Source organism: Macaca mulatta, chromosome 11, assembly GCF_049350105.2.
Source record: "Macaca mulatta isolate MMU2019108-1 chromosome 11, T2T-MMU8v2.0, whole genome shotgun sequence".
In the NCBI taxonomy this organism is placed as follows: domain Eukaryota; kingdom Metazoa; phylum Chordata; class Mammalia; order Primates; family Cercopithecidae; genus Macaca; species Macaca mulatta.
Genome location: NC_133416.1, coordinates 59,730,917 through 59,800,480, shown reverse-complemented (window position 1 = coordinate 59,800,480; position 69,564 = coordinate 59,730,917). Strand labels below are relative to the sequence as shown.

At 46.6% G+C, this 69,564-nt stretch overlaps 3 protein-coding genes and 1 long non-coding RNA gene across 6 annotated transcripts; 3 read left to right on the top strand and 1 right to left on the bottom strand.

Annotated features, from left to right (window-relative positions):
* Positions 1-2,866: 2,866 nt before the first annotated feature.
* KRT2 (keratin 2) lies at positions 2,867-10,562 on the top strand. Its single transcript, XM_001098486.4, has 9 exons — positions 2,867-3,541; positions 4,543-4,757; positions 5,122-5,182; positions 5,985-6,080; positions 6,756-6,920; positions 7,238-7,363; positions 8,191-8,411; positions 9,566-9,600; positions 9,701-10,562. The coding sequence occupies exons 1-9, from the start codon at positions 2,936-2,938 to the stop codon at positions 10,099-10,101; spliced, it is 1,926 nt and encodes a 641-aa protein (XP_001098486.3). The 5' UTR covers positions 2,867-2,935; the 3' UTR covers positions 10,102-10,562.
* Positions 10,563-29,928: 19,366 nt separating this feature from the next.
* Positions 29,929-40,217, top strand: KRT73 (keratin 73). Its single transcript, XM_001098388.5, has 9 exons — positions 29,929-30,375; positions 32,075-32,289; positions 33,118-33,178; positions 33,785-33,880; positions 34,611-34,775; positions 37,135-37,260; positions 37,629-37,849; positions 39,133-39,167; positions 39,961-40,217. Exons 1-9 carry the CDS (start codon positions 29,929-29,931, stop codon positions 40,215-40,217), a joined length of 1,623 nt encoding a protein of 540 aa, XP_001098388.2.
* Positions 33,152-38,566, bottom strand: LOC107000867 (uncharacterized). The gene is made up of 3 exons (XR_001448021.3): positions 37,037-38,566; positions 35,630-36,124; positions 33,152-34,899 (listed from the first exon to the last, which is right to left on the bottom strand). It is a non-coding gene; the product is annotated as an uncharacterized LOC107000867 (long non-coding RNA).
* Positions 40,218-47,232: 7,015 nt separating the features above from the next.
* On the top strand, positions 47,233-63,077 carry KRT72 (keratin 72). Of its 3 annotated transcripts, XM_015151783.2 has the most exons (10): positions 47,233-47,668; positions 49,569-49,783; positions 55,770-55,830; positions 56,221-56,316; positions 57,082-57,246; positions 57,750-57,875; positions 60,840-61,060; positions 61,705-61,739; positions 62,494-62,703; positions 62,831-63,077. In XM_015151783.2, exons 1-9 carry the CDS (start codon positions 47,243-47,245, stop codon positions 62,682-62,684), a joined length of 1,536 nt encoding a protein of 511 aa, XP_015007269.1. In that variant the 5' UTR covers positions 47,233-47,242; the 3' UTR covers positions 62,685-62,703; positions 62,831-63,077. The 3 variants fall into 3 exon arrangements, with proteins under 3 accessions (XP_015007269.1, XP_015007268.1, XP_077809320.1); XM_015151782.2 differs by having other exon boundaries at positions 62,494-63,077; XM_077953194.1 differs by lacking the exon at positions 57,750-57,875 and having other exon boundaries at positions 62,494-63,077.
* The last annotated feature ends 6,487 nt before the right edge of the window (positions 63,078-69,564 follow it).

Sequence of the window (69,564 nt, the reverse complement as noted above, 5' to 3'; positions counted from 1 at the left end):
GGCCCTTTGGGCAACAGGTCCATGAAAGGCTGCGAAGACTTCGAGCATTGCCAGCATTACATGCACACATCTGGAAAAACCTGCAATTCCAAACCAAAAACCATAGAAATGATTTTTTTGGAATATAGGCTTATTCCTCAAGTGATTCTCTGTGCTGAGGGGATGAAGGTTTGGGGTAAAGATAAATATGACCTTGTCTCTGCCCTACAGAAGTCCTGGGACATGGTTCATTGTCACACAAGGAAGACTGTGATGATGAGGCTGTAAGGGAGGTAGACACGCTGCCTCTAAAGGAGAACAGAAGAGAGGGAAATGAATTCCTACCTGGAGACTCTAGTGTTAGCATCCACACCTGGTTGAGAGTTTATTTCCTGTTGGCTAGACAGTTAACCCCTTCTCTGCTTAATACTGGGGGCTCATTTTTTCTGCCCCACTGGCTAATAGATGAGCTTTTGAAAACCTATGAGGAGAAGCATTTAGGATCTTGGGCTTGCTGGCAGCTTGTTGAAAGAAAAAGTGGGGAACAGGAAGAAGGATTTTGTTCTACAGTATTCCTGTTCTGTTCTCAGAGATAGTAAAGCCTAACAGTCTCTGCAGCAATAGGTCAATGTCCTTGTGGGACAGTGGGGATTCAGGATGAATGTTCCTACTTTATAGATGAAGAAGTTGAGGATGCTGGTTTAGGTAGAGGCAAAATCACAACCAGACCAAGATTCTTAACTTCCATTTCACTTTTTTAAAGAATGCAAAGCATATTATCTAGAAAAGCACATTGAGATTATGTAAAAGTTGAAAATTTAAAAATATAGAAATAAAATGTTACATAATATTCAAGTTGCATTAATTCTACTCTCCACATTTCAAGACAGTAGGAGGACTCTCTTTCAACTTGACTTTCAAAAATTGGTGAATGGGTCTAGAAGGAGAAGATGTTCAGTGGAGAGAGTGGGGAGGGAGACCAGGGTGTGAGGGCAGAATTAAAATGTAGTAAAACATACAGTTTCAGTGCCTAGCACAAATCTGGCTCAATTTCCTTCATAGAGGCATTAAGACACCCCCGAAGCTGCCACAGTGTGAGCACAGTCTTGCTGGAGTAAGGGACAACTAGGGCATTGCTCAGATATCTATAGATAATGACACATTTTGCTTTGGATTGAGACTCTCTCCAAAGCTGTTAGCTTCATGATTTGTTTGCATGATTATAATTATACAAACCAGATTGGAAAAAAAAATTGAGGAGACGTGTAGATTTGTTTCCTTCAGCATTCTTTTACTGCAAATCAAATACCTTGAACAGTAGTTAAGACATAGGATTGGAAACCTGGTGGGGAAGATGCAGGAGGGTAAATAGCATTTATTGAGTTTCTGCTATGAACTAGGAACTGTGTTTAGCACATGTGTGTATTGTTCTGTTTTCACAATAGCCATATTCTTATTGTTCTTGTTCACTTTTTATAGATAAGGAAACTGAGGCTCGAAGAAGATTATGGATTATCTGAGGTCATTTAACTAAGATACAAGAAATTGGGATTTGACCTCAAAGCTTATGTTTTTTACATTATTTTGTGATAACTTGGTACTAGGATCTGAACCACCCGGTTCTGTAATTTATGGTGCCTGTGGAGAGTGCATGTTCATAATAGCCAGAAGACAGTAACATGGCAAGGGGGAAAGGAAAAGGAATTATCTTTGTCCCACCCCCCCAAACAATAATGATACTGACATTTTATTGTCCACCATGGTTTTCAAAACACTTCATACGAATTTCCATTTTATAGCTAGGACCGCAGAGCCTCAGGGTTTCATTCAAGGCCTCACAGCCAATAAATGGCAAAACTGGGACTCAAACCCAGAACTTCTGACTAAATTCAGTTTTATTACTCCAAAGTACCTCTCCCACATAGGTGGCCACATGGACAGAGGAAGTGGTTGAGTTTAAGTGTGAGTGCTCTGTGCAGGTTGGATGGTCTTCTTATACTCATGCATTTGTGGATGTCACTGAAGAGCCTGACTTCTTAATCACTTCCCAGGATCACCAGGCAATACGTGATTAGTGACTGACTGAATCAATAAACACTTGGATCTTGGCTTGCAAACTTTCACTGGGTGTCCCACATTACACAGGTCCAGAAACAGCGAAACTTTTCTTATACCCTCATCCTCTGGGTGTTCATGTAGACGAGGGACAGTTGATGGTTATAAAAACCATCATGGTTATACAAAATCTCTATTCAGTGCCTAGTTATTGTGTATTTTTGGTGTCACAGGAAGAAAAGAGCCAAGATATTTTGAAAATCGACAACTCTTTTGCAGTATCCCAGGTCAATTTCTTTCTGTAAGAGGAGGTCGATTTCCAATGAGCATTGAAGGTCATTTAAGACCGTCGCAGTCTCTCCTGCCCTGGTTGGAACTCTTTCTGGGAAAGAGGGAAAAACAAGGAGAATGACAAGGCTGGCACTGAGGGGCTCTTGCAGTCTCTAAACCCGTCATCCCTTTCATTGTTGAACTGGGGTGGTGAGCCTGCACAAGCATGGGTGACAGCCAACCTCCCTTGGGCAGGTCCAGAACAGGGAGCAGCATTCTGCATGAGGTCCTTTTCCAGATTGAGAAACCCAAATCCTGATCTCCTCTTTTGATGATTTTACAAAAATCAAATTGCATGACAGATGCCCAGATAAACAGAAGTTTGCAATCAAAGCAAGTTCTGGGATGGAGCTGATTAGTAGATTTTTAATGGCTATTAGCTTGATAATCACGCGCCAGGAATAGCTCCCAGGCAGACCAAACCCATGTATAAGTGGGTCCACACCCATGTACACAACACCTACTTGGCAGGTATATAAGAGGACCCTGAAAGCCTCCCAGCAGCAGAGTTGAGTCTCCAGCCTTGACTCTTCTCAAGAGCCTGCGACTTTCCTCCCTGGACAAAGGCATCATGAGTTGTCAGATCTCTTGCAAATCTCGAGGAAGAGGAGGAGGTGGAGGAGGATTCCGGGGCTTCAGCAGCGGCTCAGCTGTGGTGTCTGGTGGAAGCCGGAGATCAACTTCCAGCTTCTCCTGCTTGAGCCGCCATGGTGGTGGTGGCCGGGGCTTCGGTGGAGGCGGCTTTGGCAGTCGGAGTCTTGTTGGCCTTGGAGGGACCAAGAGCATCTCCATTAGTGTGGCTGGAGGAGGCGGTGGCTTTGGCGCCGGTGGTGGATTTGGTGGCAGAGGAGGTGGTTTTGGAGGCGGCAGCGGCTTTGGAGGCGGCAGCGGCTTTGGAGGCGGCAGTGGCTTCGGAGGTGGTGGTTTTGGTGGAGGCGGCTTTGGTGGAGGCCGCTTTGGAGGTTTTGGGGGCCCTGGTGGTGTTGGAGGTTTTGGGGGTCCTGGTGGCTTCGGGCCTGGAGGATACCCTGGTGGTGGCATCCACGAAGTCTCTATCAACCAGAGCCTCCTGCAGCCTCTCAACGTGAAAGTTGACCCAGAGATCCAGAATGTGAAGGCCCAGGAGAGGGAGCAGATCAAAACTCTCAACAACAAATTTGCCTCCTTCATTGACAAGGTGAGTCCGGAGAAGACGGCTCCCACTGATGCTCAGGCCACCTCACTTTCAGCGCCAACTGAAAAGAAAACGGCACAGATTTGTGTTTCTTAGGAGCCAGTGGTATACCGCAGTAGCCTGGGTCATTTGCAGTTTCCAGATGGGAAAGACGCCAGCTTTGTGGGTTACATTTCCCATAACAGCCTGCCCTTAGGAAGCATTTGTCCCTTTGGCCTTATTGTTACAGTCCATATAAATAATATTTATGGAAAATTCTGAAAACCATAAAAAATGGATATAGGTAAGTATTGAACTGATCCTTGGGACAGGCCATTGAGCAGCAGGTTTTGGAAGCCATCGTCTTCTGAGGTGGTGTTTCCTTCCTTAGCAGTGATTATTAAATTCTGGAAAGCTGAACCTGAGATATCTGCTTGGGAATGCAGGAAATTCCTGCCTTCAAGAGAAGCGTTCTCAGTTTTGTGATCCATAAAGTCTTTATTGACGTCACTTTGGAGTGTTACTGGGTTTTCTGCTATTTCGAGGCAGATGAACCTGTCTTGGTTTATCTGCATTGAAATAGGCAGGGATTTACAAGGCTCTTAAAAATCAGGCTAAGGAGCCCTGCCCTCCAGGACTGTCATACTCAGCACCCTTGGGAGCAGTGCCAGCAGATGCCTGCTTTTGGTTTTTCCTAGAATTTATGGGATCTTGGCTGGAAATTCAACCAGGATGGGGGAGGGAAATGGCCTAGAGTCTTGGGAGCAGCTGCAAACAAACCAGTGAGCAGTGAAGCAGCAAAGAGACTCCTCTGCGTAGAGAGAGCCGGATGTAGCATTAGGAGTCTGTGGGACTTTCCAGGGGTGAGAGCTGGGAGCTCAGAAGCTCTGCCAGTCATGACTCGGCATCTAGCCTCAGACACTTCTGGAGGTCCTGAAGCAGCACCTGAGCTGCCCCTGGCCAGCATGGCTTGCTGGTGTGAAGGATGATCCAGAGCTCATGTGCTCTCCTTCTGGTCATGGCAGGTGCGGTTCTTGGAGCAGCAGAACCAGGTGTTACAGACCAAATGGGAGCTTCTACAACAAATGAATGTTGGCACCCGCACCATCAACCTGGAGCCCATCTTCCAGGGGTATATCGACAACCTCAAGAGATATCTGGATGGGCTCACTGCAGAAAGAACATCACAGAATTCAGAGCTGAACAACATGCAGGATCTTGTGGAGGATTATAAGAAGAAGTAAGTGGCAGAGTAAAACGCTGAGTGGAGATAAACATTGCACTGAGCCATTTGATCATTCCCTGGACAGTCACTCATCTCCCAGTTTCATTTGTGGTGGTAATGGGGAGAGGCATATGTATCTTTGCTGATTATTTGTGAAGAAGACAGTGAGGCTTTAGAGATCATTTTTGTTTTTTATATGTTTGAGAGTTAGTTTATAAAAATATATCTTTGGTTTGGAAATCTTAGTTTTAATTTAGACCTTTAAAAAGTGTGTAATACTCGCAGAGAATGCGGCATTATGGGTGAATCCAGAATAAAAAGGAAAAGAAAAAATTAAAGGGGAGCTAATCTAACTGCTGTATCATCTGGGTCCCAATAGGTATGAGGATGAAATCAATAAGCGCACAGCTGCTGAGAATGATTTTGTGACACTTAAGAAGGTGAGCAAGAGAATGTCTTGGCTGGGGTTGGGGATAGGAGTGTTTCACAGCCCCATTGTGTCTTAGCAGACAGTTTGGAAATCAACTGTGAGTGCAAAAGCAGCAGCCAGAGAAAGGAGTGAGACCTATGGCCCATTCTCTTGCAAACAAAAGTGTCTCTGTAGGTGAAGCTTCTGAATACAGTTTTCAAAGCTGTTCTGCATTTTTGGTAGAACGCTTCCCAGTAGTAACCCACTTAAAGCCTCTATTGAATCATGATAAATGCAAACACCAATTCTCTTTATATTCTCCTTCTAAAGAGCTGAGGAGGGAATGGGACTTCCCTTAGAATGCTTGCTTAAAGTTGCTGTTGGTTGTGTTGACAAAGGTTTGAGGTTGTAGGCCAAAAGCGTGGGTTCTCCTCCTGGGTCCTGCAGGGGCTTTGGTGTATATCCTGGGGGAAATTCTGGAGAGGTGAGATGGACAGACAGGATGAGAGAGCTGAGGACTATGGAAGCCCACAAATAACATTGTATCCCATTGTAGAAACACACTGTGTCTCAAGCAGGAGGGAAGGGCTGGTTGGCAAAGCTTGGTCACCTCGAAGCTCTGATGGTCCTGAGGGGTGTGAGCCGTGAACGTGGGCACGAAGTCCCTGGCAGAGGTGTATGGTGAACTGTACGACAAAAGAAGTCCCATGGAGACAGGGCTCAGGCTGGGATGTTAGAGGGGAGCCAGCAGGGACTGAGTAGAGGGGAGTGGCAGACAGAAGAAGAGGCCTGTACAGGGAACCGTACACCAGAGGCCCCAACCTTTCTTGCAGGACGTGGACAATGCCTACATGATAAAGGTGGAGCTGCAGTCCAAGGTGGACCTGCTGAACCAGGATCTTGAGTTCCTGAAAGTTCTCTATGATGCGGTAAGGAGGCTGCTCCAGGACAGACCCTTACTTCCCACTCTTCTCACCAAAGGAAAGTCCTTTCCGCTTGGTGAAAAAGTGGCAGAAGTGGGGTTTATGGACCAGCTGACTTCAACCTGCCCTCATTCCAGGCCACTGGGGGGGCTTTCATAGCATAGGTCTTGTGGGTGAGGAATTTTCTCCTCCAACGTTATAGGAAGTAAGGTTCAGGAAACACCAGGACAGCTTCCCCTCCCTCCATTCCCCAAAAGTCCAGTTCCTCTGGGGAAGAGACAAGCCCTGTGCCCATTCCTGTGCCTACTGTACTTCAGAGATCAAAATGCATTCGTCTCCTATCCCCCTCCCCAACTCAAGGGCGCTCAGATGATTTCTGAAACAGGAAGTACCATTTAAGGTATTTGCCATGGGCCAGCTTCTGTCTGGGGGCACTTATCATAACTGGCCTACGTGGTGAAGGTTGTTAACTAGGAGGCTCAGAAACACAGGCGCCTCTCCCTACAATTCTGAGGACAACCTTGGGAGAGGCCCAGGAGTAGATGGTTACATGATTTTCATCCCACCTAGTGTATGCTTAGTCTGAGGGTCTGCATTTCCCTTATGCTGGGAGACAGAGGCCTCCTGTCTGAGTGTGACTGTGGCAGGATGTCATAACCAGACCTTCCTTGTGTGTTGTAGGAGATATCCCAGATGCATCAGAGTGTCACTGACACCAACGTCATCCTCTCCATGGACAACAGCCGCCACCTGGACCTGGATAGCATCATTGCTGAGGTCAAGGCCCAGTATGAGGAGATCGCCCAGAGGAGCAAGGATGAAGCAGAGGCCCTGTACCACAGCAAGGCAAGTACAGGGAATGTAGGAAGAGCCACAGCTCCCTGCCACGAGCTGGGTTGCACCCCCAGCCGGAAAGTGTACAGTAAGATTATTAGTTTTTTGTCTAATGGAAGTTGGGCACCATTCCCAAGAAAGGATGTTGAGAATGGCACCAAGTCCTTTTGGGCATGTGAGACAGTCCCTACCTCTCATGAATGCAGCCATGACATTTAGCTGGGTTGACCCTCCCTGGACCAGTAATGAGCTCTCCTTCACTCCAGTCACTCTGGAATGTGAGCCATGCTGGAACTTCCTTGCAAACTGTCTTCCTCTCCCCATATCAGTATGAGGAGCTCCAGGTGACTGCCGGGAGACATGGAGACAGCCTGAAAGAGATCAAGATAGAGATCAGCGAGCTGAACCGCGTGATCCAGAGGCTGCAGGGGGAGATTGCACATGTGAAGAAGCAGGTGAGGCTCAGTCCTGTCCAGGGAGGGGCGGGAGGTTGTCTCTGGGTGTGCGTGAGAGTGTGGTTTTGTGTGAGTGTGCATGTGAGAGATGAGAGACACTGATATATTGCACTCTAGTGTGTATCGATCTCAAATTCCCCAGTTTAACATAATTTAAGGCTTATTATAACAATTTTTAGAGTGCTCTAAGAGACATTCCAAAGTAAGGATTAGCGAAGGGGAAGAATTGTGCTCACTTGTTTATGTGAGGAAAAGGGATTCATAACAAATAGAGCAAACGTTAGTTTGATTGATTTGCCGCGCATTGCAGATGGAGCTTCCCGTTTGTGCTCAGCACAGGCCCTAAGCGTCAGCCGACTGGCTTCATAGAGAGGCAGTGAGTGCTGGGGGCAGCTGGCCTGGGGTTGAATGTTAGCTTTGGAATAGAAAAGATAGAGGCAGAGAGTGGATTCCATCAGCAGCAGAAGCTTTGCCAAGCAGACCATTTCAGATGTTTTCATTTCCATCTGTAAAATGAGATCATGATTCTGGCCCTGTGGTGTGAGGATCAAAGGGTGTTATGGGGAAAGCCAAAGGGTGTCATCAAAGGTGACAGGGCAAGAAGATGTGCCAGAGACAGCAGTAAGTCTTAGCACAGTTGCTTGCGACTTGCATAAACTCCAGAGGGGACCTAACACTCCCGGGGGCCAGTGGTTCTGGCTTCCTGCACTTCAAACACCTCTGCTCTCTGTCCCCCTCCGTCAGGCAGGATCCACTCTCTGTCCATCTCTTATAGTGTAAGAATGTGCAAGATGCCATCGCAGATGCCACTCTCTGTCCTCTCATAGTGTAAGAATGTGCAAGATGCCATCGCAGATGCCGAGCAGCGTGGTGAGCATGCCCTCAAGGATGCCAGGAACAAGCTGAATGACCTGGAGGAGGCCCTGCAGCAGGCCAAGGAGGACCTGGCACGGCTGCTGCGTGACTACCAGGAGCTGATGAATGTGAAGCTGGCCCTGGATGTGGAGATTGCCACCTACCGCAAGCTGCTAGAGGGCGAGGAGTGCAGGTGAGGGCACTGGGAAGGGAGAAGGGGACCCTGGCCGGTCCTCTCCTTTCTCCCAGAGCCAGGGCTGGAGGCAAAGACAGGGAGAGCAGAGGATGGGGCAGGGCCTCCTGACGACTGAGAGCTGACATTCCCTGTGCTCCCCAAGCAGAAACTCAGGACACAAAGCACGATGGGAGAGTTGTACATTTATTGATATGAAATGATGCATAAGGCACGTTAAATTAAACTAAGCAGTAAGTTAAACATCCTGGTCTTTTCTGAAAGTGAAAACAAAATTGTGGGAAAACAGGTTAGTCCTAGACAGTCTGAAACATTGGTCTCTAGGTCCATAGGGTGAGTGGCCTCTGTACCCTCCACCATGTGACCCAGAACGAGGGAGATGATGTCTTGGAATGTGCTGACTGCTGGGGACGTGCTGACCGGAGCAGGTGCCAGCCCCAGTTCTTTGTAGGTTTCTGGAGTGACAAACGGAACCATTTGCTAACTTTCAAAGAGGCATCATTTGCTTCTTTGTCCGTATTATCAGCATCTTGGGTGACTTAATCTGGCTGCAGCAATTGGAAGGGGAAAAGCTACCCCAGACCATCAGCAAGCCAGCATGACAAAGAGGGAGTGGCTTTCTTCAGGAGGTTGCTCTGTCCCTGTCTAGAGGTGATGCCTCCTATGCCCAGCTTGTAAGAGGAAGTGGGAAAGTTTTCAGTTGAAGCTGAAGAGGGTGGGAAGAAGAGAGGAATGGGGAGGCTCTACAGAGTCACAGTTCTTTCTGAACTGAACGTTCACAGGCAGCCTCATTGTAAAATTTCTGGTGTGGCATGGATTCTGAATAACAGATTCTCCAAGATGGATTTAAATACAAAAATGGGTTGCAAAGTTGGAAGTGAATTTGCTTTTCAGTTACCTTGGATCCGTTACACAACTGTTCATTTTTTTATCAGAGCAAAAATCGAGATGGATTGAGATGCAAGGTTGTGCATAAATGGAAGGGGGTCTGTCATCATTGTGTGACCTGGCAGCATAGAAGAAAGTGGGGTGTGTAAGCCCTGGTGGTGGCTTAGAGAGGCTGAACTGCACATTTGTGGGTGGAAGTTGTAAAATAACATGCATACACGACCTAAGTGTTCCACCACAACTTGTTTTTTCTCTCTCCCTGACAGGATGTCTGGAGACCTCAGCAGCAATGTGACTGTGTGTAAGTAGTGGGGTGCGGTCCTATTCCATGGGGTGTTGTGTTGGGTGGAGACAGGGAGAGGCGGTCATAATCTCTGTGGTAACACCACCTCTCTCTGCAGCTGTGACAAGCAGCACCATTTCATCAAATGTGGCATCCAAGGCTGGCTTTGGAGGTTCTGGAGGTAGAGGGTCCAGTTCCGGAGGAGGATATAGCTCTGGAAGTGGCAGTTATGGCTCTGGAGGCCGAGGGTCTGGCTCCAGAAGCGGTGGAGGAGGAGGCTCTGTCTCTGGAGGAGGATACGGCTCTGGCGGTGGTTCTGGAGGAAGATACGGATCTGGAGGCGGCTCTGGCTCTGGAGGAGGATATGGCTCTGGAGGTGGAAAACACAGCTCTGGAGGTGGCTCTAGAGGAGGCTCCAGCTCTGGAGGAGGATATAGCTCTGGAGGGGGAGGTTCCAGTTCTGTAAAGAGTAGCTCAGGTGAAGCTTTTGGTTCCAGCGTGACCTTCTCTTTTAGATAAAGATGAGCCCCCACCACCACCGACTCTCCCACCCCAGACTCTCCCACTCCAGAATGTAGAAGCCTGTCTCTGTACCTCTAACTGGCAGCAGATTAAATTTTGTCATTTATCTCTGATGGCATTTTGAGGAAAAAGAATGTCCACATACAGTTTTTGCAAGATCTTTTCTCCAAACCAGTTAGTTAGAGCCAGTGACGCCTCTGTGTTCTGGGGTGGAATCTGTGCTGTCTAGGTTTGCGCTTCTAGCCATGCCCCGTTCCCGCCCCCACCATGCCTCTTTGCATTGCCCATTTTCCAGATGGGTATTCTATTGAGGACCCAGGCCCACCCAGGGATTTCATCTCTAAGCCTGGCAGTGCCGGGGGGAAATGTGTTTCTGTGTATATAGCTCCTCTTGTCCACCCTGCTTTCGGAAGTGCTGTGGTCTGGGGGTCTTCGTAATAAACTTCATTTGCAATTCATATCGTGTGCTGTCTGCGTGATGTCAAATGTTGGTGGAAGTGGGCAGCCACAGACAAGGGAGGTTTGGGCATGAAGGAGGGGCTCCTGGGTGAGGAGTGTGCCTCCCTGAGGGAAGCCCAGACGCCGGCCTCTGGACGGATGGGGGAGGGGTTACCCCAGAGCCCGGGGATGGATGTGCTGTTCTCAGAAAGTATTTAGCAGACTTGGGGGGTGGTGGCATTGTCGGGAGGTGGACGGGGGATTTATGGAAGAGTCTCTTTACTAGAAAAACCCATTCTTCCTGAGTATTTCCCACAGATTGCCCTTCCCCCTTTCCACAAGGGCTTTGGTCCGGGATCATTTCTCCTCGGGGTGAACCAGCCAAGCCCCTGGCACCATCGCCGTGAGCTTCCAAGGCAGACCTTCCTCAGCCTGACTTGGTCCTGGCCTCTGTCTCTGCGAGGGCTCTGAGCAAGCCTGGAGGAGGATACCTGGGAAGCGTCTGGAGGACTCTAAAGTGGCCTCCAGAACAACCACTTCTATTTTCATGGAACACCCCCTCCTGTCAGAGGAGTCCCATCACACTCAGCAAACAAGCCCTCCTCTCCTCCCTCACCGCAGCCCCCAGGGCCTGTCGCATGGATGTCGCCATCAGGGTGGCCTTCTCCTGTGGGTGTGAAGATACCTTCAGCCCCTTCGTCAGGAAGCCGTGTCACCTGACCGGGGCTTCCAGGGAGTTCAGGAGGTTGGGCAGCTGGGATTGGGCATGCTTGGGGTTGGTATTAGACAGGCCAGAGTTGCTCAAATGGGAGTTAGTGGTTTAGGCTGGGTCAGCTTAGCTTTCTGTATGTGGCGTTTGGTTATAGCAGTTGTAGTCTAAAGCCACTCAGAACCACTTCTGGAGGGTCCTTTTTTCTCCCACTCCACCCCAGCTTTAAAACCTTGGAGAGTCCTTAGTTGAGTCTGTGACCATCTTCATGTTCCCAGAGGTTGCAGGGATGGCTCTAATAGAGAACATATGCATTCACCTACCTCCAGACCAGCCAGGACCCAGGTATGAGGGCGCTGCAGGAACAGCTCTGAAGGCTGCAGGTGGCAAGGTGGCAAGACTCCAGGCTGAGCATTCTAGAGTGATCCGCTGATCAGAGAAGATACCTGAGAACCACCCAGACCTTGGTCGTGGGGAGAGGTCTGTGGGGAGAGGGTGCAGGCTGGGAAGAAGTGGTGTGGGGAGCTGGCTGTACATCGGGTATGTACATCGTGTAGACACGAACACAACCTTCAACAGGGACTTGTGTCCCAGACATTTGAGGATTTGAGGCTGGACAGGAGCTTTGGCAATCAGTGTATTTGAACTTTTCACTTAGGTGAGGAAAAAGGTAAGGCCCAGGGTGGACACAGAAACCAGGTCTCCTCCTCCCAATTCATTAATTTTTTAAAAGGCAGGTAAGGTGGCAGCTTTTATTCCTAGGGGGCCTTAATTCTTTTTTTTCAGATGGAGTCTCTCTCTGTTGCCCAGGCTGGAGTGCAGCGGCGCAATCTCAGCTCACTGCAACCTCCGCCTCCTGGCTCAAGCGATTCTCATGCCTCAGCCTCCTGAGTAGCTGGAATTACAGACATGCACCACCATGCCTATCTAATTTTTGTATTTTTGGTAGAGACGGGGTTTTACCATGTTGCCCAGGCTGGTCTCGAACTCCTGACCTCAAGTGATCTGCCTGCCTCAGCCTCCCAAAGTGCTGGGATCACAGGCGTGAGCCACCGCACCCGGCCTTAATTCTTGAGACTGTCAGTGGTCTGAGCCTCTGGCTCCTTCTATCATTTCCAGTTCCTCATCCCTTTCCCATCTCAGACACAGCCCTTCTGGTTTCCAGATCAAATATATGCTATTTTCTTGCTGGACTCCAACAGTAAAATTAGCCTTGTACATTAACTCAGAGGGATCCATGCTTGAGGCATGGCAGAAATCAGGCTCTAAGCAGGTATTGGAGAGAGGGGCTAGCTCTGGAAAGGGACCCTCCTGTCCCTTTGAAGTGTGGTAGAGTAGCCCAGAATCTAGGCCACACCCTTCCACCACGGCCCTCTGCTGCCTCTCCACCAAATTTGGTAATTGACTTGTCAGGTCCTGGGTTTCAAAAAGGAGACAGGTACAGGCAGAAGGGTTTTACGAGCTCAATTTCCATAGGGAACTGGGCTAAATATTTCAGTTCTGATGATGTTGCAGAATATTTGGGACATCCTCCTTCTTGTGGTTCCCTCCCTTTCCCTGCCTGTGAGTTTTAGTATGAATTCAAATAAACCCTTTTTCTCTTCCTCACCAAACTCTTTCCTGTCAATCTAAAGAAAATTCCTGGGACAGCTCACCTCCTCCAGGAAGCCCACCTAAATGGAACACTCCTGCCTCCTTTTCTTGCTGTGAAGTGGGGAGGGAGTGCCCTGGGAGTGAGGAGACTTCAATGCTGATCCTCATCTTTGTGGGAACTGTTGCGTGACACTGGGCAAGTCCTTTCTCCTCTCTCAGCTCACTTTAATGACTTTCAGTGGCCAAGATTCTTTCTACAGATCCTTCCAGCTCTGATAAAAAGAACCCTGTCTGTGCTACTGGGTCAGCCAGTGCTTACTCCTAAAGCCTTTCAGCCTAACAGGGGATTTGGGACACTGTCAGGATATCCAAAGAGACCCTTTGTGAATAGGTGTGAGCATGTGAAGCTCAAAGTGGTTTTCATTCTAGTTCAGTAAATGCCCGTTGGACAATGACTGTGGGCAAGGTTGTGCATGTGGCCACGTGGGCGTATCAAGACAGTGCGTCCTGTCAGGGATTTATGGTCTAGCAGGGGATGAATGAGAGATTTGCAAACAGCTACTGAGACAAGGCAGAATGTAGTAGTGTGATTAAATTCATTAAGGGGTCCTTACTAAAAATTCGTATTCTTTGTTCCAGCATCCCCTCCCCGTCGTTGAGTTTCCACTACATAGGAGTCTAGAAATCTGCATTTTTAACAACCTCCTAGGTGATTCTGATGCTGTGGACGCAATGGCCATGCTCTGGAAAGCACTGATGGACATGCTAAGGGAGCGGGCTCTGGGGTGGGCTCAGTTGCTGGCACCTTGGAATTTAGTAGGCACTAAATGAAAAGTTGATGATCAGATAAAAGAATGTGTGACCCTGGCCAAGTTATCTAACAACACTGAGCCTTTCTTTACCCATTTGTAAAGAGGTGGCAACAACAACTTCCTCATAGAGTTGCTGGGAGGGTTACACACTAAAATCAACAATAAACATTTATTCTGTAGGACCTGTGCCGTCATAAGCATGCAGTACTGTAGGTTACATTATTACTATTATTGTAAGTTACAGACAGTATTTTGGGACCAGGAAAGACCTCATGGATGAGATAACTTTATATCTAGGCACTGGCAGATAGGTGGGATTAATTAAGGAGTAATAATAACCATTCTGCAAGAACTCTTTCAGAAGATAGAAGAAGAAACACTTTCCATCGTGTTTTATAAGGCCAGCATTACACGGATACTGACAAAGATAGTTTAAAGGAAGAAACTAAAGACCAAAATCCCTCATGGATATATATATTCAAAAATTATCAGCAAGATATGAGCAAATTCAATCTAGAAAGATACAAAAAGGATAATACATCATGACCATGTGTTTAAAAATATTGTTTAAAAATATTGAGGCATATGCTTAAAATGTATCCCAGAAATAAAAACTTGCTCAACATTCAAAGAATTAATGTATTCACCATATTGACATAGAAGAAAAAAAGAAACATTTGACTGTATCAATAGATACAAAACATTTGACAAAACACATTTCATGGTAAAAACAAACAAGCAAACAACAACAACAACAAAGACAGATTCTTAACAAACTAGGAGTAGAAGGGAACTTCATTAGCCCGAGAAGTGGCACCTATAAAAACCCATGGCTAACGTACTTAATGACGAAAGTCAATACTTTTCCCATAAGCATTGCCTGGGGACAAGCAAGGGTATTTGCTGTCACTGCTCCTATTCAGCATCATACTGGGATTCCTAAATAGTGCAGTGATGGAAGAAAAATAAATAAAATCATACAGATAGGAAGAAAGAAATAAAACTGATTTATTAATATATGATGTGATTGCATATGTAGAAAATCCAAAGGTATCTTATTAGTCAATGTATTTCTCTATTGAGAAAATCTTGATTTATACAGATAGATGGGTGTAAATGGTAACAATATTTATAACTAATTTGACTTGAAATTTCTGATTACTTTCCATTGAAAGAGAGATGGCAGGGGAAGTTGTAGTTCAAAATGCAGAATGCTGAGTTAAGTAGTGCATTGTTGAACTCCATTAATTAAAATTTACTACAGATCAGATTTGAATGTGCATGCTATTTATTTTAAAGTCAACTTTAACGAGGATTCACTTATGAATAATAAAATCCATTGTATTACATTTAAAATGTAAATGTATTTAAAATGTAAAATGTAAATGTAAATGTATAAAATCCAATGTATTACATTTAATATACTTCAATATTTTTAAACAAATGTATACATCCTTATAACCACTACCACACTACTCTAATGAGTTACCTTATGCCCCCAGGCAACTTTTGATCTCCTTGTTGATACCACTGACTGGTTTTGCCTGTTCTAGGATTTCTTAGGGTTGCTGTACCTCCTCTCCAACACTGGGCATTGCCAGTCTTTTTCATTCTACAGGGCGTGCATGTTGTCTCATTGTAGTTTTAAAGCATTTTCCTGATGACTTGCGATGCGCAGCGTCTTTTTTTGGTTCTTATTGGGTGTTTGTACATGTTTTAGGAAAGGTCTGTTCAAATCTTGTGTAAGTTTCTATTGGGCAGTTTGACATACATAGTTGCAGGAATTCTTTATATGCTCTGGATAACAGTCATTTGTCAGGTGTATGTATTGTGAATATTTTCACTCAGTGTGTGGATTTTCTTGTCATTTTCTTAATGGTATCTTACAAGCAATAGAATTTTCTAATATTGATTAATTCTAATTTATCAAATTTTCTTTATAGTTTGGACTTTTGGTGTCCTAAGACATCTTTGCTTACCTAATGGTCACAAACATTTTCTTCTACAACACAAACTTTTATTCTAGAAGTTTTGTAATTCTAGTGTTTACATTGTCTATACCCCATTTTAAGTGGCCATTTGGGTATGGTATAAGATAAGGGTCCAAATTCATTTTATTCCCCCAAGTAAATATCCAGTTGTTTGGGCACCAATTGTTCAAAAGACTGTTGTTTACTTGTTGAACTACCTTGGCAACTTTGTCAAATACCAAATAGAGATATATGTGTGGGTCTGTTTTTGGATTCTTTATTCTGTTGATTGATTAATGTATCTGTGAAACACTTCAAACATATAGTATTGATATGGTGGCTTGAATCAGTCTTGGAATAAGCTAGTGTAATACCTCTGATTTTCTTCTTTTTTTAAAAAATTATTTGGGATTGAATTTTTGAATTTTTGAGCTTTAGTATCAGCTTGTAAGTTTCTATCAGGAAACACTGCTGGGTTTTGATTGAAATCATGTTGAATCGATAGGTCAGTTTGGGGAGAACTGACATTTTAAGTATCTTGAGTCTTTCAATCTATGAACATAGTACCTCTCTCCATTGCTTTAGGTCTTTAATTTTTCTCATCAGTGTGTTACAGTTTTTAGTGTACAGGTCTTATATATATTTTGTTAAATTTATCTCTAAGTATTTTATGTTTTCATGCTATTATAAGTGGTATTTAAAAATTTAATTTGTTATTGTTTATCACTCATATATAGAAGCACAATTTTAAAAACTGGCCTTGTTTCTTGTGAGCATGCTAAATTCATTTGTCACTTCTACTAGTTATTTCATAGATTCCCTAGGATTCTATATGTACACAATTATGTTGTCTATGAATAAAGATGATTTTGACTTCTCCTTTCCAAACTGTTTGCTGTTGTTTATCTCCCCTCATTGGTCTGGCTAGGATCTTCAGAGCAATGTTGAATGGGAGCAGCAAGAGTTGCCATCCTTCCCTTTTCCCTAATCTTGGAGGGAAGCATTTTTTTTTTCCACCATTGTCTATAATATTAAATATAAGCATTTTAAAAATTTGTTTGTTTTGTTAGATGGGCAAGTTCAGGAAGTTTCCTTATACTCTTAGTATACTGCATGTTTTTATCTTGAGTGAAGGTTGATTTTTTTCAAATACTTTTCAACATTCAGATGATCATATAACTTTTCTCCTTCACTCTGTTAATATAGTGAATTTCACTGATTAATTTTCTAATGTTAAATTAATCTTGTATTCCTGGAATAAACTCCATTTGGTCATGCTATATTATTCTTTTTTTTTTTTTTTTTTTTTTGAGATGAAGTCTCGCTGTGTCATCAGGTTGGAGTACAGTGGCACAATCTCGGCTCACTGCAACCTCTGCCTCCCGAGTTCAAGCGATTCTCTTGCCTCAGTTTCTTAAGTAGCTGGGACTACAGGCATGTGCCACCAGGCCCAGCTAATTTTTGTATTTTTAGTAGAGACGAGGTTTCACCATATTGGCCAGGATGGTCTCGATCTCTTGACCTCGCGATCTGTCCACCTCAGCCTCCCAAATATTAACCTTTTTATGCGTTGCTGGATTCAACTTGCCATTTCATTGAAGATTTTTGTGTCTGTCTGGAGGAATGAATGTCTTTGTCTAATATTCACGAATGTACTCTATAGGCTTGCAGTAGCCCTGAGACAAGAGAGAGTGAAAAGGTGTGAAGAGAATTAACTTTTACACTGTGCTTTTATACCGTATTCTATTGTTTGAGTTTTTGCGCAAAGCACGTATTTCTTTTATAATAACTAAAAAGACTTATTTTTTTCAAGTAGCCATAGTGGCAGAGCATTAGAAACTACCGCAGGTTTCTGTTCAGGGTCTTAAGGAAAATGAAGCCAGCAGCCTGCTGAAACAGCTGGGGCAGGAGCGTGCACAGGAGAGTGTTCCAGGACGCACAGGGAGGCTGGAAGCAGAGAGACGGCTTAGAGACTCCTTATAGCAGGCTCTAGCTTTGCCTATTTAGACTGGAAATTTCCTAAGAGATAGAAGAACACTTTCTCAAGTTCATGACCTTGACAGAAGTTTATCTGGCGTCAAATATGCAAAGGGTACTCAAGAAAAATTATCAGAAATGTTTAAGAAGGTGATGACTTTCACTGGAATCCCATACTTGCCCGAAAAGGAGGAGGAAAAAAAATAGTGGAGATTGTCCAATTATATTCGGTCTTGGCCTGGGCACCTGTCCTCCTCCTGTCACTTTTGTCATAGCTAATCTCTTTGGCTTTGGCCTGTCCTCTCGCCCTGGTCTTACTCTCCCCTTTCTGGTTTTCTGTGACCCCTGCTAAGACCTCTTTCTCAGCTCCCGTTAGTGGGGCTAGTGAGGCTCTCACCTCATCTCTGTTAAGACTGCACTCTCCCTGCTTCCTCTCCTCCCCTGAAACCTGCTCACAGTGCACTACCTCCAAGTGGGGGCCCAAATTCATGTCTCCTCAGCATTTATGGACCCAACTCAATATTTCTGTATTGAGCTCTTGAATCAGTTGGCCTTGGTTCAAATCCTATTTCTACTCCTTAACTAGTTGCATCATTTGGGCAAAGCTCTTAATCTTTTAAACCTTAGTTTTCACTTCTAGAAAAATGCAGACAATACCAGTGGCTGCCTCATAGTGCTGTTGTGGGGATTAAAGGAGATTATCTTTGTAAAGCACTTGCCACAGTTATTTACCTGTGACAAACAGATTGAGAAGGGCTGCTCTTGTTACTCTATGCAGGAGTTGATGTGATTCCCAGCGTGAGATTGAATTATGAATTATGAAGCAGATTTGAGGTATCCTTTCCTCTGACGTTGTTCTCCTCTGAGCCCCATGAGAGGATCTACTGATTATTCTGTTTTCATGTTAGCAGGCAATCTAGAGAAGTCACCAACAACATGAGCTGCTCTATGTAGATGGCGGTGGATTTGCGGGGTGGTCAGGATCCACTCTTCCCTTTTCCTGAGAGTAAAAGGAAGGAGCCTTTGGCCAGGTAGCTGGGGCCCTGGGGCCCTGAGCTTGCTCTGTAGGCACTGGCTATGTGGCCTTGAGCAAGTCACTGTTTGTCTGTGGCCCTGTGAAGGTTCCTCCTCCACAGTAGAGGAGCTGCAGGGTTCCTCTTGCATGTAGAAGCTCACGCTGCCTCCAGGTGGAGAAGGGGAGACCCTACCTTCAGGGCTCTTTGCCTGTGGTGGACGCATGGCCCAGACACTGGGTGGTGTGGGAGCCCTGGCCACTGTTCCTTCATGGGACACTTCAAGAAGGCGCCCCTCAATGCTGTGTGAGATGGATATTAAGGGATGTAGAAAGGGTGTTGGGGTGCACGGAGCTGTCTCCCCTCAGCTGTGGTGTCAAGCACTGTCTCAGCTCTCGGGCCACTGTGTCTGGCTTCTGCTCAGGGAACAGAGCCTTCCTGAGAGGGGGCACCATCTCCTGAGGGTCTGGTGCAGCATCCGGGTTCATGTCTAGGGCTGCCAGGTCCTCAGGGGACAGCTGGAGCTTCTGAGGGTCCAGACCTCAAGCTAGGAATCTTGGACACGCTCCTTACTTGGGAGATGAAGAGTCCAGTTTAATGAGAGTCCAGGTCTCCAGCTCAGGGCACAGAAACCTGTGGGTCTCCCTCCCAGAGGCAAAGGCCAATCTTCTGGCCCTGCTCTGTCTTGGTATTTGTCTGCCTGAGAGTGCATACCTGCTCTGGCTCCACCTTCTGTGGCAATTTGGAGATGGGCTTTTGGGTCAAAACAAATGCTTTTTCTCTTCTCCCTCATGCATCCAAACACCAGGCCCCACAGGAAAGCCCCTCTCAGTGGGTCTTTGGGTGTCAGTCACCTTCTCCCTTGCCTCTCCCTGCAGCCTCATAGTGGTCTTAGCCTGCACTGTCTTGTTCTGTGATGCAGAAGCAAGAGCTCTTCTCCTGTCTCTGGTCCTGAAGTAAGGGCATGCATAAACACCTTTTGAAACATGATACTCTCAATTCTCAGTTATCCACCTTAGTGGATGTCAGCCATGGTACTGATAATCTGCAACCATGTTTAGCAAGAAGTTGTTTTTATTTCATTTTACAAGGCCTCCTATGACTCATTCTGAGACAGAGGGACTCTCTGCCTTCCATGGATTCATAGACCCTGAGTGGCCACCAAAGGGAGGAGGAGAGCGGAAGATCTATGGGGACTGGGAGGGTGAAAGTGTGTTAGCCTGACCCCGCCCCATTCCCTGAGAAAGTCAGGTGGTATCCACCTAGAGAGCAGCCTGAGAGTGGGCTGGGTTCAGGTGTCTCCCCTCTGCCAGAATGAGGATGAAAACATAGCAGAAGCAAATCCTTCACAAGGGCCATGCTTCAGGCACAGTCTAGTTTGAAATAATGTCCAGTGTGACCTGTTGGGCTGTAAGGGGTGTGACTAGAGCCCTGGAACCCTGCAGTTTATGAAGGAGATCTTGCATCCTGTGTTTTGTTGTAAAGGGTTGCCCACTGCCACCTTACCCTCTCTCCCACAGCTTTCCATTAAATTTCATGGGGCATAGATTCTGTTTGGAAACTTTAAAAATATTCACTAATAAGATTGTCACTGAGTATTGTTCACTACCCCCAGATTGCCATCCTGCAAGGCCCACATGTGCATGTGTACACACACACACACACACACACACACATATGTTCACTCTGTTCTGTCCTTGCTTGGCTGTCTGTGCTGACAGGAGGGAACACTGGAAGGGGTGCTGTTCCTGTTCAGCTTTGGAAGGTGGGCACAAAGGACCCTTGTTTCCTCTCTCTATTAGGAAAACTCAGCTTCCATTTTTTACAGCAATAACTTTAGGCCTTGAGCCTTGTTTGGCAGCCAAGCTGGTGTTATTATTGGCTAATTGTGGGGTAATAGTGTTGCTATCATTATTGTTAGGAGGATTATTATCAGGCAACTAAATGGCCAGAAGGTGTGGAGTGGGAAAAGCAGCCTGGGGGCTTGGGTCACAAGGGCAGCTTTCCTGTTTTGTCTCCTGCTTTGCTCAGAAGGCAGTTTCCAGTCCAGCACTGCACTCGGAGTCCAGAGGTGTTGTATTGGAAGGCAGGTCTTATCAAAAATTCCCTGCTGTGAGCTCTGTTTTCAGCAGCAAGGGGAGGAAGATAGCCAGGGATAATGGGGCACAGGTCCTGCCTTTGAGCCACTCCTACACTTCTGAAGAGGCAGCATGCATTCATTCAACAACCATTTATGTGCCAGATTCTGTTCTCAACACTAACACAAAAGGGTGACCAAGACCTCTGGCTATTGGGAAGCAGGTAAGTGGAGGTGCAGAGTATAGTGAGACAGATGCTATCTTGGGAAGAGTATCTCAGGAACAAGGGACTCAGATTAGGAGGATAAGGGAGACTTCCTTAATGAAGATCCCTCAAAGCTGAAACCTGAAACCTGAAAGATGAAGAGTTAGCCAAGGGGAAGGGAGTGTTTAAGTAGAGGTGCTATATCTACTGTGACCAGAGCAGTGCTGGGCACATAAGTAGGTGCACCATAAATGGTTGAATTGGTCAAATGAAAGAAAAGGAGGTTGACAAGAGCATGAGAAAGTGCAGTCTGGTGGAGCTTGGAGAGAGATGTGGCAGGACAGGTGGGCGGGGCAAGATCAGGACGAGAGAGCACTTCTGCTTAGAGGTGGCCAAGGTAGAGTGGCCACCTTGTTCCTGTTTGCCTGGAACTTTCCTGGTTTTGAAACTGAAAGTCCCGCATCCTGAGAACCCAATAAGCCCAGGCAAATGGAAAAGGTTAGTCATCCTATGGCTGCGTTGCCTTCCCAGATTTGGACTCCATGCTGCAGCTTTGAGCAGTGGACTGTTAGACACAATGGCAAGAATGCTTGCTCACCTAGCAGGCAGGGCATAGCTGAGCCTGCTGGGTGGCCCCCGTATCCTTTCTCCTTTTCTTTCACAGAATTAGAAATTTAGATGAGCACATGGCCAGCCACCCAAAGATGACATTTCCCAGCCTCCCTTGAAAATAACTGTGGCCATGAAACTAAACTCTGGTCAGAGGGATACGAGTTGGGGTATCTTGCTCCTGATTGTGCTGTTAAAAGGCAGAACTCCTGAGAGTGGGTTCAGGCTCTGATGAAAACAATATGAGGAAGTTTAAAAAACTCTCCAAACTCAAGACCTGACCCAGACCTTTTAAATAAGAATCTCAGCGTCAGGGAAAGGGCTGATTTTTTTTTAGAAAGATTTCAGGCAGTAGTGGTTAAAAGGATGGACTCTGCAGTGGGCTGCCTGGCTTCCAGTCCTGGTTCTAGCTATGTGACCTTGTGCAAGTAACTTAACCTTCTGTGCTTCAGTTTTCTTATCTATAAAATGTATGTTAATTGAACCTTCTTGATGGAGTTATTTTGAAGATTAGTGTGCTCAGAACAGTACCTGTCATATACATGCTTAATTCACTAATGTGCTCAGTAAATGTTACAAGATGGTAACATATATCTATATCTATAATTAAGATATAGAGCACCTCTACTTAAACACTCCCTTCCCCTTGGCTAACTCTTCATCTTTCAGTTTCAGGTTTCAGCTTTGAGGGATCTTCATTAAGGAAGTCTCCCTTATCCTCCTAATCTGAGTCCCTTGTTCCTGAGATACTCTTCCCAAGATAGCATCTGTCCCACTATACTCTGCACCTTCACTTACCTGCTTCCCAATAGCCAGAGGTCTTGGTCACCCTTTTGTATTAGTGTTGAGAACGTAATAATTCTATATCTATAATTAAGATATAGAACATTTCCATCATCACAAATTTCCCTCATGTTGTCCTCATTTGGACACATCCACTTCTCTCCTGTAACACTCTGTTCAACCCCCAAGCAATTACTAATCTGTTCCCCATTTCTGTATTTCAGGAATGTTATGTAAATGGAATCTTTTCAAGAGTATTACATAAATGGAATCATACAATATACGAATCATACAGTCCTTGAGGATTTTTTTTTTTTAACTCAGTATAATTCGCTAGAGATTCACATGGGTCATTGCATGTACTGATAGTTAATTCCTTTTCATTGTTGAGTAGTACTCCATGACATGAATGTATCACGGTTTGCCACCCATTGAAGGGCACCTAGATCATTTGCATTTTTTGGCTATTACAAATAAAGCTGCTATAAATGTTTGCATACAGGTTTTTGTGTGAACATGAGATTTCATTTCTCATGGGATAAATGATCAGGTTTGTAATTGCTGGGATGTATGGGAGTTGCTTGTTTGGTTCTTTAAAAACTGTCAAACTGTTTTCCAGAGTGGCTGTGCCATTTTACATTCCCATTAGCAATATATGAATGCTCTAGTTTCTGTGGGTCCTTCCCAGCATTTAGTGTTGCCACTAAGTTTTCTTGAAGCCATTCTGATTGGTGTTGAGTAATATCTCCTTGTGGCTTACATTTGTATTTCCCTAATGTTGAATATCATTTTGTGTGCTTATTTGCCATCGGTATGTCCTATTCAGTGAAAGTCTTGTCATGTTTTTGCCCATTTTCTAATGCAATTGTTGTTCTTTTGTTGTTGAGTTCTGAGAGTCCATTATGTATTCTAGATCCTAGTCCTATGCTGAATATGTGGTCTGCAAATAATTTTTCCCAGTCTGTTGCTTGTCTTCTCATCCTCCTTAACAAGGTCTTTTGCAGTACAAAGTTTTTAATTTTGATGAAGTCCAGTAGATTTCTCCTTATATGGATTATGCTTTTGATGCCAAATCTAAGACCTCTTTACCTACCCTTTATCTTGACGATTTCTCCCGTTGTTTTCCTGAAAGTTTTATAGTTTTACATTTTATAGTCAGTTAAGTCTGTGATCTATTTTGAGTTAATTTTTGTGCAAAATATGAGACTTAGATCAAGATTTTTTTTTTGTATGTACAATCACTTCAGCACCATTTGTTGAAAAGGCTAACTTTCTTCCACTGAATTATTTTTGACTCTGTGTCAGAAACTAGTTGAGGTCCAATTTATCTTTTTTTTTGTTTTGTTTTGTTGTTGCTTGTGCTTTTTGTTTCTGTTATGGATTGAATTGCATTCTCCAAAAAAAGATATATTAAAGTCCTAACTCCCAGTACCTCCAAATGTGAGTGTATTTGCAAATAATGTGCTTTAAAAATTTTCTTTTGAGACTTCCTCTTCAACCCATGAATTATTTAGATGTATATTGTTTAGTTAATAAGTGTTTGGATAGATCCTGTTATCTTTCCTTTGTTTATGTTCAGTTTATTTATTTTAGTTAGAGAACATATTCTGCATGGTTTAAGTTATTTACAACTTGTTGAGGTTTATTTTATATTCCAGAATATGACCCAATTTGGTATATGTCCTGTGGGCACTTGAACAGAATATTTATTCTGCTTTTGTTAGGCAGAATGTCTTACAAATATCAATTAGATCCTGTTGGTTGATGGTACTGTTGAGTTCTTTCATATCCTTGATAATATTCTTGCTAATTGTTCTATTGACTGTGAGAAAGGAATATTGGAGTCCCTAACTATAATTGTGGATTTGTCTGTCTAATATTTTAGTTCCATCAGTCTTTCATTCACATATTTTGCAATTCTTTTGTTTGGTGCATAAACATTAGGAATGTCTTCTTACTAAAGCACTGTTTCTTCTTGGTGAATTGGTCTTTTTAAATTATACAATGTCTCTCTCTGTCTCATATTTTTTTTTGCTTTGAAGTACTTTATCTGGTGTTAATCTAGCCACTTATATTTGAGATGAGTTTTTGTAGATAGCATATAGTTGGTTCATGTTTCAAAATATACTCTGTCAGTCTCTGCCTTTTAATTGGTATATTTAGACCATTTATATTTAACATAATGATTGATATATTAGGGCTTAAGCTGCCATTAAAATTTTTGTTTTCTAATTGTTCTCTTTTTTCCATTTATGTTTTTCTCTTACTGTCCTGTTGGTTACTTGAACATTGTTAAGAATCCATTTTGATTTGTGTATTGTGTCTTTTAGTAAATGTTCTTGTATAGCATTTTTAGTGCTGTTGAGTATTTTATTATATATACATAACTTATCACAGTCTATTGCTATCATTATTTTATCAGTTGAAGAATCCTTACCTCTTTATATTCCTTTACTCTCTCTCATTTATAATATAATTTCTTAAATATTTCATCTAAATACATTTAGAATCATATCAGACAGTGTTAGAATTTTTGCCACAACCATTGAACATAATTTATAGGAAATTCAAGAGAAGGAAAGTCTATTGTATTAACTCATTTAAAAAAAATTATCATTTTTTTTCCTCCTTCCTAATGTTTCAAGTTGTCTTCTTTTATCAGTTTCTTTCTGTTTAGAGAACTTACTTTAGCCATTCTTTTAGGGTAGGCCTGCTGGAAACACATTCTTAGTTTTTCTTCATCTGAGAATGTTTTCATTTTCTCTTCATTACTGAAGGATATTTTTACTGGGCATTGAATTCTGCATCAACAGTTCTTTGCTTTCAGCACTTGAAAACTATGCCACTCCCTGCTAGCCTCCATAGTTTCTGATGAGAAATCTTCTGTCCTTCAAATTGTTTTTTCCCTAAAGCTAAAGCATTGCTTCTCTTTACCTGCTTTCAGGTTTTTCTTTGTAGTTTTCAGAATTCTGACTCTAATATGTCTGGGCATAAATTTATTTGGGTTTATTCTATTTAGGGTTTGCTCAGCTTCCTGAATCTGTGAGTTTATGTCTTTTGCCAAATTTGGGGAATTTTTATTCCTTATTTCTGTGAGTTCTTTTTCAGCAATCCTTATTTTCCTTTCCTTCTGAACCCCAGTGACTTGACTGTTAGATCTTTTGTTAGAGTCTCCCTGATCCTGAGACTTGGTTCATTTTATTCTTTTTCAGTCTATTGTTCAGTTTCCTTTATTATTCAGATTGGGTAATTTTTATTGTCTTCTCTTTCAGTTCACTGATTTTTTCCTCTGGCCTTTTATTCTGCTGTTAAGTGTATCCATTGAGTTTTTTTATTTTGGTTATTCTATTTCTTAGTTCTAAAACTTCCATTTAAAGATCCAGAAGCTGATGGATGTGGGTCTGATCGCAATTCAGTGATGACTTCTTTATCCCCCACTTCCCTTCACCCTCATGTGGAAAGAGGAGCTGGGACTGTGACAGGCAGCACGGAGCAGAAGGGAGACAAGTGAGATAGAAGGCCTCATCTCTACATATTATACATACATAACCCCAGGGAAGACACAGAGACTTGTACTTGCACTGTTCGTGTTGCTGCTCCCTCTGGGCCCTCCCAGCACATGCATGGTCTCTTCACCACTGCCCTTGAGTTCCGTGTCTCCTTCCCCTGCCCCCAGTTGTTGTCTTGGCTGCTCTCCCATAGTTGGCTATTTTTAATTTGGAGCAGTGGGCATGTATGGGGAGGGGACGGGGTTCTTCCCAGACTCAGGTCCCAGCTGTTTATTCCATATCCTCTTCTCCAATAAAACAAGCAAGTTGGGCTTGGTTATTAAATAAATAAATAAATAAATAAATAAATAAATAAATAAATAAAACTTCCATTTAGTTCTTCTGGTTTTTAAATTTCTTTGTTGAAACTGTCTAATTTTTCATCTATTTAGCATGTTCTTAGTTGTTCATTTAAGCATGTTTATTGCGGCTGCTTTGAAATCTTTGTCAGATAATTTTAACAACTTTGTCATCTAGGTATTGGTATCTATCAATTGTCTTTTTTTTCATTCACTTTGAGAACTTCCTTGTTCTTGGCACAATGAGTGATTTTTAAAATAAAAATTTGGACGTTTTGGTATTACTATGAGATTCTGGATATTGTTGAAATCTTCTGCTTTGGCTGCCTTCTTCTGACATTGCCCTTGCAGGGGAAAGGGTGTGGATGCTACCTTGTTGTTGCCAGGTAAGGGTGGAAGTCTGGGCTCCCCACATGGTCTCCACTGGCACCAAGTGGGTCAGGCACTTGTTATCTCCTGGTGGGGATGAAATCCCAGCTTCTTTCTTGGACTTCCCTGATTCCACCTAACTGCTGGGGGAGGGGGCAGTTAGGGCACCTCATTATAGCCTGGTGAGTGTGAAGGTCTAGGCCTCCCACTCAGCTTTTGCTGATGTGGGTGTGGGTGAAACCATAGTTTTTTCTGTGTGTTGGGATGAAATACAGTGATTATTCTCTGTAAGTTTTCTGTCTTGCTAGGCTGCCACTTTCCCGATGATGTGGCTACAGAGATGAGGCTTTTGTTCAGTCTTTAAAAATCTGAGCCTTTCCAGATTCCTGCCTTTTTCTGCCCCAAGTCTGGAATATAGGAGACAAATAGAAACCCTAGAGAAATCTCCATCATGTCTTTCACTGGGTCCTGAGGTCCCTGTTGGTGTGCCTTCTTCTCTACCCTTCAGAGTCTTCTTATGTTTGTGAAGAAGGGAAAAGTGTATCTACTTCATCTTTCCAGATGTGGAATATCTACATGTGGAATACTGATTTCACAATATTTATTTGATTGCCCCTGGGGGTGACAGGAAGTTGATTTCCTCCCTCTCTCTCTGTCTTTATCTCTCTTTTCTGAAACCATCAGAAACTCTTGCCCTAGAGTCTGGGCAGAGGCTAGTGGCAGGACAGCTCCACTGTGGGAAGTGGGGCTGACTTGGTAAGTGGGTTCATCTGGCATTGAGTTTCCCCTGGTGAGGGCAATAGCACAATGTGAAATATAAGGAGCTCACTATGTGAAAACCAATTTAGAGGAGTTTTAATGACAAGTGCTAGGGACACTGTTCTTAGGGAGAATGATTTCAAAGGGCACCTAAGAGTTTTTAGCCTAGTCCATGACTGCCTGAGAGTCCTTCACCACTGGAGTTCTGGGAAGTGAGTAGAGAGGACCAAAGGGAGGATAGGACCTGGATCTTGTCCTCAGGAAAATTTCTGGCCATCAGGAAAGATTGACATACCTCCTGGACACAGGTAGAGACATCAAATTAGAAGAGACAATTGACATAATAGATGCTGTTGTTTGGACAACAAATGATACATGGGAGGCTGGGAAGAGAGGTGTGATTGGATTAGGAAAGTCATCAGAGAAGTTTTCTGGGGGTGCCTCTGTGGCAGGTTCACAAGACGAGAAGGCCAGGGAGGGGAGGGGAAGTGAAAACCATAAGGAGAGGGGCTGTTTGCTCGTAAGCACACCCACGCCACACTGCAGAGTTGGCATTCACAGCATAAATGCCACTGGGGTGATATCAAGGCCTGTGACATGCAGCAGTTTGTAGTTTTGCTGAGATGTGGGTCTGAATCACCTCCACCCCAGTGCTGGTGTGCTGAAATGAGCCAATTAGGGAGTGATTCTGGCTGGAATACTCAGCATTCTCATCACAATGCAGTTTTTTTGGTCTTCTTTGTGCCTTACAAAGAAACTTACAAAGGAAGAGAAAAAAAAAAAAAGAATAGAAACTTTGTGTAGCTAAAAAAGATTAAAGGATTGCCAAGTGGCATTGCCTTTAGTGAAATTGAAGACATCTAAGAAAATGATTATTCTTTTTTTTTTTTTTGAGATGGAGTCTTGCTCAGTCACCCAGGCTGGAGTGCAGTGGCCAGATCTCAGCTCACTGCAAGCTCCGCCTCCCAGGTTTACGCCATTCTCCTGCCTCAGCCTCCCAAGTAGCTGGGACTACAGGCTCCCGCCACCTCGCCCAGCTAGTTTTTTGTATTTTTTAGTAGAGACAGGGTTTCATTGTGTTAGCCAGGATGGTCTCGATCTCCCGACCTCGTGATCCGCCTTCCTTGGCCTCCCAAAGTGCTGGGATTACAGGCTTGAGCCACTGTGCCCCGCCATGATTATTCTTAACTAGAAAACAACTGTATTGTATAAAAAAGAGGGGAGGTTGAATTTGGCAATTGCTTAGTACAACAGTTTTAGGGGCCTATCATAACCTCTGTACAGAAATAGAAAAGAAGGATGGGCCAAGTGTTCATTCAAGTACTCAGCTAGGGAAATACTTGTGTTTTATGGAGCAAATTCTATACTATGGATATATTTGGGATTTGGGATTTGGGAAACTCTTGGGTCACATACTTTGGCAATGTCAAGGATCCATAAAATTCAAATGTCTGCCCTACCTCCCCACCTCCAAAATTGTGAGCTAGGTTGGGTCTTCTTAATTCGGGACCCAAGAGCCTAGCACAGTACCTGGGAGAGAGTCAGTGCTCAATAGAAGTCTGTTAAATGAATGGATAAATGAGTGAACACATAGATGGCTGGCTGGCTGGTTGGATGGATGGATGGATGAATGAAAAAGGCTGGCATAGCTCTGAATGTGGAGTCAGAAGACCAGCCAAGAGGAGTCCTCAAGGCTGGGGCCTGTGCTTTTTTGGGGCATTTTCGTTCTCTGGGATTCACACAAAGAAAGGACTCACTAAATGTTTGCTAAAGGAATGATATCCTCAGTTATGTGAACCTTGGTTTCCCCATTGTTAATATGGATCATCACCATTCCCCTCCAGGCAGACTAAGTGGATTAAATGAGCTTCTTGTGTGAGGAGCTCTTTTATACTGTAAAGTGCTGCACCAGTGTCAGCCATCGTGAACGGTGCCAAGTGACCATTATTTCAAGGTCAAGAGTCGGGGTAGTGGGATGGTAAAGGGACAAAGAAGTCAGTGTGTGCAAAGGAAGGTGAGCAGGGCAGCCTGACTGGCACAGAGGAGCAGGAGAGCTGCCTGGGAGGGCACAGCAGGGGGCTGGCAGACAGAGGCTGGGCCTGGATTCCCAGTGTGCTCCTCTCCTATGGCCCTGGCCAGCCATGAAACCTATCTCCAGGAACCCCAGGAAGCCAGGCAGGAGGAGCCTCTTCCTAACCACATAAAAGCAGCTCAGCCAGGGTACCTGAAGCAGCCCATCTGATGCTGGCATGGTTGTGAGATTTCTCACAGATGACACTGTCAATTAAAGGTCTCCCCTCTGTACCCCTACAAACCCAGTCCCACCACTCCCTGGGGAACAGCAATTGAGACTGCGACAAACCTCCCACCCAAGATCTTTCTGTGGATAATGTGCCCATGCTAATTGCCCATGTTCATTAGTTAAACTCAAATTACATGAGCAAGACTTGCAAGACTAGCACTTTGGGAGTTTTCAAGTTATTTACCTGGTGTCTGATTTTGCTGGGAGAAAAGGATTTCTTGCTCCCAGGCAAACTGAACCCACAAATTAGGCCAGTGGCTCCCTCCTGAGTCCTATAAAGTGGGAACCCAGGATCACAGGCTGGTGAACTGCATCTCAGCTAAGAGTTGGCATCTTATCCCCACTTTCTGGCCTCCTACCATGAGCCGCCAATTCACCTACAAGTCGGGAGCTGCCGCCAAGGGGGGCTTCAGCGGCTGCTCAGCTGTGCTCTCAGGGGGCAGCTCATCCTCCTACCAAGCAGGGGGCAAAGGGCTCAGTGGGGGCTTCAGCAGTCGGAGCCTTTACAGCCTGGGGGGTGCCCGGAGCATCTCTTTCAATGTGGCCAGTGGCAGTGGGTGGGCAGGAGGCTATGGATTTGGCCGGGGCCGGGCCAGTGGCTTTGCCGGCAGCATGTTTGGCAGTGTGGCCTTGGGGTCCGTGAGTCCGTCTGTGTGCCCACCCGGGGGTATCCATCAGGTCACCATCAATAAGAGCCTCCTGGCACCCCTCAACGTGGAGCTGGACCCTGAAATCCAGAAAGTGCGTGCCCAGGAGCGGGAGCAGATCAAGGTGCTGAACAACAAGTTCGCCTCCTTCATTGACAAGGTGGGTCTTCCTGGAGAAAGCTGATCTTGGGCTCCCCGTTTTAAGAACTGAGGAAGGAGCCACTCCCCTAATTTGTGGGTTCAATTTGCCTGAGAGCAAGAAATCATTTCTCCTAGCAAAATCAGACACCAGGTAAATAACTTCAAAGCCCCCCAGGTGCTGGGCCCATAAGGCTTGCTCATGTCATAGAGTCCCTTCCTTCCCCCACCTTCATTTTCCTTGGGGCGCTCCCTGTCTGAAGCAGAGGAAGGCAGGACACCTCCCCAGGATGCAGACAGCCCAGGGAGGAACTGGACAAAGCCTGGACATCAGAGGCAAGGGACCAGGGTCAGAGGGGTGAGAAGAGCCAGCAGCCTAGCCCGGGAAGGTGTCCAGGAGGCAGAAAGAGTGGTCTCTGAGTTGAGAAGTAGGAGAGTGACAGCCTTTGAGACTTAGAAGCCAGGTGAAGGAGATGCCCTTGACAACCTGGGGCATCTAGACTGCCATGCTACCCAGCTCTTCCTCCTGTGTCTTCTGACAGCTCAGACTCAGTCTGTAACACACGCAGCCTATGAGGCAAGGCAGCTGGAGGTCATGGTGCCCTAGAGCAGTCGTTCTCAAAAGTGGCCCTGGAACCAGCAGCATCAACATCACCTGGACGCTTGTTAGAATGCACATTCTCAGGCTTCATCCCAGAGCAACTGAATCAGAGCCTCTGCAGTAGGGCCCAGCACCCTGCATTTTAACAAGCCCTCCAGGTGATGCTGATGCACTCAGGTTTGAGAATCACCGAGGAACAAAGTGGTAGGAAAGTCTTGGGAAACAGAGACTTCCTAAACTTAGGGGAGCAGAGGAAGCTCACCCAGAGTGATAGTGAGGTAGGGTGGTGAGGCATGAGTAGGAGTTGTCAGACAGAGGTGGGGAAAAGGCAATCTAGGGAGAGAGCACGTGCAGTATGGTAGAACTTGTCTAGGGAACGGGAGACCTTGGGTTTACGAGATCACTGTGTGAGTAAAGAAGGAAGCCAGGAGGGCTGACCATATTATGAACAGCGTGATAAGGAATATGGACTTGACCCTGAGGGTGATGTGGAACCACCCGAGGGTTTTAAGCAGGGGAGTGATATATATGTAGGTTGCAACTTCAGAATGCTTGTTCTGCTGCTAGGGCAATGCTGTGATTGAGATAGTAGAGATGCAGACATGAAAGCAACTTAGGAGGGCCGGAGACCCCAGATAAGCTGAGCATCTGCCTCTGATTGGGCTGGGAGAGCCCATGCACAAGGAAGGAGAGAATAGGCAGAGCATGGGCCAGGCCACCAGACCCTAAGCAGAAGGCCCGACAGTGTGAAGGCTAGCACAGGCCAGCTTGTGTCTAAGGAGCTGCCTTGGAGAGATGGCTTGGGCTGAACATGGACATCAGTCCAGGCAGGATTGGATAAGTGCAAAAGAGACAGGAGATCTAGATCTTGATAGTTCGAGAGGGAAATGAAGATGTTGGTGCCCCTCCTGACCTTAGGGGCTGCCTCAGAGTGAGAACTTCAGTCAGATAAAGGACCTTAGGTAAGGATTGGGGGTGTGAGTGGCATGGGTGGCAATTTTTAAGGACTGAGGCTCATTTTTAAAGCTAGTGTAGCATAAGAGAACACAGTTCCTGTCCAGGAAGGGAAATCTCACATCCCCTCTCCGCATTGCTTAAGTATGTGTGGCATGGGTTCCAGGTGCGGTTCCTGGAGCAGCAGAACCAGGTGCTGGAGACCAAGTGGGAGCTGCTGCAGCAGCTGGACCTGAACAACTGCAAGAACAACCTGGAGCCCATTCTCGAGGGCTACATCAGCAACCTGCGGAAACAGCTGGAGACGCTGTGCGGGGACAGGGTGAGGCTGGACTCAGAGCTGAGGAGCGTGCGCGAAGTGGTAGAGGACTACAAGAAGAGGTGAGCAGGATGCCGCTCTAGGCTGGCCTGCCTCCCAGGGTGAGGCTTTCCCAGCAGGCACTGGGATGTTTGCTTCTGGCCTTGGAGGTACTGGGTTCATCTGTCCCGGCAAGATGAGAGCCTTCTTTGGGCAACAAGGCAGACTGGACAGTGGACAACCCGCCTCTTGGGCAGCGTCAGGGCTGTCCTGGCAGGTGATCCCCTCCTTGGCACGCTCCTTCCTGCTCCCCACTCAAGAGTGCCTGTGTTGTGTGTGCCACAGCCTCTTGGTTCCTAAGCTCACCAATGTGCCGCTGAGTTCCAAAGAACCACCCCTGACCCAGCTGCTGCTCTCTGCAGCGGGAAAGGAGTTGGAGTTCCTGTTGGGCTTCCTCCCTCGTTGCCTTTAGGTCCTGGACACTTGGGCCATGCGCCTTCTTTTTCCCCTGGGGGATAGTTCTGGCTTCCTTGGAACCCCTGCCTAGGGATGGAGGGGAGCTGTTGGTAGGGTGTCAGGCAGGAGGATTGACACAAGAATCATGGCTGAAAGGCGTAGCTGGTGTGCTTCTGTGATTCAGATATTGAGTGGGAAGAGGGAGAACTTACTCCCCAGGCATCAGAAGAAATCAGACCTCAAACCACCCAGGCTTAGGAGGAGGTTACTTCATACCCAGCCTCCAACTCTGGCCAAATAGTCCTGGTGTGTTGGGATGGACTTGCAAGGGTATAGAATAATACCTCTTAAAAAGCATATAATATGGGCATCTCTTTTCCCACTTCACTATGAGAATGTATACACATGCACACACACAGACACACACCCTGCTCACTGTGATGCTTTCCCTGCAGGTATGAAGAAGAAATAAACAAGCGCACAACTGCTGAGAATGAATTTGTGGTGCTTAAGAAGGTGAGGAGGGTACATGGGTTCCCTTCAGTCCCCCAGCAGCGGGTGTTGGGCTAAGAGAGAGGAGCAACTGAGGTCTGAGTGCCCCCGCAGAAGGGCCTGGAGCCGAAGTGCTGAAGGAAGAGATGAAGGGCTTGCTGCTCGGGACATCTTGGGACACCTGGGTATTGGTTTAGCACATAGCACTTTGTGGACAGGAACCTAGATGTGGATAGTCAGTGCCAACTCATGTCCACTTTGGCTGGGGAACAGGACAGGCTTTGGGAGGGGTTGCAGGTTTGCCTTCCAACTCTGCTGGTTTCTGGTAAATCGCTGTGGCTGCCCTTGGCTCCCTCTGTTGGCTGAATGACCGGCTGAGTGGGGTATAGAGTCCCACACCCTTCTCTAAGAAATAGAGGCAGAAGGAGTTCCAGAGGCCCAAGAAACTTGCCCCAGATTTCGCAGTGAGTCTGACAGTGAGTTGTGGCTGGAAGGCAGGTTTCTACCCCTTGGATCTGAAGTCCATTCCTGGGCAGCTAGCTAGGGCAGGGCCTGCGGGTGTCAGTTTGCTGGACAGACCTGTCTGGGCTTGAAGAAAGGTGAGGTCGGGCGTATCTGGATTCTCCATAGGACGTGGATGCGGCCTACATGAGCAAAGTGGAGCTGCAGGCCAAGGTGGATGCCCTGGATGGAGAAATCAAGTTCTTCAAGTGCCTGTATGAGGGGGTAAGACTCCCCCTGCTCCACCTCTGGTTCTGTCTTCTGGAAGGACAGATATGTGATGAACAGTTTCTTACTTATCAGTAACTTAAGCAGTCCAGAGCACCTCCAGCATTGGGGTGCTGAGAAATTTGTAGATCAAAGGTGGGAGTGGCCATCTATCCTGGTGCCCCATCCATCCCTGACTGCCCGGAGGATGTCTTGCTTTCACTTCCTTCAGGAAACCAGAGTCCTTAATGGGTTCAGTGGGAATTGAACTTCAGCCAAGCATATTCTCATTCCTGCTTCTCTTCTCTCTGTGACTGGGGATGCTTCCTGGGGTCTTGGGCAGGAATCCCAGGGATAGAGGTAGGAAGTCCTCATACCCCTTCTACCTTCTCTATGCACATCTGATTTCAAGCCTCAACCTGTTGGCCAAGCATTCCTGGGCTCCTGTGTCCCTTCATGTCCCGTGTGTGGCAGCCAGGTTGTTGTCTTCCACCTTCCTCATTCCTGTCCTGTCTCAGGGGACAGATGTGCGGGCTGTTTTCTTCCTGGGCTGCTTCAAACCCATTCAGCAGTTTTCAGATGTGGTATTGGAACCTCTGGGCTGTGAGCTCTGTTCTTATAAGCTTTGGGGAGTGCAGCTTCCATCTGTGTGGGATGGTCTAGGGCCATCCCTCTGGGACAGGGCCATCACCTTGGTACCTTTCTCTGGTCACAGAAGGTATTTCATGCTTCCTTGTTTCCCCCGCAGGAGATCGCTCAGATCCAGTCCCACATCAGCGACACATCCATCATCCTGTCCATGGACAACAACAGGAACCTGGACCTGGACAGCATCATTGCTGAGGTCCGTGCCCAGTACGAGGAGATCGCCCGGAAGAGCAAGGCCGAGGCCGAGGCCCTGTACCAGACCAAGGTGAGGCCACACAACTCCCTACAGTGACATGTGCAGGGCCCTGCACTCCAGACTCTGTCTTGTCTGCCCCATGACTCACTGTGGTGACCCATAGCTTGCTGGGAGCACAGCACCGTCCTGGGCACTGCGGGAAGCCAGACGGGAGAAGAAGACACAGCTCTGTCCTTGGGACCCACTTAGATCAACAGCACCCCTGGAGGATGCACTCAGCTGAGTGCAGGTGAATGTTGTGCAAACAGAGTCCAGATTGAGGAACTAGGACCAGGTGGGGCAGGTCAGAAACAACTCCCTGGAGGCAGAGAGTTCTGTCTGGAGGGGAGAAGCAACATGAGTAGTTGGCATCTCAACGCCCCCGCTAATTATCATAAATGAGGGGGTCTCTTCAGTGTGATCTGGAATCAAGTAATTTCTATCTTTTCATTCAAGTCTAACTCCAAGGATAAAGCAGAAGTTTGAGTCCTCAGATCTTAACTTCCCTAATGGTGGTAGGTGGAAACTGATTCTTTAGATAATTTCGTTTCTCAGATCAAGATGGCAACTTCCTAATTGTTCCTTGCATTATCAGGCTCTTTCTCAAGGGAATCCACTCTTGGGAGACCTTATCTCATCCCTCTCCCTGCCTCCTTGCTAGCCTGCAGTGGGGGAGGAGGGAGGCTTTCCAGGTCTAGGAGACACAGGCCAGGGCTTCTTGGTGGAGGTTCAAACTCAACTCCTCAGTCCCCAAAGCCTTTCACATTACTGTTGCAAGATAGGGTAGAGAATGGCCAGAATCATAACAGTATTATGATGGCTTATTTTGATGATTCCCTTTTAAAGATAAAGAAGGTAGGGCCCAGGGAGTTCAAGCTACTTACCAAAGGCAACAGCTGGCAAGTAACGCAGCTAGATCAGAATCTAGGTGACAGACTTCAACTTCCACTGCATTTGGGCAGAAAATCAGAAGTTGACTCTGGGGAAGAAGCATTTACTCTAAGGGCTTTGTGTGGCTTGAGAGAGAAGTGGCAGGAAGATGCTTAGCTGTTCATCTCAGAATGAAGCTGCTTGGTGTCAGAACCAGTGCACGGGGAGGCATCCTGCTCACACAGCCTTGCAGAGAAGTGGGAGAAGGCTCCTTGTTCAGGGTTGGCACCAAAGATAAAACAAAAGGAGTGAAGAGAGAAGCTCCTCTGCCTTCTCTGCCTTCTCTGCCTTCTGGATGACTTGGCATCTTTAGGAACAATCCTAAATCTTGGGCCATGCTGTGGTGGAGCGCCCACGGACAGAGACACAACACTCCAGAGTGCTGAACAGTCCCAGTTTTGTGTTCCGCTTGAGTCACATTCTGAGTAGAACTGATGTACTCTCTGTGACTGTTTAATAGATGACATCAAAGGCAGAAGTAATTCCAAATTAGTAGATGACCCAAATTTCATGGCTAGTGGTTTTGGGGTATAGCTGAATCTACCCTCATCATGCACACAAAATACTCCTCCATGCTAATCCCTCCCACCATCCCAGCCCAGTAAATCTGCCTGTGGGCTGGGGCCCAGCTAAGGTGTCAAGGGGAGAGAGTCACAGAAAATACAGATGGACAGCTCATTGGCTCACTCATTCATTCATCAGATTCTTTTTGAGCACCAACCAGGCACTGTGCTAGGTACTGGGAATTCAAAATTAAAAGGAAAAGTCCCTGCCATCCATTCATTCTGGGTCTGATGGAGAACTCATGGAAATGGGTTCACAATACAGTATACTGTGGGGAGACCTATGGACTGGTGTACCGGGGCAATGGAATAGAATTGCACCCAACCAGGACGTCACGGAAGGCCTCATGGAGGAAGTGACTCTGCACTGGCTAAGTTGGAGCTAGCTAGGGAAAAAGGAGGATGGATGGGGGAGGGTTTTTCAGGTCGGAGGAGAGGCTTAGGCAAAGACTCAGAGACACAAGAGCACGTGGGACATCTGGGGGAACTGTGGGACTGTTTGGCCCAGCTGAAGAGTCAGATAGGTGTTAGGCGAGGGCAGAAAGAAATGAGCCCCTGGATGCCATGTAAGAGTTTGAATTTGACCTTGACTTTGAAGGACGATAGGCAGAGGAATGTCATAATTGGAGTTGTGTGTTATAAGGTTGCCATGTGGAGAGTCTGGGTCATTCAACAGACCTTATGGCCAATTCTAACCACCTATGAGATCAGCCGTGCTTAAGGCAAGCAAATGCAATGGACCAATGCTTTAATGGGAGATTGCTGATAGATCTGGTGAGGCGGGTGACCTAGACCCACCTCTGCCAGGCTCTACAAGTGCAGGCATAGTCTCTGTACCAGGCTGAGCCCAGCCAGGCCCTGAGTCAGTGTCCTTGCTTTGGTTCCTTTTCCTCCAGTTCCAGGAGCTGCAGCTAGCAGCCGGCCAGCATGGGGATGACCTGAAACACACCAAAAATGAGATCTCAGAGCTGACCCGTCTCATCCAAAGGCTGCGCTCAGAGATTGAGAGTGTGAAGAAGCAGGTGAAGGGGACTGGAGTGTTCCTTACTCACTCCTAAGGGAGGGGTGAACTGCTTAGCACCCCCTGCCCCCTCCTTCTCCTGAGCCTCCATCTCAGAATCCCCTTCCTCAAATGGAGGTCCTGCTCTCATCCCTCACCCTTAGCTCCCATCTGAAGTTTGGAACAATTGCAGATTCTTTTCATAAAGCCACGGGGCCCAGTGTAACCAGTCTCCCAGTCCCGGGTTGACAGGACTCCACCTGGATGTGGCTGGGTCTCTGCTCTAGGACATTGGGCAGGGCAGAGGAGGGCTTAACCACTGAGAGCATGGGAGAGGTGAAGTGAGGCCCAGGGAGGAACTCAGGGGAAAATGCTACCTCCTGACCCCAGTGTGCCAACCTGGAGACGGCCATCGCTGACACCGAGCAGCGGGGGGACTGTGCCCTCAAGGACGCCAGAGCCAAGCTGGATGAGCTGGAGGGCGCCCTGCAGCTAGCCAAGGAGGAGCTGGCACGGATGCTGCGCGAGTACCAAGAGCTTTTGAGCGTGAAGCTGTCCCTGGATATCGAGATCGCCACCTACCGCAAGCTGCTGGAGGGCGAGGAGTGCAGGTGAGTGGGACCGAGGGTCTGAAAGAAACTTTGCAAGTCTCCAAATCAAAGTTTCCCAGAGTGTGTTTGGGAGTGGGGGTGCTGGAGATGTGTTTAATTCACCCACAGGCATAGTTTCAAACAGCATCCAGCCAGATAATGTGACAGCAATTTCCTTTACAGTTCTCTTTTGACTCTTTGAAGAAAGTCTTAACTGGGTGCTGTTGTGTTTTTAACACCTCTCAGACGGCCAGGTGCAGTGGCTCACACCTGTAATCCCAGCTCTTTGGGAGGCCGAGGCAGGTGGATCACTTGAGGTCAGGAGTTCGAGAGCAGCCTGGCCAACATTGGAGAAACCTCGTCTCTACTAAAAATACAAAAATTAGCTGGATGTGATGGTGCAAGCCTGTAATCTAGCTACTTGGGAGGCTGAGGCAGGAGAATTGCTTGAACCCAGGAGGCGGAGGTTGCAGTGAGCTGAGATTGCGCTACTGTACTCCGACTTGGGTGACAGAATGAGACTCCATCTCAAAAACAAACAAACAGACAAACAAAACACAAAAACACCTCTCAGACACTTGCAAATATCCCCTATTGATAAACAGACAGTAGATCCCAGGTGCAGAATCTTTGGGAAGATAATAGCATTATCTAGCCCAAAAGTTTTAAATTGTTTTATTTTCATTATATTTATATTTGGTTAGGTAATAACACTGGTTTCTATTTACTCTGGTGATATAAAACTTCTTTTTAAAAGAAATGCACTTTTGTGGAAAAGGCAGTCAATTAAAAATACTAAATATCTAACAGAGCAAGTCAAACATGGTCCTAGCAACAGTTGGAAGGGTGGCACACGAAGCATGAACATTCAAAAAACCCTGTTTTAACCTAGCACCATTTTATAACTGAGACCTGGAGAGAAGTCACTGGTCCCAAAATTATACAATTAGTTCATTAGTACAACTCCTGATCCCGATCTTTCCACACATGTATTTATTCAGGCAGCTGCTCACAGTAGTAAAGAAATGGCTTCAAAAGAAACCCTGCAGGAGGGACCTTGGGGGTGGTCATGTTGTTGGAGGTTCCAAAGTTGGAGGTTCCACATCTCTGCAGTGGGAAGAATAGATTGAGGAGGGAGAGGGAGGGCTTAGAGACACTCAGGGACAGCCAGTGCCATCTGGCAAGTGTGAGGTGCATGGAGGCTAAGCCGGTCTGGCTGAGGATCCCCAGCCTGTGTTTAGGCAGTGAGGGCCACTATGGGAGTCCACGTGATTCAGATTCTCCTGTGCTTTTCTCTCTTGCAGGATGTCTGGAGAATACACCAACTCCGTGAGCATTTGTGAGTATTTCATGACTCTGAGGGAATACTTTCAGTCCATCAACAAACACAAGGTGGGTGGGTGTCCACCACCCAGCCCCCTGGAGAACAGCTTGGCTCTGCCTGTTGACCACTTTATCACATGCTCACCCTCCTTGCTGAGACCTGTGGCCTCCGCATCAGAGCTGCTTCTTCCAGGTGGAGTCAGGGCCCAGCACATTCTGACACTGCACACTGGCCTCTTTCACAGCAGTCTCCCCACTGCTGCGGTGAAACTCTCAGCCCCTCCCCTCTCCTGTCACCCCCAGCCGGCTCTCCTGCATGAAGGAAACTGAGCACAGAGTGGTGCCTCCTTATTGGGAGTGGAGACCGGTGTGTGGACCACTGTGCAAGTCAGTTTAATGCTGGCCCCACAGTGTTTGGCAGTCTCCTTCTTACAGCGGGGCCAGCAGAAACTACCCTAATTTTAACAATCAGGAAATTCTTTTGGAAAATACTCAGAAGGTATTGTAAAGCTAAATGCAAGAACCTGCTGGCTTATCTGATGCTCGAGCATCATCTGTCCCTTGGGGGAAGCCCTCGCTACTCCTGTTTGTTTACAGAATGACAAGGTGCCTGACTTGGGAGTCTTGCAGGGTTGGGGTTCTTCTTTCCGTGCTTGAGTTGCTCAAATGAACCCAAGTTCATGGTTGATGGGAAGTGTTTGCTTAAGAAGCAGACATTTAAGCTAGTGGGGCTGGGAGGTTGGAGGGGGACTTAGGGCCACCTCTGTCCTGAGATATACACTGATCATTCATCCCTCCCTCCTCTGCAGCGGTCATCAACAGCTCCATGGCCGGGACGGCAGGCGCCAGGGCTGGTTTTGGATTCAGCAATGCTGGCACCTATGGCTCCTGGCCCAGCTCTGTCAGCGGGGGCTACAGCATGCTGCCTGGGGGCTGTGTCACTGGCAGTGGGAACTGCAGCCCCCGTGGGGAAGCCAGGACCAGGCTGGGGAGTGCAAGTGAATTCAAGGACTCCCAGGGGAAGACCTTAGCTCTAAGCTCACCCACCAAGAAAACCATGAGATAAAAGTGAAAGGCAGCCCATTTCCCAGTAGTCTGCCTTGCCCTGGCAGACTGCTCCGGACTCCTCTAGGAAATTCCTCTGTCTCATTTGTCCTCATCTCCTTCTTGCTTTGCTTTGCTGTGGATCTCTCCTCCTTCTCCTTGACCTCTCTGCCTCAGTCTTTGTTAATGTTGAATCAGGATTCGAGAGCTGCAGCCCATCTTTCTGCCTCCATCCAAAGAGGCATTTTAACTCAGCCTCCCCTTCTGGATGAAGACTTGGCCCTTTCTCTGCCTGCATGTCCCTGTGCAGAGGAAGGCTGTCTCTCAAAGGTAACCCCAATCTGCCTGTGCTGCTCTTTCATACCCTGTCTCGGTAACTATTTGGCCATGTGCTCCCTGGGTACACAAGGTTTCGGATCTACTGATACACCTGCAGGAACTCTCTCATGTTAGAGCAATAGTGGCTCAGGCAAAACGCCTGGTGGGAGGTTGTATCTTGCATAGCCAATGCGTATTACATAGCCTGGAGTACCCCTTGAGGCTAATTCTATCAACCAAGGGATTTGTGCTCTTCATCTGTGGGTACTTCCTTGTTTAGGCCTCACCTCCCTGCTCCTGTGTCTTACCAATAAACTTATAAAGCCAACGTGGGGTCAGGCTGCTTCTCTCTCCTAAAGGAGTCCTCATCTCAGTCCATGTCTCTTCTGCATGTGGAGTGGTCAATGAATGGGAGACTGGGGCACCTGAAGTCTGGAAGTATCTTCTGATCTAAGTGAAAGACACCCTACTCAGCCTGGGTGATCTCACCATCACCTTCTAAGTCATGCTTTTCTCAGGCCAATTCTCCAGTGAATGGGGGATCTTTAAGAACATTCGGGTTATTGGCAGGAAAAAGGAGCCCACGCTTGCCTGGTGTCAAGATTTAAAACTGGTCAAGAGGCAGTAGAAGGCCAGTTCTAGGTAGCCTAGGGTCAAATTATGATGGCTCCACGCCCCCTAAGAAAAGGCCCAAAGGTAGAGACTCCTCTTTGAAGTAATGACACATGTTCTCTTGGCCCTTAGTAAAGTTCCCACTGAGTTGAGCATGGGTGTTTATGTATATGTGTATATGTATGAGTTTGTTTATGTATGTATGAATATGTGTGTGCATACATGTATGTGTTTAAGAATGGGGCTCTCTGTTACACACACAATTGCAGATTCTTTTCTTTCTTTTCTTTCTTTTTTTTTTTTTTTGAGATGGAGTCTTGCTCTGTCACCCAGGCTGGAGTGCAGTGGCTGGATCTCAGCTCACTGCAAGCTCCGCCTCCCAGGTTTATGCCATTCTCCTGCCTCAGCCTCCCGAGTAGCTGGGACTACAGGCGCCTGCCACCTCGCCCAGCTAGTTTTTTATATTTGTTTTTAGTAGAGACGGGGTTTCACCGGGTTAGCCAGGATGGTCTCGATCTCCTGACCTCGTGATCCGCCCGTCTTGGCCTCCCAAAGTGCTGGGATTACAGGCTTGAGCCACCGCGCCCAGCTTTCTTTTCATAAAGCTGTGGGGCCCAGTGTAACAAGCCTTTCAGTCCCAGGTTGACAGGACTCCACCTGGATGTGGCTGGGTCTCTGCTCTAGGAGGATACGGAGCAGGACAGAGGAGGGCTCAACCACTGTGAGCATGGGAGAGGTGAAGTGAGGCCCAGGGAGGCATTCAGGGGGAAACGTTTGTTTTGAAAATACTCAGAGATTTCTCATAGATTCCAAGGCCATGATGATGGATCAGGATGCAACAGGATGCAAAAGCGAGTGAGAGGCTAGCACACACTCAGGTTGGAGCCCCCATGTTGCATCTGAACAGGTCCCTGTGGTTCCTGGGAGGGTCCTAGACTTCAAGTCAACAGCTTTTAATTCAGATTTAGACTCTGCAACTAAGTGGCAATAATGAATGAAGCTCTCATTCTTCTTGAACCTCATTTTGTTAGCTATAAAACAGGAAGAATAATGTCTCTAAGTTATTGTTAAGCTAAAATGAGACAACACGAGGATGTCTTGTGCAATTACTGGCACAAAATTGATGCTTAATAAATGTTAGTGGAAACAAAAGCGTGCCCTCCATATTTTTGGTTTGACTTAATTAGCTCGCTGAAAGAGGTGAACAGCTGCTGGTAAAGCAATTCAAAAATTCAGACTTTAAAGAGACCGTCTCATAAATTACAGCACAAGCTTAATTCCCTAAGGAGAACTGGCAGGCAGAATAATTAGTCTCAGGACTATGTTCTTAGAGCCAGTGAAGAAAGTCAGCTCAAAAAATATTCATTAAGCATATTTCATATGCCTGGCATGTGCTAGTGCTGGGGATACAGTGATGAAGAAATCTCCTCAATGCCCCTAATGGAGGCATAACCATAAAACACCTAACTGTAACATGGTGAGGTATTAGCAACAATAGAAGACACAGAGGCAGCACAGAGGAGAGAGAGGAACTTCAGGGAGGTCAGGGAAAGCTCACAGGGGAGACATTATGTGTAGAGGTTTTAGAGGATGGATAGGAATTTACTAGGTGGACAAGAGGAGGAAGTGGGCTTTGTAGTCAGAGGCAGCAGCATGGCACAAATAGGTGACTGTTGCTGGAGTGTGAAGTGTAAGGATGGAGAGGCTTAGTAGGTGGAGAGGGAGGGAGCAGTGGCATCCAGAGTTGGGGAGGCAGGCAGCAGATGTGTAAGAGAGGCCCCTTCACGTATGCTAAGAGCGGGGATTTTATCCTGTAGAGCTTGAGAGAGAAGTTAACACCTTGGGTGTCAGATGGACCCTGAGTCAGAAGGACTTTGCCACTTACTAATTGTGTAACTTAGGCAAGATGCTTCTGCTCCACAAGCCTCAGTTTTCTCATCTGTACAAAGGGGTTAATAATTGGAGTTACCTCATAAAGTTGTCATGAGAATTAAATTTAATGAAATAATGTACGAGAATTATTTAGTTCTTCTAGCACATAGTAAGTGCTCCATAAATGGCTGCCCCTATTGTTTTTAGGTGTAGAATATTCTTTCAGGAAACTGAAGTGAGAAGGGAAGTAGAGAATGTCTGATAGTGATCAGAAGATCGTTTGAGAACATGAACTTAGGATATAGAGCATTGGCTATTACGTGAGATTTCTGCCATCTAACTTTTATGCTTGGGTTCATATAATGAATGCTGACAGCCTCAAGAGACAAACCCTGACATCTGAGCAGCTTAACTTAACACAGCAAAGATTTAGTTCTCACTCACTGTCCAAGGCAGGTTAGGGCAGCTGCCCTATGTGGTTCTCCCATTGGGTGTCTCAAGGACCCAGCTCTTCTGCCTTGCAGTCCTGACACATGAGACACATGAACTCCAAGGTCACCAGACAGGGGAAAAGAGAGGGAGGAGGCACATGAGCTGCTTACTGCCCCACCCCAGAAATGACACACTTCAATGCCACTCATGTTTCATTGGCCAGTGCTAGTCACATGACCCCAAACCCCAACAGAATTGCAAAGGAGGCTGGGAAATGAGAGGAGAGCAAGGTTATTTGGTGAGCTCTGGCAGTCTGTGGCTCACCTTGCTCAGTCTAGATACCCAAGGCTGATTACCAGGCTGAGAATTCTCTCTCCCTTGGCCAGTGCAGGGATGATGCTGGCCATGATCTCTGCAGTCCACACAAACAATCTCCCTTTGGTTTGGACAGTACACCCCTGGCCATATTGCCATAAACTAGATAAGCCTGCATATTATATTTAGGCCTCCTTCATGTTTTTAGGGAGATATTGTAAGTCTCTTCAGATTTGGGAAATTTAAGTCAATTTAATGGTGAAGTAGAGATATCTTGTTCAGTGTTTCTTAAAGTATATTCCTTGAAACTCTGGCCCCCATAAAGTATTTGGCCAAAGAGAGGGCTCAATAGCCTAAAAAATGGTTTGGAAAACACTGAGCTTTGTGGGGATTTTTTGTTTGTGACAAGAACAGTACTTTATTTCTGATTCTGAATCAACTTCCCTCCCCTTTCATCTTTAGGTTTTTTTTTTTTAATTTTTGGAAAAATATAACTTATTTATAAAAGCATTATATGCTCATATTGGAGCATTCAGAAATATTAAAAAATAGAACAAAACCCACTGACACTTCCCCATTCACAAGTTCACCTCTCAGCTATCAGGTGTGAAAAACATTAAGTTTTGTATTACCCTTTGGTACAACAGAAAGTATCATGCATCTTTCTGTTATTATTGTTTAATACCATCCACCTGTCTATCCATTCATCCATCTATACACCCATCCATCTATCCACCCACTTATTTGTTTAATAGACTATTCATTAGAGTAGTTTTAGGTTTACAGCAAAATAGAGTGGAAGGTACTTGGGTTTACCATTTACCTCTTACCCCCATACATGCATAGCCTCCTCCCTTATCAACATCTCCCACCATAGGGGTACATTTGCTACAACTGATGAACTTACGCTGATGCAGCATTGCCACCTCAAGTTCATGGTTTACACTGGGGTTCACTGGGAAGTCTGTGGGTTTGGACAAATGTATAATGACATGTAGCCATCATTACAGTACTGTACAGAATAGTTCACTGCCCTAAAATTGCTCTCGCACTAAGCATGTTAATGGGCCTAGAAAATCCTGCAGTAAGATGCCTGCTTAATTTTTTTTTAAACCCAGCACAGAATCCATTCTCATACCTTTTTTCCCATGATACCTATTAACTTTCCAGGAACTAGTGTTGCAGGGCAAAGGAGACCCAGTTTAACCAGCAATGCATTTTCAATTCTCGGCCTAGTGTGATTTCATCCATCTTTTGTAGTAAAGATCTAGATTTCAAAGGGCAATGTTCCTTGTCTAGTTTACTAATCTAGGGGTTGCTTTAACCCAAGAACTAATGACTGAGGTGGTCACCAAGGCCTGAGGTGACACTGTAAGCCGCTGTCAGAGGCAGAGGCAATGAGAACCCCACCTCCCAGGCCTCAGCCCCCTTTGATCTGCTGACATCCCCACACATCCGAGGCCTTTGAAATCTGCATGTGTCACTTCTGTCTTTTCATGATCTGTAATAAAGGTGATTCAGGGGTTGAGGAATTCCTTATTCATCCAGCCAGTCAACCCCTCATGGGAAGATAAGAAAAGGTCATCTTACGGTTCCTTAACCCTGGGCATAAGAGCCCTGGTCCCAGGATATCTCAACTCCTTAGAAAATTTCTAGGAACAAAAAAATGATTTCAAGGACACCCTTTGTCAGTCAATCCTATGTAAAAATTCTCCTCTTTCAATGTAATCCATTCCTTGATTTTCTATTCTCAGTGGCTGGAATAAATAAATTCATTTTTGTGCTTGTGGAAAAAAAGTGGCTAAAATGACGGGGCAGAGGGAAAATCTCATGTAACAATGAAAAACATAACCTTGATCTTCTTGAAGGGTCTGCTAGTCACCCAGTCACACTGACACTGCCCTTCTTCCCTTCAGAGGGAATGGACTGCAGCCCCTCCTCTGAGGCAGCACTGAGAGCCCGCCCTCTCTCCCACCTAGGACACCCGGACGCTGTTATCTGTTCATCTGTGATCGGCGCCGTCTCCACGGCTTAACAATGCCCTCACAACTTTGTTCCCGGTGGAGTAAACACTGTGGCTGTTATTATGTCCTGTCATTGGCCCAGTGGAGGCTGTGTCAGCCAATTACCCTCGGGTACAATTTAGCCATCCCATGAGGTCCCCAAGGGGAGCCCAGACTTCAGGATATCACTGAGGATGCAGTAACTAGCCTTGCCCTAAGCACTCTGCTGTTTCACAATCATCCTGAATGTCCCCTTGTCCAAGGCCTGGGCTGAGCACTGGGGGAGCAGGGGAGGGAAGGGTGAATCCAGGGGGCCCTGTCAATCGGAGAGAGGAAATGGAACACATACCCAGGACTCAGACAGCTTGAGAAATAAGAGCAGTGAAACAATCCCACCTGCATGCCAGAGGAACAGGAGAGCTGTTGCTAAGAGAGGAGGAGACTTGAAGGCAGCTTAAGTTTGAGACAAGGAAATCGGGTTAGGTGGAAGAAGCAGCCTCTGTAGCTTAAAGGGGAATGAAGTTCTAAAATCTAGTTCTTGGTTTTAGATCTGAAGAGTCGTGACCTGTTCCTAATAACTGATCACATTTTGATGCTGAATTAGAAATGACAGGGTTGCAAATGACCTGAGCAGAGGTTTCCTGGATTGGATAAATGAGCCTCTTCTGCTATTAAAAGAAAACAAAAATGAAAACAACTCAAAACCTTAGGAAATATCATCTGCTAAACCACATCTGAGCCTTCCTGTGCCACCTCCCCAGGCCTTCTTCCCTCCCTCCCAGATAGCATGGTCCCCATTCTTAATCTAGAAATGCTTTAGTGGAGGAACCTTTTCACTCTGGTCCAAAGTCAACCCCCAACACTTGTGACCGGAGCTCTCTGTGTCCTGCCTTCCCCAGTAGACTGAGAGGTCTCTGCAGATGGGGCCAAAATCTCCTTCCGAACTTCCTTCTTGCACACAGGACAGAGCTGTCCTTATGCAGAAGCCCGGGAGGCAGGAGGAGGACAGGCTAAGGATGATTTTCTGGGATATTCTTGACCCTATTCATGGCCTTCTGAAGCAGAGGCAGCCTGGACATCTGCTTCACACTCCTCCATCTCCCCAGACACACACCCAGAGGAGCCAGCCCCACTGGAAGTTTCCAGGGGCGATATCAGGAGTAATAACCCCAGTAATTGGAGGCCAGCAGGTGGAGATAAGGTCGCTAAGCCATGATAATGCAGGAGGTGAGCCAAGTAAATGCTGGGTTCTGGGTCATTTTATAGGGATTCACGGGGAGTTCACGGCCGAACAGACAAAATTCTCCGTGAGTGCATGGTAATTTCCTACATGAAGAACCCAAGGGGCCTCAAGGGATCTAAAAGGAATTGTCGAGGTACAAATTAGGCTGACTCCAGCCGACCAGGCTATTTAAGGGGCCAGCCGGACCGAGAACGCAGCGGCTGTTTGCGCCCCTCCTGCCTCCCGCGCGGCCAGCACGGGTCCTTGACAGCCATGAGCCGCCAACTGACCCGTTTCCCCGGCGAGGAGCGCCTGGGCTTCAGCGGCTGCTCCGCGGTCCTTTCCGGCCGAAACGGCAGCAGCTCCGCCTCATTCCGGGCCGGGGTCAAGGGCTTGGCCTCCTTTGGCAGCAAGAGCCTCTTCTGCCTTGGGGGCAGCCGGCGCCTGGCTCTCAGCGCTGCGGCGGGGCGGGGTGGCGGCCGCCTGGGCGGCTTCGTGGGCACCGTCTTTGGCAGCGCCGGACTGGGGCCCGCGTGTCCCTCTGTGTGCCCGCCCGGGGGCATCCCTCAGGTCACCGTCAACAAGAGCCTCCTGGCCCCGCTCAACGTGGAGCTGGACCCCGAGATCCAGAGGGTGCGTGCCCAGGAGCGGGAGCAGATCAAGGCGCTGAACAACAAGTTCGCCTCCTTCATCGACAAGGTGAGTCCTCGGGCACTGGCCTGTCGCCTGCGTTGGGCGCAGTGTGCACAGGGGTGCCGGCTCTGCCACTGGTGAGATGCGTGGGAACCTGGGCGAGTCATAACCTTTCCGAGCCTCCCTTTTCCATTTGTAAAACGAGCACAATAATGGGTCTTGCTCCAGTGGGTTGCCTTGAGGCTTAATTGGGATGATTACAAAGTGCTCAGAACAGTGCCTGGCACATACTTCCAATAAACAGGATGTATTAGTCCGTTTTCAAGCTGTTGATAAAGACACACCCGAGACTGGGAAAAAAAAGAGGTTTATTTGGACTTACAGTTCCCCGTGGCTGGGGAGGCCTCAGAATCATGACGGGAGATCAAAGTCACTTTTTATATGGCGGCGGCCAGCTAAAAATGAGGAAGAAGCAAAAACAGAAACCCTTGATAAACACATCAGACCTCATGAGACTTATTCACTATCAGGAGGAGAATAGCAGGAGAAAGATCGGTCCCCATGATTCATTTACCTCCCCCGGGCCCCTCCCACAACACGTGGGAATTCTGGGAGAGGTAATTCAAGTTGAGATTTGGGTGGGGACATAGCCAAACAATATCAAGGACCTTCATTTCTTTCTTGCATGAGACAAGACTGTGGGAAGGGAGGGGGCAGGATTGCCAAGGAATGGGCACTTTGAGAGCTTCCAATATCAGAAGAGGAGATGGGACCCACATTCAGGGCAGGGCATTAGGGACACAGGCCAGTAGACATTGCAGGACATGGTGCTTGGTGCTTGAGGAGTGGGGTGAGAGCTAGGAAGGTGATAGAGGAGGTGAGAGAAAAGGGCCGGAATACTGAAGGGTGAGGCTGAGGAGGCACTTGGAAAGAGTGCATGTAAGGTTACAGGTGTAGGCTGAGGGTGGGGTGTCCAGAAATTGGGGTAGTAGGGAAGTTGTCTCTGGAGATTCCGAGGCAATGACCCCAGTGAGTGGAGAGGAGACAGGGAATGGGCTTCTCTTGTCTCCACCTGAGTGGAAGATCTAGACGGCGAGTTATAAGGGACAGCCTTTTAACAATAGCTGACATTTATGGTGTTGTCCCAAGTAATTCTCATTTACTAATGCACAACCCATCATTCTGTTGTTGTTCTGCCTTGCAGATGAGGATATTAGGACATGGGAGGCTAAGAAATGAATTCACCTTGGACAGGACTGTTGGTGGTGGACCGCGTGCCACCACTATGCTAGGGAATAGGAAGTGAGGTGGCTGCAGGGCACAGGTCTGCATGGAAGAAACACAGCAGCTGTTCCAGAGGCTGGGGCATTCTCTTGCTCTTTTATGTCTGTTGTTCCCTAGCATGTTTCCTTCTGCCCCTCAAGCTAAGAGATAGGTGAGAAGAGGTGTGTGGCAGAGGGCTCAGAGTTATTGAGTCTAAAAATGTGCACCCTGGCCAAGTATGAAGGAACCTTGTGAAGACGTGGTAGCCTGCTGTGAACAACAAAGAAATGAACAAACCAAGTGCAATTTAGGCTACACAACAGGAGGAAGGCTCTAAGTGCTAGTGTGCTTTCCAATGTCACTCCCCAGTCCCTGTTTCTCCCCTGCTCCCCATTTCTCTTTACTCAGAAAGCACCAGCATTTATAGCAAGAGAAGCTACCTCTGTCTCATGAAAACTCACTAAGGCAGAGGCAGGTGGTACCATTGCTTAAGTCCTCTTCTGATTTCTTATAGCCTGGGTCCTATTTCTTGTCTTGGAGATCCAGGTGAGCATGTCCCTTGGTGAATCCACCCAGGGATAAGCCTTGCTCTTTCCTACCCCCAATCCCCCAGGATGGCTGCCTCTGGTGTTTGGGGCCCTCTCCTCACTCTTGAGAGGCAACAGCATGGGGACTCTGGGCGATGACTGCCTTTGGGTTCCAGGTGCGGTTCCTGGAGCAGCAGAATCAGGTGCTGGAGACCAAGTGGAACCTCCTACAGCAGCTGGACTTGAACAACTGCAGGAAGAACCTGGAGCCCATTTATGAGGGCTACCTCAGCAACCTGCGGAAGCAGCTGGAGACGCTGTCTGGGGATAGGGTGAGGCTGGACTCGGAGCTGAGGAACATGCAGGATTTGGTGGAAGACTACAAGAAGAAGTGAGTGAGTGGCAGGGAATATGCTTCTGGAGGATCTGATTTCAAATGAGGTTTTTGTTTGGAGACAGCATTTTTGCTTCTTAGATCCTTTGCTGTTACCAGGGGAGGGAGGAACATCCAGTCAGAATGGGACTTAGGAAAAGAATAGATCTACCTACACCGGTTCTCCAAACTGTCTAGGAAATGTGTGCTCAATTTCTAGCACTATAAATGAAGGAATGGGGGAAAGAGAGTTGTATGAAAACCAGATGGATATTTCAAATGCCTTTGTAGTTCCTCCTGAGTGAAGTTTTCCATGGCAGTTCCCAGAACGTAAGACACTCCACCAATTCCAGAACAAATTTTAAATCTAAAAAAAAAAAGAATTTTAAAAACGTATTCCATGTTGAATCATGGCTGTGCTGCTGAATCCTGCCTTTAAAGAGAAGAATTGAGAATGTTTGAGGGATGATTGAGAATGAGTTGGAACCAGAGAGTGTGTCTTCCTCCAAGTTGAGCCGAATATGAGAGAGTAATAAATCAAGGCTCGGTGTGACCTGATATTTTGGAAGTTTGCTTCCAGATGCCAGGATTTCTAGGGGCAGGTGGCTTCTTCCACAATTCAAGTGGCTGGAGATGGTCAGAGCTGAGTTCTTTCTCTTGCTCCATATTCAATCTACTTGCCCATCTCTATTCTGAAATTCCCTCAAAGCAGAACCCTGGCCCAAGCCCTGCATGAAGAACCTGAGGAAGGAGGGGACATGGTCCCTGACCTCAGAGAGCACACAGGTTGTGAGGACAGGCTTAAAGAACAGTTTCAGATAGCCACCAATAAGAAGAAACAAATACAGTGTGAACTGAGATTGGTGGAATTAAGATGGGAACTGGAGCCCAACTAGAGATGCAAGCAGGGTCTGGAAAGAACAGGGGGCTGCCGGGCATAGTCCAGAAGTCCCAGACAGAGGCATCCAGGGGTGGTGCTATCTCTGGGCCTTTCAGATTGGAGTGGTTTTGTGCTCCTGAACACCATGAACTAGTTGAGCAACCACAGATGAGTCTCTGTGTCCTCTGTGAACTTTAGTTTTAGTATTTATGAAAACCAAATACTGATACCTGCCTTGCTACCTAACAGAGCTATTGAGAGGATAATGCCAGCCAGACAGTAGTATATTAGCAGCTTTGAAAAGAATCCAAGTGCTACACAAATGTAAGACATTGTTTTCCCTATGTCAGAAGTCCTGGCTTCACTAGTAACTAGCATTATGACCTTGGCCAAGTATTTTCATGTCTTTTGCCTCATTTATAAAATTGGGATAATAATAGAATCTACTTCATAGGGCTGTTGTGGGGATCAAATGAAATAATGTGTGTGAAGAATTTAGCACAGTGTTTAGCACGTAGTAAGAGGTACAATAAATATTAGCTGCATTTATTAGGAGTATTTTAAAATTGATTTTTTCACTCATCTCTTCTACCTGTGGGTCCTCATGCCAGGTTTTTGCATCTCTCTTACGATATTTCATAAGAAATGCTAATCATATATCACCTGCGAATTAGAATTTTCAGTGTATGTGCCTTCTTGTTAAACTGTGAGCTTCTAGAAGATTCACAGTGTATATGTCTTAAGCATCACTGTATACACTGAAGCTTTTCTCATAGATTCTCTGAAATGGTTTTTGAAAACTCTTCACAATTAAAAAAATTTCACAATTAAAAAATTGAGACTGCAACTTTTAATCATAAGTGTAAGTAGTTTCGAAGAGTGTAATTTAAAATGTATTATGTGTATTCCTATTTGAAATTGTAATAGCCACATCACTCATTTAGATGTATCCAATTTCATCCAGGTGCTGCGGCAGGTTAGTGCCCATCACCCTTCATCTAAAAAGGCAATGAACGGGCTCTGCTTTAAAAATCATAACTTTTACCTTGATCCTTTTCTTATTTGAACTCCAATTTTCATGCCACTTTCCCTACATAATTTTGTTCTAATATAATATATTTTTATGTCTCTAAGTCTTTTATTGATCACCCTATCACAAAATATGCATGTATCTTGAAACTTTAAAAAGTGTACTTCTTGTGGCCTGTATTCCCAGCACTTTGGGAGGCCAAGGCGGGTGGATCATTTGAGCTCAAGAGTTCGAGGCTAGCTGGCCAACATGATGAAACCCCGTTTCTACAAAAAATATAAAAAATTAGCTGGGCATGGTGGCGCGCATCCATCTGTGTTCCCAATTACTCGGGACGCTGAGGCACTAGAATGTCTTGAACCTGGAAGGCAGAGGTTGCAGTGAGCCGAGTCATGCCACTGCACTCCATTCTGGGTGACAGAGCAAGATTCTGTCAAAAAAAAAAAAAAAAAAGAAAAAAGAAAAAAAAGAAAAAGAAAAAAAGAAAAAGAAAGTTTACTTTTTGTGATTGTAAGTTTTTAAATGTCAAAAGACTTATTTTGGGTTGAGTTATCCAAACAACAAAATATATTGCTAATTTTGTTAAATAAGTATTAAACATAAGAACTGAAAAAAAATTGAAATTACATTTCTTAATGAGTTGAATGGGGTAGATTTTTTTCTAAGTGGCTTAGTTATCCATGTATGAATATTGTTCTTATTGAGCTGAGATAGGATTCTAGTCCTGTGTGTTTTCCATTCTTAGGTAAGTGCTGGGAAACTTTAATCATATAAGTAGATTTTAATGGAAGGAGTTTTGCAAGTCCAGTGTTATTTAGTTCTCATAATGCCTTTCCAGTTTTTCTGCTTTTTCTTTCTTCTATAGTGCTGTTTCTAACATGCTGCATAATTGACTTATTTGTTGTGTTTGCTGTTTGTCTCTCTCTGCTTCATAAGGGCAGGGAAATTTTTGTTCACTTACTTATCCTAAGTGCCTACAAAGTACCCTACACTCAACATATATTTTCTTAGGTGAATGATTATGTCAAAATCACATAATGACTCATCGTTAAAGATCATGTTTAACCATCTGTCAGCTGACAATTCAGAACCTTCTTTTTTTGAAAGCAAAACTTAAAAACCATCTGACTTGTAAAAAGAACTGTGTCATAGTCAGCAAAGTCATTATCTTCCAAATTTCTGGAAGATTTTTCCATAAGGCTTTACCAAGACTGATCAAATGACCATGCTTATACAACTTACTCTGTCCTTTAGGAGCACCATGTTTAATCCAATGGATCAGAAAGGACTGGAAACATAAAACATTGTTAATATTCAATACACCTATGCCAATTCTTTATCCTTAAAGAATAATGTGATTCTGCCTCATGTTTTTGTACACGAATACACACACCGGCACATTTTTGAGACTTTGGAGCTGCAGATTTACCTCATTCAATTTACATAGAAAATATCTGCCCTCTAGCTTCATTGGAAAAGCCAGTCTTCATGTTCAAATCAGAGACATGAGTTGCTTTTTATCAGAAAAAGCCTGACTTCATTTCTCAATTCAAGTAAAAATAAGAAGTCCCTAAAAATAACTTTAGGGACTGTTATAAAATCCACTCAGCAATAAATTAAGAAAGAAATATGTCTTGTATAATAGGTTATTGAAAGCATTCAAGATTAAAATGATTTAGATTTAATATAACTAATACAACTACATTATAAAACAAGAGAAATCAATATGTGCTTTTTCATGGTTTAACTTTTAATTATTCATTGCAATATATTTTTAAATAATAAATTATTTTTAAGTTTATAATGCCATAAAACTTATCATTTTTATTTTTAATGTGTGTATTGAACTTAGTGCTTGGCCTCTAGAAGTAAATAATGTAAAATTATTTATAACTAATGTAATTGATTTTGATAGCCCACTTGGTCAAAAGTTTTCTGTGTATTTTAGGAAATAGATATAAACTACTAAAAATTAATTGATCTGGCAACTACCATATGTTTTATTTTTATTAAGAGGAGGTAGACATTATTAAGCATTTTGTAAGATAATATAAAATAAAGTTTGACTGAAGAGAAATAGCTGTTTCATGACATAATTTGATTAAAAGGTTTCAGTTGTCTTTTGAATAAGACACAGAATCTGGGATAAATCGTATAAACTGCTTTCTGTGTGTTTTATATAGCATGACTAGAAAGATCTGCAGCCTTGGAAGACATCCTAGTCACACTGGAAATAACTCCCTTCACTATCCTGCACGGCTTCAGCCGTTCAACAGTGCCTTTTTTTTTTTTTTTTTTTTTAATACTTTAAGTTCTAGGGTACATGTGCACAACGTGCAGGTTTGTTACATATGTGTACATGTGCCGGGTTGGTTTGCTGCACCCATTACCTCATCATTTACATTAGGTATTTCTCCTAATGCTATCCCTCCCCCCTGCCTCCACCCCATGACAGGCCCAGGTGTGTGATGTTCCCCACACTGTGTCCAAGTGTTCTCATTGTTCAATTCCCACTTACGAGTGAGAACATGTGGTGTTTGGTTTTCTGTCCTTGCAATAGTTGCTCAGAATGGTGGTTTCCAGCTTCATCCATGTCCCCACAAAGGACATGAACTCATCCTTTTTTTTATGGTTGCATGGTATTCCATGGTGTATATGTGCCACAGTTTCTTAATCCAGTCTGCCATTGATGGACATTTAGGTTGGTTCCTAGTCTTTGCTATTGTGAATAGTGCCACAATAAACATACGTGTGTATGTGTCTTTATAGTAGCATGATTTATAATCCTTTGGGTATATACCCAGTAATGGGATCGCTGGGTTAAATGGTATTTCTAGTTCTAGATCCTTGAGGAATTGCCACACTCAACAGTGATTTTTGAGGAGGGGGCTGCCAGGGACATGCCTTAGGAATGAGCGAAGAGCTGAAAAGGATTGTTTATGTTAAGTACATGAATAAAAAAGCTATTACCTAGCCTTAATTCTTTTTTTTCACTGTTTTACTGAGGTAAAATACACATAACAAAATTTACCATCTTAGCCATTTTTCAGTAGACGGTTCAGTGGTATCAAATACATTGCAACCATTATGACCGTCCACCTCCAGAACACACTTTCCATCTAGTGAAATGGGAACTGTATACCCACTTAACACTAATTCCTCATTTCTTCCTTCCCCTCTTCACAGCCCCTGGCTCCCACCATTCTACTTTATGTCTCTGACTTAGACTACTCTACGTACCTCACATGAATGAGATCATTTATCTTTTGGAATATTTGTCTTTTTGTGATTGGCTTCTTTTCACTTAGCAGAATGTCCTCAAGGTTCATCCATATCATAGCATATTGTAGAATTTTTTTCTTTCTAAGTCTGAATGATATTCCATTGCATGTATACACCACATTTTGCTTATCCATTTATCATTAATTATTTCTTACCAATGCTCTATTTTGTTACCATACTCTCACAAATGTCCTGTAATGTATTCTTTGAGAATAATAAGGGATGGAAGAGGTAAGCTCTTTAAATAAAATGATTAGTTCCCTTACTTCCCCAATCAACAACATGTCTGTATTAAGAACATCCCAGTCCTAACCAAATTTCTGTGTCTTAGACCTTGCTTCTGTTTCTGCTTCACCTGGAACATAAATATGTATAAGAAATAGGTATAACATACAGTTTGAAAGTGACAACAATGCTTTTGTTTGGTGCCTAGGAGGTTTTTGCACCCTGAGTCATTGCACAGTATCAAGATGCCATGTGCCAGAAGGGAATGCCTTTTCACCTCTGCTATAATGTGGGAGGGGCTGATTGTGACAGGGAGAGGGACAGTAGAATCTGCATGACATGTCAACCACAGGTGCTGTCTGAGGCAGGTAGTTTTAAGGCAGACTGCATAGGGACAGAGGAGCTGGAAATTGATTCCTTTAAATATGTCCTTGCCTACATCCCCTTTAGGAAGGTTATGTGTGCCCCAGGGGTACATGAATCCCAGTTTGAAGACCCCCACACTGAGCTCTCAGCACAGAGGTGATAACTAACTGTTCAGTGAATGTTTGCAGAACTGGATTACCTCATTGTCTTGCCCCATGCAGGTATGAGGTGGAGATTAACAGACGCACAGCTGCTGAGAATGAGTTTGTGGTACTCAAGAAGGTAAGAGGGGTGCAAGGTGGGCTGGAAGAAGCCTAGAGGCCTCCCTGACCACCTGGCACAGTGATGCTTGTAGGGTGAGGAAAGGGGCCCTGTAGGTCACTCAGTCCCTTGAGCAGAGGTGACTGGCACTTTAACTTCCCAACCCCTCCCTCCAAGTCCCTTGCCTAGGATGCATGCTGTTTCTAGAATTTTCCAGTCTAAAATCTGGGCATTTTACTGCACTACTGGTGTGGCCATTGCACTGCATGTTAGTTGGTTTACTCTCAGGGACTGAGCCCCCCATGAAGCCCAGGGTGAAGGGAGCAGAGAGAGCAAGGCTTCCTGTGGCAGGGAGGGAGGAATGGGCAGGGAAGGCCCTCTCAGGGCTGCTTGACTGTCACGTGCTCCCAGGACGTGGATGCTGCTTACATGAACAAGGTTGAGCTCCAGGCCAAGGTGGACTCCTTGACAGATGAGATTAAATTCTTCAAGTGCCTTTATGAAGGGGTAAGGACTTGGCTGACCTCTCTTGGGAGGTCTACTCCTTTAACAAGTAGCTTCTGGCCCCTGGCTGGAGGGTGGTGTGGACCAAGAATTGGGAGGGAGAAAGCTTTCAACCTGGTGGCCCTGACATTCACCAAGGCCCTTCTGGGTGCTGAACAATGAGTTAGGTTTTGAGGAGTCCATGAAGGAGAAGAAATGATTCTCACCCTCCAGGAGTTCACAGCCTGGCAGGAAAACACCATGTAGCTGAGATTTCAGAGAGCAGAGGAAGGAATGGTGGGTTCTGCCTGGGCCATCAGTGAAGGTTCTTGGAGAGAGAGGAGAAAGAGGAAGATTTCAGTGGGTGCTGAGGGGGGCAGAAAAATGGAAGGTCCAGGAGCCTGTCCTGTGCTAAAGCATGAGAAATGAGGAAGGGTGCAGAGGCCTGGGGAAGGGACCAGTGCTGGTGACTCCCTAGGGGCCTTCACATGCTAGGTAGAGTTCAGATTTGGTCCTTTGGGTGAAGGGTGGTGGTGGCTGGTTTCTGAGGATGAGAATGTAGATGAGGGCAAGAGTGGTTCTGAGTGTGTAATGGAGAGAGGAGTCCCAGCATTTGGGGCTGAAACCTAAGGCGCTCATTCACATGCCTGCCAGGCACTGTTGCTGAGGCAGAGTTCAAACGCTGAGGAGAGGCAGAGAGGGACGGTGGGGAATTTGCCCAGGAGGACCAAGAAAACTAGTTCCTCATGAGGACCCCTTAACTAGCTCCCCTCCCCAAACCGTCTCCAGGAGATCGCTCAGATCCAGTCCCACATCAGCGACACGTCCGTCATCCTGTCAATGGACAACAACCGGAACCTGGACTTGGACAGCATCATTGCCGAGGTTCGTGCTCAGTACGAGGAGATCGCCCTGAAGAGCAAGGCCGAGGCTGAGACCCTGTACCAGACCAAGGTGAGCTGGGTGCCAGGTGTGCTGAGTCCCACTGGCCACAGCTAGCACCCTCTCAGCATGTGTGCATGTGTACGTGTGTGTGTGTGTGTGTGTATTTGGGTTCAGTCAAGACCTCCTTTGTCTCGGAGTTGAGCCTTGTGGAAATGCCACCCCATGCGTAAGGGAGATTAACTACAATCTCTGCTTGTTTTGTGGACATATATGGGGCTTAGCCTTTGTCCTGTCATGGCCTTTGGCTGAGGCCACACTAGCTACAACCCTGATAGGATTCTGACTCTGTTTCTATGGGTAATTCACATATATTGTCTTATCTTCATGTTTTCTTCATGTTTCTAACTTTGGCAAATTGAGGACAGGAAATTCAAACTCCACCAAGGCCCTCATGTTTGAGAACCTGAGGATCCTATTGAACTAGGGCAGGACCTTTTCTGTCCAGAAGAAAAGGAACCTGCCCTAGTTCAGTAGTATCCTTGTGTTCTTCTTCTCTTGTCACACAACCTCAGATCCAGGAGCTGCAGGTCACAGCAGGCCAGCATGGGGATGACCTCAAGCTCACCAAGGCTGAAATCTCTGAGCTCAACCGCCTGATCCAGAGGATCCGCTCAGAGATAGGGAATGTGAAGAAGCAGGTGGGTTCTGTGAAATGAATCCACTAACAGTATTTATTGAGTCGCAATCTGGGCCACACATAACATGAAGAAAGGGTAAAACACAGTGCCCTCCTTAGGTTCTCCTATAATTTACCAGGAGAGGATGATCTGAACAGATGTGGAGGGATAAAGCAGCCTACACACTGTAGGTAAGTGCTGCAGGAGCCCAGAGGGGTGGGAGATGAATGAGGACCTCAGGGAATCTTTGCAGGACGTGGGATTACACCAGGAGAGGGGAAAGAGCAGGTGAAGGAGCCAGCAGGAGCAATGAGCCTAGGTAGGGATGTGCACGGAACGTGTGCAGGTGGGCTTGCCTATCTGGGGCAGGGGGCTCGCTGCTCAGCAGGGGTGGCAGGGAGCAAGGGACAAGACTGGGTAGGGATAGGCAGGCCATGGGGTTTAGACCTAACGCAGGAGGTAAGATGGAGCCATTTGAAGGTTTTGCATGATGATTCCTTGTGGGAGGAGAGAAAATCCAGCAGATTTTAGAACAAAATGGAGGAGGCACAGCCCCCACAACCTAGATCGGTCTCAGGGCCCTGCACTCGTGGGGGACCTTCCTGCACTAGTGCTGTGCTGTGGGGAGGGCACTGCATTGAGGTCCCGCTCTCTGGGACGTAGTACCCCTGCAACCACACCTGTGGCTCTAAAGCAAGCAAACCCATGAGTTCTCAAGTTTGTGGAGGCAGTGCAAGGGTTTAAGACCCCATCTCCTTACCCTCCTCTGCACTCCATCTTTCACCCTGCATGGTGCATGCTTACACATGTACACACACACACACACACACACACAGACACTACTCCTCTGTGCTCATGGTAGTGGAAAGAAGAAAGACCAGCATTAAATAACTTGTGGTGTTTTTGTTTAATCAAGAGCTATGTAAGTGCAGAAAAAATACAGATGTTTGAAGCTACCCTCTGTATTCTACTACAGTGTTTAACTAATGAAATGCTATGTGTTTATTGTTGGATGAGATTATTACCAGAAAGTGACCTTGCTTTGGTGGTCAGGGAAGATATCCTCTGTGGGGAACAAATGGGGATCACTCGCAATGCTGAGTCCCCATTGGGGCTCCTTTTGAAGGCCCTCAGCTAAGGTGCTTCCTGCCCTTCTGGCCTCCTCCATCACATGCAGAGTTTCTTGGCATTTGGTGTCCTCAGCATCCATGTGACATTTGTTTGAAAGGATGCTAAAATTTCAAGTCCTCTCAACTCAGGCCACGTTCAGAAGACCCAAGCTTTTGGTGTCCTTCTGCCCCAGGTTCACTCTGTGGGATCTTGGTCAGTTAAAAAAGAACAGAAGACAGTTTGACAAATTCAGGTGACAGCATGTGTGGCCACTCCATGAATGATTAAAACCTCTACAGTCCCAAGGGTGGGGAAGGGTTTTCTGTGGCTAGAAGGCTGGGTCCTAGGCATCTCCTTGAGGCTGTGAGCCATTCATCCAAAATGCGAGGGCATTGGCACTGCTGGGGGCCTGCCCAGCAGAGGAGGATGGCGACAGCTGGACAATGTTCTACAGCCCATTTGGCCTTGGATCAACTGCTTTCCTTGGTGTGAAGTAAATGGGGCTCTACAAATCGGCATACCCCAGACAGAAAACCTCACCTCTCACCAAAACCTTAGTTGAGGGAATACATCAGGACTAAAGGGCTCAGGAAGCCCCCTGGGGGCTTTCGCATATGTGCAAGCACACGGCCCTAGCTGCAGTTATGCAAAGGTATCTTCTCTAATTTTTATATATATATATATATTTTTTTTGTTTTCCTTTTTTTTGAGACGGATTCTCCCTCTGTCGCCCAGGCTGGAGTTCAGTGGTGCAATCTGGGCTCACTGCAACCTCCGTCTCCTGGGTTCAAGCGATTCTCCTGCCTCAGCCTCTTGAGTACCTGGGACCACAGGCAACTGTGTGTCATCACTCCCGGCTAAGTTTTATATTTTTAGTAGAGACGGGGTTTCATCATGTTGGCCAGGCTGGTCTTGAACTCCTGACCTCAGGTGATTCACATGCCTTGGCCTCCCAAAGTGCTGGGATTATAGGCATGAGCCACCATGTCCAGTCTATTTTATTTATTTATTTATTTTTAATTTTATTTTTGTTTTAACTTCTGGGGTACATGTACAGGATGTGCAGGTTTGTTACATAGGTAAATGTGTGCCATGGTGGTTTGCTGCACCTATCAACCCATCACCTAAGTATTGAGCACAGCATGCATTAGCTATGTTTTTTTGTTTGTTTGTTTGTTTGTTTGTTTTTAGCTATTTTTCCTAAAGCTCTATCTCCCTCCACCTGCCAACAGGCTCCAGTGTACATTGTTCCCCTCCCTGTGTCCATGTGTTCTCATTGTTCAACTCCCACTTATAAGTGAGGACATGCGGTGTTTGGTTTTCCGTTCTTAGTTATATAAAGGTATCTTCTAAGCCTGTTACCATTTAGCATAGTTCTCTGTGGGATTTGGGGACCAAACTCTAAGTGTGGCAAGTTTATAGGACATTTTATTAGTAGAAACTTTATTAGCCCTCATGTTTTCCCTGTGATTTATGGGATCTCCTAAAACAACCTGTACACTGCAGAGCTGAATGAAGTCTAGCTGCTCACAGACTTTTTTTTCAGAGTTGACATAAGAATCTTACAGCTGATATTTCAGACCAGGAGGGAGAGGGCAGGGGCCACATGCCCAGGCCAACCACTTTCTCAGTGCCTTCCCCTCCTTCCTCCCAGGTGAAGGTTTTCTACTTTCAGATGCAGAGGAATGAGCCAGGATGAACCATGCCTGGAGTGAGGGGAAGAACAGACTCACTTCTAGGGATGGCCAAAGTTGGATAAACCAGTAGGATCTCCAAGCACTTACCATCAGTCAGGACAAAACGATGGGAGATTGTCCAAGCAAGATCTCAGAACTGGGCTCTAACTCTTAAGTGCTGGATCTGTTTGCCCTTCAGTGCGCCAATCTGGAGACGGCCATCGCTGACGCCGAGCAGCGGGGGGACTGCGCCCTGAAGGACGCCCGGGCCAAGCTGGATGAGCTGGAGGGCGCCCTGCACCAGGCCAAGGAGGAGCTGGCACGGATGCTGCGTGAGTACCAGGAGCTCATGAGCCTGAAGCTGGCCCTGGATGTGGAGATCGCCACCTACCGCAAGCTGCTGGAGGGCGAGGAGTGCAGGTGAGGGGCTGGATACCCCGTGTCGGGGCCAGTTTTATCTCTGCTGTGGTAGGAAGCTCCAGGGGAAACAGTTTGGTCCTGTTTAGGTCCTGCTGAAGTAAAACCATACAGCAAATGGGCTTGTCACATGATTAGGAAGGCCGAAATTGGACAGCAAGAAGACCAAATTGTAAAAAATCCCAAAGGTTGTGGGAGAGGAGGTATTAATGCCGGTAATGTTTGAGAAACAGTATCCCCTGACCCTTCATGGTGCATTTTTATGGGTGGAGGGGGAGAAGCAAGACAGCCTCTAAGGGCCGTCCAAGTTCAAGGTCGCTCCAGCAAAGCCGGGGGCTCCAATGGGGAGGTAAGCTCATTCTTCTTAATCGTCTAAGACCAGTGGAATGACTAGAGGGAAGTGGAGGACTCATGATCCCACACAGCAAGCAGTTCCAAAGCATCTTGATGGAGGGCTGACTCCTTGCAGCAGATTTCCATTTCTCTATTTCTTGGGAGGTTGCACTGGGATGTGTGGGAAGAAAGGAGGCTGGGATGGGGTTGGGAAGGCACGTTCTGCATGGAGAGGCTTATTCACAGAGGTGACTTCCAGGTGGTTGGGGTGATTATTTATGGGAGATTTACCTGTTTTTCTTCTCCTTCTTCAGGATGTCTGGTGAATATCCAAATTCTGTGAGCATCTGTAAGTATCTGCAGATCTCAGTTCTGCCCTTAGTCACCTTGCCAGAAGTCCAAGTCCCTGTAATTCATGACACAAAAGAGAAATCAGAATGACAGAGGGGGCTCAGGGGAGACTTAAGGGCAAAAGGAATGAACTGGCTGGAGTAACTAGGGGGAAGCAGTGGATGGAGAAGACGATCATAAGAGACAAAAGTACAACCTATAGAAAGATCAAATGATACTCATGAGTGTATCATCCAACGAATGATGCTTAATGGTGACATTATTTTTCTGTTGACCAAAACAAAGGCCCCAGATTGTAGTTAAAGGGGACTGAGGGGCCTAAAGGGTTGAGTGATGGAATGAATGAATTAGATGGAATGGTTGAATGAACGAATGAGAGCACATCCTCGGCTGTAAAAGCTGGAGAGTCTGTGTAGAGATGCTGTGGTGCTGAGAGACAGGGCCCTCAGTGGCCCCTTTCCTCATCAGCAGACCAGCAGTACCAGATGGGCCCTGGGAAGTGCCTCTCTTCATTTGTCCTGCCCATGGGGGAAATTCACACACTAATTGGAAAAGGTAAAGTGTATGAGGCTAAATGCATGAAAAATGAAGCCATATGATCAGTGCTGATAAAAATCTCTTAGTAAACTGAAACATCTCAGCAGGAAGCCACTGCAGGCGAGAGTAAAGGGGGTGGCCCAGGATGCCCCAGGAGGGGCTCTGACGTGGGGCTAGAGCTGACTGGGGCTGAGGTCTTCTCTCATCCATTCCAGCCGTCATCAGCAGCACCAGTGCTGGGGCAGGAGGAGCTGGCTTCAGCATGGGCTTTGGCACCTCGAGCAGTTATAGCTACAAAACTGCAGCTGCAGACGTCAAGACCAAAGGCAGCTGTGGCAGCGAGCTCAAGGATCCCCTTGCCAAAACCTCGGGGAGCAGTTGTGCCACCAAAAAGTCCTCCAGATGATGGACAAGTGGTTGGCTCTGTGAGCAGAAGGCTTCCCAACCCGTCCATTTCCTCCCTCTCCTTCCCTGGGCTCCCTTTCCAAGTCAAGAAATGCTTTGTCTGTCACTACAGTCCCAACTCCATTTCCTCTCCCTGTTGTCCTCAAGGTGTGATGCTTCGATGCAAGGAGTCCAGTCATGAGCTCTCTCAGTGGCCTCCTTCTTAGTCCCGTTTCGTTGGGTCATTGCCTGAAATGCAAAGACAACACACATACCCAGGATGTTTCCCCATGGCCAGCTACAAGCCCCTCTGCCTCCATGCCTTTCTAAGGCCTTTGCTGCCAAGGGACTCTCTTCATCTTCTGATTGGGATTGTGTCCAGTCCTCTGCTTCTCCTGCAATAAATGAGTAAATCTGTTTGGTTCTCAGTTGAATCTGTTGCCCAGAATGTCACCATCTGCAGGGCCTTAACTTTTCTTCATCTGACAATTGTTTCACTCTGGGTCCTGGGCTCATGTGGCTCTTCACTGGTTTTAGCCAGGTAAGTACTGGGAGAGGGCTGATCCTTGTAAACAGTTGAAATGTATTACCGAGGCCGCTGCCGGGCAGGCCCTTTGCTTCACGTGCCCTGTGCCACCTATTCTGCACAATAGCCCTGTGAGACATCATTAGCCCACATCAGATACAGATGTTAGAGCTCCGCACGGCTTCCTGCTCTGGTTCTCAAAGCACCCATGGCTGTGCACGCTCACTGTCTGTGTAGCGAGTGGTCATCCCTTCATTCTCCCCAGCGTCTCACTCTCCACCACCCACCACTCACTCCCCAGTCCTGCTCCCACACAGTGACCCTGCCTTCCTCTTCTTTTAACCGACTTCCTTTTTACCCTAATGTGTAAGGCCTGTGTGTGTATATGCTTATAGCCTCTCTGTCTAAGGTATATATGAAGTAGTGGCTCATTTAACAAATATTTAGTGAGCAAGGCATTGCTCAGGCACTGGGATTACCAGAATAAACAAAATAGGCATAGACACTGGCCCTACAGAGCGAGAGTGAAAATATGAGTGATATATAATATGAAGTCAAGCAGTGTTAACTACTATGAAGAAAAATTCAGTGGAGTAAGAAGCTGAGAGATTCAAGGATGCTCTTTTAGCTCTCTGTGTATGTGTATGTGTGTGTATGTTTGTGTGTATGTGTGTATATGTGTGTGTATGTGTGTGTTTCCGCAAGAATGTTTGTTTCTCAGAGTCAGCACAGTTGATTTGAGAAAAACCCTTAACGCAAGACCATCTTTCAAGTGCAAGCTTCGTTTGAGGGTGGCATTCAGAGTGCCCGAGATCCTGTCTCCGCTGCATCGTTTCCCACTTTATTCTCTAGCCTTTCCCCATGCAGGCCAGACTTTTCACACCCGAGGGCCTTTGCACATAACATTTTCTCAACCTCAGATGTCCATTACCCGCTGATGGACGGCCTGCGCACCCTGCGTGGCCTGACTGAGACTCCACCACCCACATTTCTGTGGTGCCTGGTCCCTCCAGGTGGACTACCCGTCTTCAAGCATTACATGAGAAGGATCGTTTCAGTCATGGCCCAACACCTCCCTGCCCCACACCTGCATTCTACAGGCAGGCAGACTGAGTCCCAGAAGGCTGAGTGATCTGTCCATATTCAGAGCACTGGCGTGCAGCCGGGGCTGGACCAGTGGCCTTTACACTCACAGCCCTGTCCTGAGCCTGTGTTAAAGCCGACATTCTATTTTTCTGGTGTCATGTCAGCTGCTCACATGTCTGTCCCTCACTCCATGCCCTACATCCCCTTGTTCCAGGGTCCGGCTCACAATCAGCACTTTTGCAATGGGAATGCATGCCTTAGTTTAACCCACCTTCCCTGGGAAAAAGAGCTGGATATACGCACAACATACCCATGTCTCGATGGCCTGGTATGCAAGTGATAAGACATATTTGTGTTAATAAATTTGTGTTTTATATGCATTTGTATGCAGGCAGTCACTCAAACTGGGACACTTTTGATCTAAATAAATACTAAGCTGGATCCTTGAACAACTGGCAAAGCCAGGACTGTCAGATAAACGGTCCCCTTGGGCCTAGCATTGTGGCAGAAGAGTCATATACCAAGTTTTGAAGTCTGGCTCTTCTAATTGTCAGAAGTGGCCTAGTGCAAGGTCCTGCGCCTGTGAAAGAAGATGAATACAAGCTGGTCGTTGCGAAGTGCTTTCTGTGCGCCAGAAGCCGTTCTCAGCAGTCACTCTGCTCAACTCTTTACGGCTGGTAACTCAATGAATTCTCCCAACAATCTGACATGCATTATTTTTATAAGATGTGATTATTATAATGTCCATTTAACTTGTGAGGATATTGAAGCTCAGAGGAGTTAAGTAACTAACCAAATGTCACTCGGTTAGTAAATGGGAAGAACTGAATTCCAGTCTGATTCTGGAGTCTATGCTCCTGGCTTCGACACCTCCTTACCTTTCAAAGAACTCACCTTAGAGGAGATCAGAGAATAGGAAAAGAGATAAGGGAAGTAAACCAGTGCCTGGAACACAGTCTGCCACCTGTAGATGCTCACTGTTATTATTAGTATTTTCAAAGCATAAGTCTGTGTTTGCCGGCTGTGGGCTGGTTCATGTCCGAGGAGTGTGGATCAACAGCAGGACTTTGCCCTGGCCGAGATGGGATAAGTGAGGGGTGGAGTCCATTAACTAAATTAACTAACTAATTAACTAAAATACATTCCTATCTGGTCACTGGCTGTTCATTTCCAAGCCGGGGAAAACCCTCGGTGCCTCTATTTTGTGCACACACTGCCCTCTGCCATCGGTCCTGGATACTGCACTTTCCATCCCTGTGACTCTGGAGGAAAGACTTCCCTACAGCAGGGAGGGTGTAGGATGACCCTAGACAGGCTCTGCGCCCCTTGCGGAGCTGCCAGTGGGAGGGGATGCTGTTTCACTCCCTGGCGTGCCCAGGCTGGCCCCAGCCTCTGTGTTGCCTGGGCCTGACTCCTGTCTCCTCTTCCTCTCCTCTCTGGCCTCCCCTCTTACAGGAAGGAGGAGGGGGCAGGGGCTGATGCTGCCTGCTGCCTGAACCTCCACACCTCTAGTTAGAGAACCTGAGGCCTTCAGACAGCTTTTCCTGAAAATCTTGGTGCTGATCCAGAGGTCCTTGGAGTGAGGGCCCCCATGACTCAACTAAGACCCCCTCTCCTAAGCCCTGCCTGCTCTGTGTGCAAACCCCTCCCTCCTCTGAGAACTCTTTCTTTCTCAGGCAGTAGATGAGCCAGTCATGGAGGCACCGGCAAGGCACAGCCAAGGGGATCCATAGGACGAAAGGCCTGAGAGAGGAACACAATCTGGAAAGGCTTCCTGGAGGAGGTGGTGACAGGGATGTGAATTGTTGGAGACAGGGAGCTTGTTAAAGACTGCTTAGGTCCCATTTGGCAGCTGCTCTGGGGTTTGAGCTGCCCTTTGCCAGCTGTTTCCAATCTCCCTCTCAGAGGCTCTGCCACTTCTGCCGCCTATAGAGTGGCAACTAGACAAAGGACAATTGTTCTGCACTGCCCCTCAGTCCTTACATTCACATTTAGCAAAACTTCCAGGAGTGCCAGAGATGTTGAGGGTCTCTCCTCTCCTGCAAACCAGCTGCCATTGGCTTGTCTATCCCTCCTCCCTGGTGAGTCATCCACACTGCATCCCCATTTAGATGCAGACCCCTCTCAGGGGCTTATCCCCGAAATCCCTCCTTCTTGCTTCCAATTCGTCCATTTCCAGGAGAGATTCCACATCCTTCTTCCCGGAACTCCAGATGCAGCCCAAGTTCTAGATTAAAGCTGCTCCCAACTCAGGACCTGAACCATAGCGTGGTGGATCCAGGACTGAAAGGGACCTTAGAAGTCCAGTGTGGAAGTACACACACTTTGCAGTCAGCCAGGTATGGATCTGAATCCTTTTGTTGATTTGTTTCTTTTCCCAGTTGTAACTGCGATATGGGCAACTCAGTTTCTTTGCTCAATTTCTCTTCCCTCACTTGTAACGTGGGAAAAACAATAGTATTTACCTGAAAGGTTGGTGTGAGGATGAAATGAGTTAAAATGTGCAAAGAGCTTAGTACAGTGACTAGTGCATAGCAAGCTCCATGTCGCACCTGAGGCACACCTGCCAGGCTAGCTTCTGGCTCCATTCCAGTCCCATTACATTCTCCTCCAGCCTCCCAACCCACATCCATTCCAGAAGGTTCTCTCCTCCTGGAAGGGCTGCTGGTTCCTCTGAGCCTTCTCTTTGGCCCCTGTTATAACATGCAGCCCCCATCCTTGCTCCACACTGCCCCTGTTCCTCTTCCCTGAAATGGGAGCCACTATGACCCAGGACTTGCTTTCACTGGCTCTCGCTTCCAGACGGCTTTCCCTGTGATGTGAGTGGTTCTCCTCAACTCTCGGATCTGCAGGCTCCTGGCTCATTTCATAACCTGCCTCCTGAGCCCACAGCTGTGTGTCCAACCTGGTTGCCCTGCATAAGACACCATTTGCCTCAGTGGGGGCCCATGACACTGGGAAGATGGGGACTTGGTCTCTTGGTGTCAACATCTCCTGCCTCCTTTTCTGCAGGAGAGGGGGATAGAACTTTTCAAAAGGGCTGGCTGTGGTCTTGGCTCCAGATGGAGGAGCTCACTCTCTGACCCTGAGGCTCAGGTGCCAGTGTCAAGCCTCCCCTAGGTCCCACCTGCCCAAGCCTCAAATTCCATGGCAGGTCTGCATTGGTGAGGGTGGTGCTGAGGGTCCCTCACCCCACAGCAGTGAGAGGTTCCCTGTATCCAGCAGGCCACCCATCCCTTCCACCTACAGGCCAGGGCTGCATGGATGTGTCTCTCATGGAGCTCTGAAGGGCTCAGTTCAGTCTCCTGCCCTAACCTCAGGGTTCATCCTCCATTCTCTCTCTTTTTAGCCCTTCCCTCAGCAGCAACTTACCCTCCTCACTGACCCAGCCTTCCCTAGCTCCTTTCTCTAAAGACTCCACTTCTTCTATTTCTTCTTGACATGCTACTTTTATGTTTCTTCCTCCCAATTTCCACATCGCCTATGGTGATCCAGGCCCCTAGTGCTTCTGCCCTGCCTGGTATCTCTCCTCTTCTCCTGTCCCTTCTTAACACCTTTCCCCAGGGCCCAGCAGGCTCAGATATGATGTGGGCCCAGGGAGGGAAGCTGGTCATTCCTTCCACACTGGAGGTAGTTGCCACCCCAGGCCTGACCCACCACTAGAGCACTCCCCAGGGACGGTGCAGGGTTGGGCTTCTCCTTCCTGTTTGGATGGATTGTGTGATGCTCTGATGATGGGAGATAGAGAGCATGTCATTAGCGATGATGTGGCTTAATTACAGCCCAATGCACAGCCGGCTTGTTTGCTTTGCAAATGGGCAGAGGAAGAGGTGGATCAAGCATCAAACTTCACAGTGAAGATCAAAAGATTAAGGCATTTCCCCCAGCCTCCCTGTTGTCTTTCAAAAATGAATCCTGTAATAAAGGGGGTTGGGGTCTCAGAAAATATAAATTTCTTCCTGAAGTGGCTGGAGGGAAGGTGGAGGGGGTCTGAGGTAAGGAGATGGATTAAATAGTGCCCAGATGGGGGCCTAGTGGAATTTTAAAATGAACAAATGGAAGAAACGTGTCCTTCCCAGGGCAAGACGGTGCTTGTCTTCACATACCTATGTGCAATGGAGCTGAGAAAAGTTCCCTGTGATGACTAGGTAGGTGGTGGGTAGAGTCCTAAAGAGTTCAGAGAGCTTTTCTTGAAAAAAAAAAAAAGAGGAGGAGAGAAAGAGAATTAAAGAGTGCTTGATCTACAGTCAGGGGCTAGGGGCCTGTTCCATCATAAAAACCTTAGGAGCCCGAGCAGGGAGAGAACCAAGAATGGAGGAGCTTGGAGAGACACAATTCAGGAGGTGCTGAAGACAAAAGGAGACTCAGACTGGAACAATGAACAGTAGCCCGCTGATCCCCAAGCCAGAGAAAAGCTAGGTGGGGCAGAGTTCCTGGTAACAAGCCCTGTGGGTGCCAGTGAGTGGGGAGCTGGGAGACCACCACTTTTCCCCAAGGATCAGAGAGGAAAGACCCTGGGAACTGGCAGACAGAGCTCAGGCAGCCCTGGAGAAGGAGGCGAATGCTCAGTGAATGCTCAGGGAAAGGGTCATGGAGGCTCCCATGACCCTTTGTGCAGGAGGACAGCTCTGACCAGAGGCTCCAACTCACCTGTGGAACGTGAGCCCATCCCTGAGACTTAGGCAAGCTAACAGGGCGGCCCTGGTGGGGCGTGCAGGTTGTGCTGAGCACTAAGTCTCAGTGCGGGGGAAGTAGAAGCTGAAATCCAGCCATGCACCCTGGGAAAGGGCTGCATCTGCCCAGAGGAAGGGGCGCCTTTTTCTGATTGGCATAAAAGCTCCGTATGGGCCCTGCAACAACTTGGTTAAGCTGCTCTGATGTTTCTCTCTCCAGGTGGGAAGGGTGGAGCATGCCCATCCTGAGCTTGGCTGCAGCAGAGAGGAGGGAGATATCCATGCTGGGAAGAAGTGGGGAAGGTCCTAGACTCAGAGAAGGGTGCTTGCAGAGATGCAGCTCCCCTACGTTTACCCGGAGAGGCATAGGTAGAAAGTTCCATGAGACTAGCGGTGATAAGGAAACTGCCAGGTTTCAGGTCACTAAACATCCTCTGCTAAGTGTTTAATAAATAGAGGCTTACTGCACAATGTGCTCTACACTAATGTGACACCAAGAAATGGGAATTTTGACCATGCTGACTGCCCGTCTGGGATTTCACTCAGTACAGTGCCTGTAACAGGACAGGCATTGAGTGAGAGGGATTGGAATTAAATAAAAATTGATGCCATCCAGC

What these genes read in the sequence shown, in the direction of transcription:
- KRT2 (XM_001098486.4), top strand. Translation starts at nt 2,936, where the DNA reads ATGAGTTGTCAGATCTCTTGCAAATCTCGAGGAAGAGGAGGAGGTGGA. An exon ending in TTGCCTCCTTCATTGACAAG is followed by an intron (nt 3,542 to 4,542) that starts GTGAGTCCGGAG and finishes TGGTCATGGCAG; the next exon opens with GTGCGGTTCTTGGAGCAGCA. An exon ending in AGGCCCTGTACCACAGCAAG is followed by an intron (nt 6,921 to 7,237) that starts GCAAGTACAGGG and finishes TCCCCATATCAG; the next exon opens with TATGAGGAGCTCCAGGTGAC.
- KRT73 (XM_001098388.5), top strand. Translation starts at nt 29,929, where the DNA reads ATGAGCCGCCAATTCACCTACAAGTCGGGAGCTGCCGCCAAGGGGGGC. An exon ending in AGGCCCTGTACCAGACCAAG is followed by an intron (nt 34,776 to 37,134) that starts GTGAGGCCACAC and finishes CTTTTCCTCCAG; the next exon opens with TTCCAGGAGCTGCAGCTAGC. An exon ending in CACCAACTCCGTGAGCATTT is followed by an intron (nt 39,168 to 39,960) that starts GTGAGTATTTCA and finishes CCTCCTCTGCAG; the next exon opens with CGGTCATCAACAGCTCCATG.
- KRT72 (XM_015151783.2), top strand. Translation starts at nt 47,243, where the DNA reads ATGAGCCGCCAACTGACCCGTTTCCCCGGCGAGGAGCGCCTGGGCTTC. An exon ending in AGTTTGTGGTACTCAAGAAG is followed by an intron (nt 55,831 to 56,220) that starts GTAAGAGGGGTG and finishes ACGTGCTCCCAG; the next exon opens with GACGTGGATGCTGCTTACAT. An exon ending in AGACCCTGTACCAGACCAAG is followed by an intron (nt 57,247 to 57,749) that starts GTGAGCTGGGTG and finishes ACACAACCTCAG; the next exon opens with ATCCAGGAGCTGCAGGTCAC.